This window comes from Anolis sagrei, chromosome 3, assembly GCF_037176765.1.
Source record: "Anolis sagrei isolate rAnoSag1 chromosome 3, rAnoSag1.mat, whole genome shotgun sequence".
Lineage (NCBI taxonomy): Eukaryota > Metazoa > Chordata > Lepidosauria > Squamata > Dactyloidae > Anolis > Anolis sagrei.
Genome location: NC_090023.1, coordinates 163,107,536 through 163,179,624, shown reverse-complemented (window position 1 = coordinate 163,179,624; position 72,089 = coordinate 163,107,536).

Here is a 72,089-nt window from a genome sequence, read left to right as displayed (position 1 = left end):
ATAAATAAATATACATATTTTGTATTTAGAACAGAAAGAGAGAGGAGGAGGAGTTGAGATAAGGAAAAGGAGAGGGTTTTGCTTGTAATCACTACTATTAAATCAAAAGAAAATATTTTTTTTAAAAAGAAATTAATGTGCTGACACACATATCTCCCTCTTTTTGGTGGTTGCTGTGCTGGAAAATTTCCTGCTGGATGGGACTCAAAAATCCCATTTTGTCTCTTGTTTAAAAAGGCTTGCTTTCAGCTTTCCTTCAAAGAGTGAGAAAGGAGGCCAGGTCATATTCATTTGAGTGTATTATTATAACAGATTGTCTTCCCAGCGGGAGGTATCCTCTTGTTTTTAAAATAAATTCCTCACAGTTTCATTTCTGGCCTCCCACAGACCAGATTTCACAAAGCAAAATCAACAAGCCTTGTTTCAAAGAAAAGCATGGAGGGAGAAAGGGAGGAAGAACAGTAATAAGATCTGATATATGGGAAGGGATAACCAAGAGTTTAGCCAGCTGTAGGACAGAGAGATTGAAAAGCCCTATCTAGCATTTTCTTGAGGGAAAGAGTTACCCTAAGAAATCTCTTTGTTTGGGGACAAATGAATGGACCTTATGCATATCAAGACAGTGTACCTGTGATAAACTAATGCTGAGTATTTCTGTCAAATTTTGGCCCATGTATGGTCATACCAACAGTCATCAACGACTGAGTGAAGTCCAACATATGACCATCATGTTATTTATGTATTCTCTCATTCTCTGTCTCTCTGTTCACACACACACATACGGATATCCCTACATAGTCCAGCACTTACGTCAGAAAACCTCAATTCCCCAGTGGATCAATACCAAATTCAAATGCTGTTGGCTTGCAATGATCAAAATGAAAGTTGTTTGTTTACGCTCACTTGTTATTAGCTTTCTTCCTCTAATATCTAGTACCTTTCTCAGTTTTCCTCTCAAATATTTTAGGGTTATAGTAAAACCACTGCATCAGTATGGAATATGTTCCCAGATGGACTTTCATACCTGGAACCACAGATACAACAGAACACAGGGATATCCATGCCAGGCTTATCTTACCTCTGATATACAAGCACCCAGGCCATTCAGGACAATTTTATACCTCCCTGCTACTTGCAGATACTAATTCATCTACAACCTACAATGTTGCAAAGTTCTGTGCAGCAGCATACAAAATCTGTCAGGGAATGACTAGTCCCAAAAATTAACTTGTGTGTCCAGTAATCTTCTTCCCTGAATCTACAATTTGGTGATGGATCTGTGCATTGTATGTTTTTACCCTGTTTCCACTTCCGCTTTCTCACCCATATTGTGCTTCAGTAGCTATATTTATATTTTTAATGTACCAAACATACCAAGTTTGTATGAAAATGTGACTTCTATTTCCTGTGCTGGTCAATGACCGAAATAAACGATTTGATTTGATTTGAACAGAACACCATTAAGTTATCTGTCTTCTAGGGGATACAGAAAGAACCTCCTTGAAGACTGAGTAAATACAGCCAGGCATCTCCTGGGCAACATTTCTTGTAAACAGTTAATATTTCCAATCCAAAAGCATTGCTTTTGTTTTGGAAATGTTTTCTTTCTATGCAATGCTTTTGACATGAATTTATTTTTTAAAAAACTGTCTTCTGCTCCCAGAATTATTCATTTATTTATTTACAGCATTTATATACCGCTTTTCTCACTCCTAGAGGGAGAATACATAGAGTTGCAATGGAGGATCAAGAAATTCCTAGATAGATTGTTGTAAGTCCTCCAAGATAATTCTATGGTAACCTCAAAGGAAAGGAAAGCATAGAATCACCTGGAAGAATTTCCAAATTTCTAGGGAGACCATTTCCTCTCTGGTGCATGTAGGTGGAATTGAGATGGGTTGTGTGGTTGCTTGGGGCGAGGAGGGTGTTCTTACTATACCCCTCCAAGTTTAAAGAGTTCATGCATAGCTTTTTAAAGAATGTTAGAAATCAATAATATATTAAAACAGCCTATAATAGTAGCACATTTATTGGCAGTTTTTCTGATACTAATGTTACCGCTGCTTCCTTTCTCAGAAGAGATGTCACTCTTGATACACATTCAAGTGGGCTTGCTGTAAAAAAATTATGATCCAATTATGATAGGAAAACACATAAGAAACAGCTGGGAGGTGAAATAAAACACAAATAGTTTTTCTGGTCCATTCAGAGAAAACGATTCTAATGGGGGTAATGAAACAACATTAGGATGACCTCCTCACAAAGTATTGTTTAGGCACGATGTGGCCTTTTTGTCACAAATTTTGTCTTAATTAGAAACAAGTGGCAAGAAAAAAAGGAACACCACATTAGAGGTCGAGAACCTGTGGCTCTCCAGATATTGGACTGCAACTCCCATAATCCCTCCCCATGTTATCAGCTGATGCAGTATGATAGAAGTTATGGTCCATCAACATCTGGAAACTCTTACAGTTCTCATTCTTGCTCTATAGAAATGTAACATTAATGCATTTGGTGTTAGAAATCACATTAGCATGCACCATTAACCATATCACCTTTATCTGCAGCTTACCTTCAGGTCTTGAATATCAGGGTGTGTGTGAATAAGGAAAGTTATGTATAAGATATATTAGCAGTGGAAAAACAAGACACTATGTCCTTCACAACAGGGACTGATCAACACACTTGGTTCTTGTTTGAGATTGATGTGCATCGAGATGAGGGTGAGAGAGACAAATATGAAGTAGCATATTTTTTTATTGAAATCTATGCTCAATGTGTTGTTGAACACAGCACTCCACATTCTGAAAGATTTATAGTTGATCAAGGACAAGTCCACCAGGGACTGGCTACGTGCTAGCAGACTGAAGGTGAATCCGGTGAAGACTGAGATCCTGTGACATGGCTGCCCGATAGGTCCGACCCATCCGTTACCTACCTTTGATGGCGCTGCTCTATCTCCATCACCTACTCCGAACTTAAGAACGGAAAACGGAACGTTGGTGGACAGGAAAAGAGATTTAAAGATGGGCTCAAAGCCAACCTTAAAAACTCTGGCATAGACACTGAGAACTGGGAAGCCCTGGCCCTTGAGCGCTCCAGCTGGAGGACAGCTGTGACCAGCAGTGCTGCAGAATTCGAGGAGGCACGAGTGGAGGGTGAAAGAGAGAAACGTGCCAGGAGGAAGGCGCGTCAAGCCAACCCCAACCGGGACCGCCTTCCACCTGGAAACCAATGCCCTCACTGCGGAAGAAGATGCAGAGCAAGAATAGGGCTCCACAGCCACATACGGACCCACAAGGAAATCCATAATGGAAGACCATCTTACTCGTCCAACGAGGGATCGCCTAAGTAAGTAAGAGCCTAGGTGTCGTTTTGGATTCGCAGCTGACGATGGAGGCTCAGGTCGCTGCTGCCAGCAACAAGGCTTTTTTCCATCTACGACAAGCGAGGCAACTGGCACCTTACCTGTCGGATGAGGCTCTGGCAACAGTCATCCATGCCACAGTCACATCTAGGCTGGACTATTGTAATGCCTTGTATGTTGGCCTTCCTATTTCTACGACCCGAAAGCTCCGTATTGTCCAGAATGCTGCAGCCAGGTTACTCACAAAAACGCCCATGAAATGCCATATAACACCAGTGCTGCGGCATCTACACTGGCTCCCAATTGAGTATTGTAGTTTGTATAAGATGCTGGTCCTGAACTTTAAAACTTTATATGGCCAGGGTCCATTGTATCTTAGAGACCGTCTCTCCTTCTACCATCATCGGAGGTCGCCACGACCATCCCAACGCGATTTGCTCTGTATACCGGGTCCTAGGGAAGTGCACTTGGAAAGCACCAGATGCAGGGCCCTCTCTATTTCTGCCCCTGCCTTATGGAATTCCTTGCCTCCCTATTTGAGAGCCATGCGTGACTTAGGGCATTTTTTCCTAGCACTTAAGTCCTGGCTTTTTACTAGAGCATTTGACCCATGTTAATTTTAATATTTGTATGTATGTGTTTTATCCTGTATAATTTCTGCAATGTAAATCGCCTGGAGCATCTCGGATGGAGGGCGATTAATAAGTAATTAAAGATGATGATGATGATGATGATGATGATGATGATGATGATGAAAATGTTACCACAAGGGTTTTTTACTGTATAAAAATGGTTACATGTTCCAATATGGTTATGCTTGTACATTTTGGCATCTTTTGCTATAATTTGCATCTTTTCTGCAAATTGAAAATAAAGTCTCTGTTCTTGTCTTCAGTGCCAGTGAGTCTTACTTCATCCAGAAACATTGGCAGTTAGCTGCGCTCATCAGGCATGGACTCTGGGTATCTGCAGTTCTTAGATCTCTAAGTTTCAACTTCAAATATTCATCAATTTTGTATATATTATTTTTTCTTCCATTTCATATATTTAACACGTCACAGAACTTCTTACCCTCTTCTTACTCCTTGGAAATTGTCCTCTAAAGAACATTAAATTCTGTCAAGGTAATGATTGTGTGCCTTTGGGTCTTAATGGTTTTCTTTAAAAGAATACTATCGATGTATTTGATTCCATATCTAAAGATGAATTTGGATAACAGGTTCTCTCCCTTTGTCAATTGATCATTGGAATTTGCTAAGGGGAAAATGCAATTTGTCCCCTATGCACAGAAAATCTCTCATGAGGCAACCAAGATGCTTGAAATAGGATTCTTAATGTATTGAAGTAAACACTTCAACTCATGAAACATTCAGGGGAGAATCTCGATTGTCATCACATTCATTTTACCCCAGAGACTTAAAAAAAAAGAAGTCCAATCACCTAGGAGTACCTTAATACCATATCGGATGCAGGATGGCCTTTACTAAAGCTCTGGTGTATATGATGCCTTTAGCTATTTTTGAAGAAAGATGCCAGAATAGGCGTTTTTTTGGGAACACCTGTCACTGTGGTTTAAAATGGGTTGAAGATCTCACACAGATTATAATATACATATAGTTTCTTGCATAATGTGCAGAAGGAACAATATTTAGGTCAGATGGAGAAAAGAGATAGGTATGAGAAAGTCCATCCAAGGAACTATGTGGAAATACATAGCTTTGACTAAAAGACAGTGTGTTTTCGATCTGCAGTAATTGAAGTGAATATTGAATGAGTTTGCTATATCTTCCTGGGAGATTTCGGGATTTTTAAATTTCATCTCTGCTTTTAATGCATTTTGTTTGGGTTTGTGACCATTTTGTCTATGTTATACTGTATTACTTTTAAACAACAGACAGTGTAGTGCACTGGTTTGAGTATTGGACTGTGACTCTGTAGACCAGGGCTTGATTCTCCTCTTGGCTTTGGAAACCCATTGGACGGCATTGGGTGTATTCCACATTATCAGCCCCCAAAAACCTTGTGATCAGTTTTTCATAGGGTTACTGTAAGTTTTCTGTTTGTAAATTTTGTGCTTTATAATGATTTCCACATGATGATATTTAGACACAAATCAACAAAGGTAGCATTTAAGGTTCAATTTCCCTGTTTTCAGGGTATGTCTTAGTACTCAAGACTGGAATTCTCATTGTGTGCCCCACATTACTTGCAACGGAAGGCAGACAACAATCTGCTGGCTCTTAGAAACCTTTCTCCGATGTCTTACTTTATGGTCTCTACCCATGACCTTTTTTCTCTATGACAGCCACAGATACTAATCTAGCTACACCAACATAGAGCATTCAGCTGAATCCTGACTGCATTTTCCAGGTTGTTGAAGGTCTCAAGACACTAGTTAGATAGGCATTTTGAGAACTCCTCCCTATTTATTTATTTACTATATTTGTATACCACTCTTCTCAGTCCTCGGGCAACTCAGAGCAATAGCAAAATTCAATGCTCAAAAACATCATAAAATAGTTAAAAACAAAAACAACATGGGATAGTAAGACAGGAGCTGTTGCCACTTATAGAGGCAATTCTCTTCTTTTGTTTCCCACACAGATACATCCCCCCCCCAAAAAAACCCCCAACCAATTGTGTTACCTCAATTGCTAATGGTAATCTCATATTCTTCATTGATTCCTTTCTCAGAGTACAGAAAAGACAGATAATTCAGTATATAGAATGTTACTTCTTGAACGAATTCATTCTTCTTACTTTTAGAATATTTAGAGAATAATAGTTATTATTTACAAGTTTTTTTAAGCAATTCCATTGCTCGTTCTTTTTTGTTTTTTGTTTTTTTTTTACTTTAAAACAAACTTCCTTGGATATCAAAAAGTATTTGAAGTGTAGCTGGGATCAGGACCTCACCAACATACATTGATTCCCAATGCTAACTGAACTAGAATACCATTCCTGATTAACAGTCCCTGTTAGAATTTTTAGCATGGAAATAATTGTTTTCTCCTCATATTCCATCCCCTTCTACACTGCCCTATATCCTAGGCTCCTTCTACACTGCCATATAATCCATATTATCAAATCCGATAGTCCACATTATCTATTTTGAACTGGATTATATGAGTCTATAGTGCCTAATCCAGTTCAAATCAGATGATCTGGATTTATATGGCAGATATTCCAGATTATCTGGTAGTGGAGACTCATAATCCAGTTCAAACAGATAATCAAGGATCAAATTCTGGGACATAAGGCAGCGTTGATCCAGCCTTAATCTGATTGTATCTATTGCTCAAAGATTTAGGCAAGGCATGCTGGAAACACAAGTGACTCAAAAGGGTGATTTTTGTGATATATCTGTCTTTCCTTAAATTCCTTCAGAAGATTATAATTTGTAGCAGACTAGAACAGAGTTTGGTAAAATGTCTTTAGCTGATTGTTATTCCCAGAACCCCTAGATGACACGGTTCTGTTCCAAAAAAGGGACCCTTTTCAAGATGACCAGGAACAAAGAGACAGAATCTTCTTATCTGTGATCTCAGGGATGAGCCTGGTTTCCAAGGTTGGTTTGAATATGTAATATATGACAACTTCAATTGCAAAAATCCTTCCTATGTGGAAATGACTCATGTTCATGTCTTTATAAAAATGTCATAAACACTTTCACATGTGAGATCCAACATTGTATCAGCCACCCCTCCTGCTCATTCATGTCTCCTCTCTATAAAGCCTTTGGGGACATGCTTGATGTCTCCCTCCACCCTTGCTTGATTTCCTTTCATGATGAAAAACTTAATAGTTACTGAATTGAAAAAAATGATGAGTGGTTATGGCTTTGTGCATATACACAGAATGTTTGATTTTAATAATTGCAAAAGGATACGTAGTGGAAATGGCAGAGAGAGCTGCAGAAATATGTGGAGTCCAACACATTTCTTCACTTCTCTGTGTGTGTGGCTATGCAGCAAATGGCTTACTTTTTCATAACTTCTCTTTATTGCAGTTTATGGGTTTACCATTGGGTGTCAGTCTTTCTCCTTGCAGAAGATTATAATTCGTGAGCAAAAACATCATTGCAATCTGCCAGGGAATCACCTCATTGGACTCAATGTCCTAAGAAATGGATTTCAAGTGTTCCTTAAACACTGACCCTTATCGACAAGATTATGGGGAATTTTTGAGCAAATAGTAGGAAGAGGATCTCTAACGTAGCATATATCCATGCTGTTTACTATAGGACATCATGTAAGGTTACTCAACCTTCCAGAAACTTGTTTTCCAAACATTTCCCAAATATATTTGAATATTCTCTCTCCCCCGCCCCATAACTTCTGTGTAAGGAATGTGGAGCGCAGGGGGAAAACACGCCATTTTGTCATTTATCTGAAGCTTTTCTTCAGGCTCTGGGAAAATGCAAAGCATTGCATTCCCTCATAACAAAACCCAAGTTTTTTCAGGCCTTTTCTAGGCAAGTCTATGGAATCTGAATTATGGTATTTTTGCAGTTTAGTACTACTTTCTTGAGTCTAGATTCAAATGTCTGTGGATTGGGGGAGGGGTGAGGAGAAAAAGGAAACAAAACACTCTCCAAAATGTTCTTGTATTTCTGGAGTTTGAAAGGAGTGTGCCCATTTGTCAAGGTCCCATCTCTCTCCCCCCCCCCCCTTCACCCCATGGAACTTTTATACTACTCTGGACTTCCTTGGCTGGATTTGCTCAAATGATCAAGGATCTGGAGAACAAGCCCTATGAGGAGCGGCTTAAGGAGCTGGGCATGTTTAGCTTGAAGAAGAGAAGGCTGAGAGGAGATATGATAGCCATGTATAAATATGTGAGAGGAAGCCACAGGGAGGAGGGCACAAGCTTGTTTTCTGCTTCCTTGCAGACTAGGACATGGAACAATGGCTTCAAACTACAAGAGAGGAGATTCCATCTGAACATGAGGAAGAACTTCCTGACTGTGAGAGCCGTTCAGCAGTGGAACTCTCTGCGCCGGAGTGTGGTGGAGGCTCCTTCTTTGGAAGCTTTGAAACAGAGGCTGGATGGCCAGCTGTCAGGGGTGATTTGAATGCAATATTCCTGCTTCTTGGCAGGGGGTTGGACTGGATGGCACATGAGGTCTCTTCCAACTCTTTGATTATATGATTCTATGATTCTATGGGATGCAGTTAGCACACAGGCTGAGTATATGATTCTTGTCAGTGTCAGCTCCTTTCTCTTCATACACATCATGGTTTGCAATAGCACAGAGAATCTTCCATATGAGTCTTCAGTCATTCAGCCATTGAACAGTTTCAGAGTTAGATTAGATGGCATATTGGCTGCTGTTATGTAGTTGGCAGAGAGAGATATCCTCCACCCCAATTTTTCATCCTAAGCATCCTGCAGCTTTTTGCCAGATACTCAGTGACGAGAAGAAGATGCCAGCACACAACCTCACACATTCATGTGGTCTGGAGAACAGAATCACACCCAGGATATATCTACACTGTGAAATCAATGCGGTTTTCAATGGCTCAATGCGATGGACTTCTGAGATTTTTTTGGGTCGTGCCAGGAGTGACCTGAGAAACTGCAAGTCACTCCTGTTGTGAGAGAATTGGCCATCTGCAAGGACGTTGCCCAAGGGATGCCAGGATGATTTGATGTTTTATCATCCTTGTGGGAGGCTTCTCTCATGTCCCCGCATGAGGAGCTGGAGCTGGTAGAGGGAGCTCATCCGCCTCTCCCCGGATTCAAACTGGCAACCTGTCGGTCTTCAGTCCTGCCTGCACAGGGCTTTAACCCACTGTGCCACCGGGGGCTCCTAACACTTCTGAGATTAAGGAATCAGCATTCTTTGGAAGAGAGGGCTAAATACCATGTGTAACCACACCACCCATGATTCCATAGCATTGAGGCATGGCAGTTAAAATGGTATCAAAGTGCATTAATTCTACAGTGTAGCTGCACTCCTAAATGATGGCTGCTCTTATGGGGAGGTACAGGAAGCCTCGTTGTGTAACATTATTGAAATGATGAAACAGGGTTGTGCCAATTTATGTCACCAATATGGATCCTGGCCGTGATATTTCCATTTCCTTTTTTTGTGTTTTGTAATTTTAGAATGTTTTATAAACACATGTTTAAGCGATTTGGTTAGGCCACACCTGGAATATTGTGTCCAATTCTGGGCACCACAATTCAAGAGAGATATTGACAAGCTGGAAAGTGTGCAGAGGAGGGCGATTAAAATGATCAAGGGCCTGGAGAACAAGCCCTATGAGGAGCGGCTCAAGGAGCTGGGCATGTTTAGCCTGAAGAAGAGAAGGCTGAGAGGAGATATGATAGCCATGTATAAATATGTGAGAAGAAGCCACAGGGAGGAGGGAGCAAGCTTGTTTTCTGCTTCCTTGGAGACTAGGACGCGGAACAATGGCTTCAAACTACAAGAGAGGAGATTCCATCTGAACATGAGGAGGAACTTCCTGACTGTGAGAGCCGTTCAGCAGTGGAACTCTCTGCCCCGGAGTGTGGTGGAGGCTCCTTCTTTGGAAGCTTTTAAACAGAGGCTGGGTGGCCATCTGTCAGGGGTGATTTGAATGCAATATTCCTGCTTCTTGGCAGAGGGTTGGACTGGATGGCCCATGAGGTCTCTTCCAACTCTTTGATTCTATGATTCTAGGATTTTAAAAAGTGGGACAGGCAGGATGTATAGTGTAATAGCAACTGAATTGTATGCTCTTTAGAAATGCTGAGAATTAAACTGAGAGCTCAAACTTAGATTTGAAGATATTGAACTGCTTTATGCTGAACCACAGTGTTATTCCATCACCCAGTTTTGTCTTTTGACTAGCTGTTTCCTCCACTTTTGGCACATGGATCTTTCCAATTCTGTGCTGACAAGCTGTGAATAAAAAAGTCACCTGATGGAAGCTATTGCATGTAAAATGGGTGTGAAGTGTGGACATACAATGGAATATTACTAGAAGGGACCTTTTCAACAACTCAACACAATGTCAAACTTCATGCTGCTATGTTTTTATTCGTGTTTGATGTTGTGGGAAATGCCACCTTGTTTTGCATCTTGTAAATAGTGACATCTTGACCATGCTGATGTATTACTCAATCAGTTTATGTAGCTGGTTTTGCTCTATTGCAGTCTCAGTATAGGTGTTCATTTGGTTGTCTCTTCATGAAATTTACTTAGCCATTTAGCTGAACGTTTGAGGCAAACATGACATAGAATAGACTTCACATTTGGATTTTGTAAAATTAGCTAATCCTGCAATCTGGTGACCTTCCAAATGTTTTTGGGCTACAAATCCATTGAACATCCTTGTATGGCCAATCCTGTATCTGAGAAAGTTGATTTAAGTTTACTAATGCTTATGCTACCAACTCCTTTCTCTGATTGATTCTCAAAGGTGCAACATAATCCCTTTGCTATATGAACAAGGGCTATGAATACCACCAAGTTAAGAAAAGCTAACCTACAACGCAATGCAAAGAAGTAATAAATGGAAGAGAGACATTTATATGTGTAATGATTGACACATTATACTCTATGTTTTCCCTAACATGGGACATAAGGTGGCTTACAACAAGGTTAAACCTATACAGTTATCATATTAACAAAATCACAGTATGGGAAACAATCTTACAAAAAGACAAAAAATTGATCAGAATCCCATACCAACAACTCTTAACTTGGTCCACCAAAGAAGAACAAATTAAAGATTGTCAAGTACAATGGGCAAAAGACGTAGGGCATAATATTCTCACAAACCAATGGGAGGAAGTTTGGAACAAAAAATTAAAATATACAACAGCTAGTGACTTAAGAGAGAGCTGGTATAAAATGTTTTATCGATGGTATTATACCCCCAAAAAACTAGCTAAATTTAACAAAGGGATATCAAATAACTGTTGGAAATGCATATAACCCAGTTTCTGAATCCAGATTATCTGCCTTTAACTGGATTAGATAGCAGTGTAGATTCATATAATACAGTTCAAATCAGATAATCTGGATTCAGAAACTGGATTTTTAAAATTATTATTGTTGTATTTATTTATACCCAAACTTTATCTCCCCCAAAGGGGACTCAAAGCAGTTTAACATAAAAGAATCAGCATAACAATTTAAAATATGAGGAACGGCTTAAGGAGCTGGGCATGTTTAGCCTGAAGAAGAGAAGGCTGAGAGGAGATATGATAACCATGTATAAGTATGTGAGAAGAAGCCACAGGGAGGAGGGAGCAAGCTTGTTTTCTGCTTCCCTGGAGACTAGGACGCGGAACAATGGCTTCAAACTACAAGAGAGGAGATTCCATCTGAACATGAGGAAGAACTTCCTGACTGTGAGAGCCGTTCAGCAGTGGAACTCTCTGCGTGTGGTAGAGGCTCCTTCTTTGGAAGCTTTTAAACAGAGACTGGATGGCTATCTATCAGGGGTGATTTGAATGCAATATTCCTGCTTCTTGACAGGGGGTTGGATTGGATGGCCCATGAGGTCTCTTCCAACTCTTTGATTCTATGATTCTATAATATGCAAACATTAAAACAGGATTAAATATAAAAACTATTAAAAATTCCCAGTTTAATTTTTTAAAAAGAAATTCAAAGTTAAATTATAAACATTTACATGGTTTCAAGTAATATCCCAATCTGAGGTTATTTGCTTTCTCAGTCTTGTTGCCACTGCGAGGAATTTTGCTACTATGAGAGACACCCTGTGGCACTTGTCCTCTAAAAGATGTCTAACAATCCTCTGCGGGGGATGGCTGGTCATGCAGGACAGGATTGAATATAAAAGTTGGCTACGTTGCAGTTACATTATATGGCAGTGTAGATTCAAGCCAGAGATCTGCCACAGTGTTAAAAAAAATTGCCCAGCCAGCAGGGTATTGAAGGAACTTGCTGACATATTCACAGAATCATCTTTTAAAATAATTTCTGAGAAATCCCGGAGAAAGGTTGCAGTGCCAGAGAACTGGAGATGAGCAAATGTCCTTCTCTTCAAAGAAGTAAAGAAGAAGATCAAGGAATCCACAGGCTCGTCAGCTTGACTTCAATTCCAGGAAAAATAATAGAATATATTATACAGAAATCTGTCTGTAAGTAGCGGATGACGATGAACTGATCAGTAGGAGCCAGCATGGGTTTATCAAGAACAAATTATGCCAAGCTACTCTTCTCTCTTTTTTGACCGGACCACAAGTATGATGGGAATGCTGTTGATTTCATGTGTTTAAAATTCAGCAAAGCATTTGATAAGGTCCCTCATAATATTTAGATTTGCAAACTGATTCCGGTTTGAGTCAGAAGTCCACTGAGTGACCTCAGGCAGCTTGGGAGTGATCCTGGACTCATCGTTGAGCCTGGAACCCCAGGTCTCAGCGGTGTCCGGGAGAGCTTTTGCACAATTAAAACTTGTGCACCAGCTGCGCCCGTACCTTGGGAAGTCAGATCTGGCCACGGTGGTCCACGCTCTTGTCACATCCCGGTTGGATTACTGCAACGCACTCTATGTGGGGTTGCCTTTGAAGACTGCTTGGAAACTTCAACTAGTCCAGCGAGAAGCAGCCAGATTGCTCACCGGAGCGGCGTACAGGGAGCATACCACCCCCCTGTTGCATCAGCTCCACTGGCTGCCGATCCAATTCCGAGCACAATTCAAAGTGCTGGTTTTGACCTACAAAACCCTATACGGTTCCGGCCCAGTGTATTTGTCCGAACGGATCTCCCTCTACATCCCATCTCGTAGTTTAAGATCCTCTGGGGAGGCCCTGCTTTCGACCCCACCACTGTCACAAGTGAGGCTGGTGGGGATGAGGAGCAGGGCCTTCTCAGTGGTGGCCCCCCACCTGTGGAACTCACTCCCCGGGGAGATTAGATCGGCAACTTCCCTTCTGGCGTTTAGGAAAAAACTGAAGACCTGGGTGTGGGACCAAGCCTTTGGTCATTCTGATAACTAAACTAAGGATCTGACGATAGACAAGGACAAATGGAATGGAATGAAATATGGACTCTGAACCCTGAGCATGAGATTGTTTTAGCGTGAGATTGTTTATTATCTTATTATGTATTGATGTTTTAATTAATTGTTGAATTGTTTTGTATTTTGTATTACTTGTCAATTGATTTGGGCATCTAATTGTGCCCCCACTGTAAGCCGCCCTGAGTCCCCCCCGGGGTGAGAAGGGCGGGGTATAAGTAAGTGAAATAAATAATAAAATAAATAAGTCACACTCTGTCAGCCAAAGAGGATGGCAAACTCCCCTCTGGATAAATATTATCAAGAAAAGCTTGTGATAGGATCACTATACTTTGGGAAGGATCTTAAGGCACATAATTACAACTGTTAAGAAAATATCAGTCACCAGGAAGATTTCAACCTAAATGAGCAAATCAAATTTATCCTTGACATTCTTGGGACCTACCAGTAAAGAAGCAAACAAAAGGACAAATAAAATGGTTCTATAGGAAAGAACCATTGCTCCATGTGAGAATATATGGAAGGTTCAAGGATGAATCTTGAGCATCTCCAGGTAGAAAGAGTCCAATGGTCTTTATCTGGTAGCTAAGAAAGTTCAGGTCCTTCCACACAGGCCCAAATCCCATGACACGTCACAGTGTCATGGGAAACTGGATTTCCCAGTTTACTCTGGATTAATTTAACACCAGGAAAGATGTGAATATAACTGAAGGATCTGGGGCTTTCCAGGTGTGGGCCTATGGGGATTGACCCCTGGGACTGTGTTTTGTTATCCTGGGGGTCAATCCACATTACCAGCCTGGTTCTTTGGGTTTTAAGAGCCCAAAGGAGTGGAATGGCACCTCCACCCTCTCCTCCCAGCCCCTAGTTTCCCTCAAAATTTACCTGAGGGACCTGGCTACATGCTTAGGCCCCTCAGCAAAAGTTCCTAACACATCAAAATGATAGGCCTGGGTAACAACGGAAAAAATTGTTTCTAAAATCAATTTGTTTTTTTGGGGGGGTTGCGTTTTGTTATTTAAAATAATTACAAAATTTTCCTTAAAAAAAGTTCGATATTTACGAAATTTCGTAAATGGTAAAAAAATTACAAAACAATAACGAAACAATAACGAATCGTTTCGTTAATGGCGGCCGCGATCGCGCAATACGCTAAAAAAACTTCTGAAGCTTCCCTCTCCCCCTGTTGTTGACTGTTGGTGTGATATTATAAAAAAATTTTCACTAATTAAACAAAAAACAACTATAAAACTTGCCCCAGACATGCGGAAATAATAACGAAACGACCTCAAACCAATAACGAAACGAATACATAACGAAATACGAAGCATTTACAAAACGTATTTAAAAATTCGTTTCATTTTTAAGTTGCTCCAGAATGGTTCGTTATCGCTTCGTTATTAAAAAATTAACGAATTTTTAACGAATTACGAATTAACGAAACGAAACCGCCCAGCCCTACAAAATGACATGTCGGGAGGTTTGAGAATGTCATTTTGACACATCAGGAGTTTTTGCTGAGTGGCCTGAGCATGTAGCCAGGTCCTTCCAATGAGTTTTGGGAGAAAAACAGGATGCTCAGTGTTGGCTGGATGCACATAGCCACCAGCCCAGCAAAAGTACAGAATTTGAGGCTGGTTTGGAGTCCGAATCTCAGGGGGAATTGGAATTAAATATCCCAGTTCCTCCTAGGATTTAGCACTGTCTGGAAGGACCCTTCAACCTGGGAAACATGGAATGCCACAAAGCTGAGATAAATCTCACTTGCAACTTGCCATTTGTTGGACCCCAAGATTGCAAGAAAGATCCTCTTCAACTGTTTTAAGCTAATTAAGGGCAAGGAAGCAAACAAAAGTCACTTCAGTAACTATCTACTCAGTATAGAAGCTTAAGTTTCACCATCATTTGAAATTAGCTTTGTGATGATAGATTGTTTTCTTGCCCTATTTTTGGTTAAGGTGATGTTAAGAATTTCATTCTTATGTCAGTGTGGTTTGACCTGAGAGGAAATGGGTGCAACCTAGTGCAAAGAAACATCTGCTGTTTATGAAGGATTGTATACTTTATTTCTTAACATCTGCCTAAGTAGGCTATGCTATGAAAAATGGAACCAGCTTTGTTTACATTTTGAATGCAAACTAGTTACTTCCACAGCATTCCCTGCCATTTGAAAATGTCTAATTTGCTCATCAGCATATGTTATATATGGTTGTGTAAATGGGGGGTTAAATTAGCATACATGGTATGTGTACAGTAAACATAGTTATCAAAATGTGTAAATTAAGAAGCCTATATGCCATATTTAATGAGAACACTGCCGATCACTCAGCATGATAGTCAAAAAAAATTGCAGCTGTCAACAACAGGGCTGGTTGAGTCTTCCTGCTCTTCACAAGTCTTGAGCAGGAGGAAATATAATGACAAGAACAGGTTTCCTGGAATCAACTGGTCTCCATCATGGATCACCTTCGATGCCAGCTTGTCCAGGATGGGTAGGCACTGCTTGTGTTAATGGATCTCACAGCAGCATTTGACACAGTTGACCACAATCTTTTGACCCACTGCCTTGCTGCTGTTGGAGTCAGGGGGACAGCTTTAAATTGGCTGTCCTCCTTTCTTCACAACCATGGACAGCGATGGAGAGGGGAGGCCTGGTCTCTGAGAGGTCCTCTCTATCTTGTGGGGTTCCTCAGGGGGCCATTCTCTCCCCTCTGTTGTTTAACATCTATATGCGACCACTTGTTCAGCTGGTTCGAGGTTTAGTGCTGGAGTGTTACCAGTACGCTGATGACACTCAGCTGGTGCTGAGGATGGAGGGCAGACCCAATTATTTTCATCAGTGCCTTGAGGCCATTACTGGATGGCTGCGTGCCAGCAGGTTGAGGATGAATCCAGCAAAGACGGAGATCCTATGGCTGGGTCAAGCAGGCAGTGGGGATATCCAGCTGCCTACCCTGGATGGCGAGGCACTACGCCCAATTACAAAAACTGTAGATTGCAAATCACAATTTCTATATTCTAAGAATTTCTACATTGAATGTAACATGAGAACATTCACACAATTAATTAAAGACTGTTTATAATTGGAAGATAATTTTTCAATACTTTGTTAACACAGTAAAACTAGAGCTTCCCAAATCACAATTAAATAGTGTCACTGTCACTGATGTTGTTTATGGAAGAAGATCTTTCGATAACATAGAAAGTGTTATTTTGTGCCACTGTGCCGGATATTGTTTAACTGTTATTTTGGAAGCTCTAAGTTCATTGTGTTGACGAAATATTGATAAACCATGTGTCACTGTTTCTGATGTTGTTTACGGAAGAAGAACTTTCGATAATATAGGAAGTGTTATTTTGTGCCACTGTGCCTGACATTATTTAATTGTGATTTGGGAAGCTCTAGTTTTACTGTGTTAACAAAGTATTGAAAAAATATCTTCCAATTATAAACAGTCTTTAATTAATCGTGTGAATGTTCTCATGTTACATTCAATGTAGAAATTCTTAGAATATAGAAATTGTGATTTGCAATCTACAGTTTTTGTAATTGTTGTTATAGATATCTGTGCATGTTACAACAAAAAAGGCACTACGCCCGTCATCATTGGTAAAGAGTCTGGGAGTCCTTTTGGACCCTCTGCTGACGATGGAGGCCCAGGTCTCCACCGTTAGCAGAACCGCCTTTTTTCATCTGCGGCAGGCTAGACGGCTGGCTCCCTACTTGCCCAGGGATGATCTAGCTACGGTGATCCAGGCCACGGTCATCTCAAGACTGGACTACTGTAACGCCCTCTACATTGGCCTTCCTCTGTCAGTGATCCGGAAGCTCAAGTTGGTTACATTCAATGTAGAAATTCTTAGAAATTCTGTAAAAAATGCAGCTGCTCGGCTTCTTGCGGGAATTCCGATGAGATGCCACATAACACCAATCTTACTACAGCTGCATTGGTTATCAATTGAGCACTGAATCACTTTCAAAGTGATGGTACTTACCTTTAAGGCCTTGCATGGTCTGGGGCCGATGTACCTGAGGGACTGCCTCACCCTCTACCAACCCCAGAGATCCCTCCATTCTGAGGACCAAGATCTATTGGAAATTCCCAGTGTCAAGACCTTGCGTCTAACAGCAACCAGACACAGAGCCTTTACAGCAGTGGCACCATCACTCTGGAATACTCTGCCACCTGAAGTCCGTGCCTTGCAGGACCTATCAGCTTTCCACAGGGCATGTAAGACATATCTATTTCGACAGGCCTTTGATCTCTGATATTGTTGTTTTTAAATTGTTTTAAATTGTGTTAGATTTTAGCCTGTTCTTGTAAGCCGCTCCGAGCCCCAGGGGAGTGGCAGCATATGTTTGAATTATAAATAAATAAATAAATTCCTTAGTGACTAGACCAGAGTTGTGATCCAGAGAGGTTAGCAATCCACCAATAACATCAGAGGTGTATGCTCAATTGTATACCAAAGAGCTCTTGACATTGCTGCACAAAATGATCTAACGAACATAGCGCAGGCTAGAGCCACTCCATACCTGGCCAAATTTAAATGTAATGTGGGCATGGAACCTTACACCTCTTTTATACTTCCACTCTATATTAGAAAATTTTTTACCCTGGCTAGATTTGAGCAGCTCGACATTAAGTCCAAGTTGGGACGACATCAGAATATCCCCTACATGAGGAGAACCTGTGAGTGCCGAGAGGTAGATGCAGAAGTGGAGGACTCAGAACATTTTTTCTTAAAATGTCCCTACTACAACAGGTCTTACTACCTAGAGCCTCTGCTGGAGAGCCATATTCATTTAGAGAATAAGGAGAAATTGCACATCCTCCTTCAGGGTTCAGATAAAATCTCTATCTTAAAATTGACCCTTTTTACCCAAAAAGCGCTGGCCATCCGTGAGAAGATGGAAGCAGAGAGAGGCGACCTTGCTGCCATCAACAAAACTCAAACTTAAAAACGTAATATGGACACGCCACTAGTTTTACCTACCCATGCCCCCCACCCTAACCCTATTTTAAGGAATTAATCAATTTTTAATCTTTTAACCTCTTTATCTTGTAGTTGCTCAATTATTTAGGAGTGGGTCGACAGGCCAGTAGGCCATGATGCTTTGTATTCATATATGGTTTTACTGTATGTGTATGATTTGTATGTTTTGCATGTTTTGATATGGTCAAAATTGACTAATTAATAAAGAATTGTTGTTGATTCAATTAACTGGGGAATTGTGAAATGGTTTTCCAGGCTATACCCATATTAAATAAAGAGCCAACCCATGTTGAGTTTAGAACAATGGCTTAGAAACAAAACCTAGAGTGGCCATCTTCACATTGCCAAAAAGAGAAACACAGCACCAGCAAATAACAAGATACTGCTATGCATAAAATATAAACATGCTAATCTATACCACAGCCCCCTCAGACGGGGGTAGAATTGACAGTATGCTCCACTTCATTTTCTCTTTAAGCACAGAGCCTGCCGGCTCCCATTATATGAAACACAGATGCTTCTGGTGGGGAAGATAAAGCAAAGTGGAGCATGTTGCTGCAGAGAAAACATGGGAAGCTTCACATGCACTTTGGAATGAAAGGACAGGTGGGAGTGTTAGCTGTTGTCCCACCACAAGTCAATAATTGGCTGTGTTTGGCAGCTGCCAAAAGAAACTAAAGAATGGCTCCAGTTTTGGTATGACTTCAAAAATGGTGAGATTTTTTTTTTTTTTTAAAAAATACAGTTTCTACAATTCCTAGTATTCAGGGTATCCTAATGAGTGGCAGATTCTGGAGTTGTAGTCCCCAGCTGTCACTTTTCTGAGTAGGTCATGTTAAAGAACAGACTCAAAGTGTATCTGTTTGGCTAAGTTGGAATGGCCCACTTTTCTTTCCCGGAATAGTTAATAATATCTGACAACTTTGCTAGTGCCTGTACTGAATGGTGCAATTTAGAAAGATGTAATGCTTAGGATGGTGAGATGTCATATTACAATTAAGAAAATGTGCTGCTATGACAATTAAATTTCATTCTGGGAAATATGCAATTTATTTTAAAATATTACCACAGCCCTTTGGCAAAAGCTTGTCACCAGATCCGATAAGGAGAAGCCTGCTTGGCTAGCATTTTCAGCATCGTAGTATTATTCATTTCGTTTTAATGCAAAACAAGTACACATATTTTCCACTTGGTATGTAACACACATTAGCTTCATACTTTGCCTACATTTTTGAGATATGCAAGTTCTTCGGGATGAATTTCAATACTTCATAGATTTATTTGAACACAACTGCTTGACTGTTTTCATCTTATGTTTTTACTCTTTTCTTATACTGCAGAAATAGTGTTAACCCACATGTGCTAAATAATTGGTTTATGCCCCTGCATTGGTTGAAGTCTCTCTTTTTTTTTGAGACTAGCTTTAACTGCAAAAGTATTGCCTTTAAAAACAACCAGCAGGGAATTTGGAGTTTGAAAATGAAGGCCTTAGATAAGACCTTTCTCCAGCTCCTTATTCCAACAAGAAAGCAAGAAAAACAGTGGGAAAGCAAACAGTGAAAACACTAGAAAGAGCATATATAAAGCTCCATTTTCCCATGGCAAGTATTTACACTTATCATTGGGCAAGTATTTAAAGCTGGAGTGCTAGAGTATGGAAGTAATTGCTAGAAACAATGAATTAATTATAATTATTATTTTTTAAAATAACTAAGGCATAAACAAATTACATTTCACTAGTAAACAAACAAATTACATTTCTAGGTTCTTGTAGGTTTTTTTGGGCTATAGGGCCATGTTCCAGAGGCATTTCTCCTGACGTTTCGCCTGCATCTATGGCAAGCATCCTCAGAGGTAGTGAGTAGGCCTGGGTAACAATGGAAAAATTTGTTTCTAAAATCGATTCGTTTTTTGGGGGTTTTTGCATTTTGATATTTAAAATAATTACAAAATTTTCCTTTTAAAAAGTTCGATATTTACGAAATTTCGTAAATGGTAAAAAAATAACGAATCGATTTCCGAAACAATAACGAATCGATTCGTTAATGGCGGACGCGACCGCGAAATACGCTAAAAAACCTCCAAAAACTTCTGAAGCTTCCCTCTCCCTCTGTTGTTGACTGTTGGTGTGATATTATAATTTTTTTCACTAATTAAACCATAAAACTGGCCCAGACATGCGGAAATAATAACGAAACGACCTCAGAACAATAACGAAACAAATACAATAACGAAATACGAAGCATTTACAAAACATCTTTAAAAATTCGTTTTTTAAAAAAATTGCTCCAGAATGGTTTGTTATCGCTTCGTAATCAACAAAATTAACGAATTATTAACGAATTACGAATTAACGAAACGAAACCGCCCAGCCCTAGTAGTGAGGTCTGTTGGAAATAGGAAAATGGGTTTATATATTTGTGGAATGACTGGGGTGGGGCAAAGAGCTCTCTGCTGAAGCTAGGTGTGAATGTTTCAGCTGATCACCTTCATTAGCATTTGAAGGCTTGGCTGAGCCTGGGAAAATGTTCTGTTGAGAGGTGTTAAGATGTGCCTGGTTGTTTCCTCTCTGCTGTTTTGCTGTAGTGATTTTAGAGTTTTTTTAATACTGGTAGCCAGATTCTGGCTACCAGTATTAAAAAACTCTAAAATTACAGATTCTGGCTACCAGTATTAAAAAACTCTAAAATTACTACAGCAAAACACAGCTGTTTTGCTGTAGTGATTTTAGAGTTTTTTTAATACTGGTAGCCAGATTCTGGCTACCAGTATTAAAAAACTCTAAAATTACAGATTCTGGCTACCAGTATTAAAAAACTCTAAAATTACTACAGCAAAACAGCAGAGAGGAAACAACCAGGCACATCTTAACACCTCTCAACAGAACATTTTCCCAGGCTCAGCCAAGCCTTCAAATGCTAATGAAGGTGATCAGCTGAAACATTCACACCTAGCTTCAGTAGAGAGCTCTTTGCCCCACCCCAGTCATTCCACAGATATATAAACCCATTGTCCTAATGCCAACAGACCTCACTACCTCTGAGGATGCTTGCCATAGATGCAGGCGAAACGTCAGGAGAAATGCCTCTGGAACATGGCCCTATAGCCCGAAAGAACCTACAAGAACCTAGTGATTCCAGCCATGAAAGCCTTAGAAAATTACATTTCACTTGTGCCCTTCCACAAACACCAGTATCACCTTTCGTTCATGTCCCAGCATTATTTCCAATTTTAACTCTACATTTGGCCTTCCCACTGTTTTTAATTATGTGTTGTTTTATTGATAATGTTGTCTATTTTATTGTCTATGTTTTTTAATTGCTTGTATTGTTGTTATTATTGCTTGTATTGTTGTGTTTGGGCTCGGCATCATGTAAGCCGCACTGAGTCCTTGGGGAGATGGTGGCAGGGTACAAATAAAGTATTATTATTATTATTATTATTATTATTATTATTATTATTATTATCTCTAGGAGATATAATTTCACTCTTTGATTGCAAATCTCCCCCTTCCCCACAAAGTGAAATCCAAATTAGTCCATTGTAACAAAACCAACACTGAGTTCTGTCCCTTTCAAAACATGCACATTTTAACATTTGTCTTCAGTTTTTGTGGATTGCAGCCCACTTCTTCAGATGCATGGGCTGTAGCCTCCGTAGATAAACATTTATAACACGTGCGGCATTTGTGTGAAATGTAAGAGAAATGCTAATGGTACCTGCATCTGAGTCTATGACAGAGTTTAGTTCTTGTGAGGCTTGTGTTGTAGTACAGCGTGATAGTAACGTTACTACTACTGGTAGAAGGGAGAAGAGGGCTGCGCAGGTGTGGGAGAAGGAGCAGCAGTGAAAGTGGATTAGAGACATAGTCATGGCTCCAACTGACTGAATCCTTCGAGGGTTTCTCTGACTGTGAAATGGGGGAAGGGGAGTTAAGCGGGCTACTCGTGAACAAGAATCTGATGAAGAGCTTCAAAGGAAGCTTATCCGTGATATACTTAGCGCTCCAACAGAAGATGAAGATTTTATGGGTGATGGGACTGGGAGTGACATTGAGGAAGAGGGTGATTTGGACTGGACCCGTGTTCAGGAAATAAGGGATATCTGTACTCAGCATCCCTCTAGTGATGATTGTGAAGGGTTTGCAGGAGAGTGGCAATCGGGGAACACTTGGGAGGACCTAAGTCTTGACAGACGTTGGCAAAGGTGGAGAGATGGGAGGCAGGACTCAGCTGCAGGGAATGGGGCAGCTGAAAGTGATGATGGAAGGGTGGGGAGCAGTTCATCCTCTGATGAGGAGCTTTAGGATATAAGTTGTTTGATTTCAATGCGTCTTTGCAGAAGGCAAAGTGTCTTTTTGGGTGTGTATCTTTGTTCCTGCCATTACTCTCAAGCTTGGGTCCTTGGACTACAGATCTTCGTGTTTCCATGACTTCTGGCTGATACTTCGTAAGTGCTGACTACAACTCTCCCTGTTTGACTACGGACCGTGTTTTGACTACGACTACGCTTTTTGGACTGCTTCTTCATACTTTGGACGTGCCTGGACTACGGATTGCCTTTGGACTCTGATTTTGCTTGCTGTGTAGGTGATAAGGTTGAAATGACAGGAATAAGTTTGAGGCCAGGAAGGTAGGTACATTAAAGCTTGGAAGGTGGCTTCAAATGGGTTCCAGAAGCCAGTTTTTTTTTCATTTTCTGGGTGAGATATACATAGACACTCAGGAGAGGTATAAGAGGCAGAAAGAAAGAAAGAAAGAAAGAAAGAAAGAAAGAAAGAGGAAAGTGACCATTAGTAGTGCTGGTAATCAATTATCTGTCTCAGGGAGTCAGCCCCCTGCTGCCCAGCTATGACTTTGGGATTTTTTTAGTAGCTCCTCACACTCTGGTTCTGAATTTTGGGTTTGCAATATTTACTTTCCCAGTTCATTCCAACCTCCTTTACCCTTAAGAAAACAATATACAAATGTGTATCTCTCTGTGGATTCTTGTATAAGTTGGGTTTAAACTGTCCATGATGCAGCAACACAATGGTATTTGGAAAGTGGACCTATTGCATGGATCAGGCATGTAGCCGGGGGGGGGGGGGGGCTTGGGGGGCTTCAGCCCCCCCCCCCCCCAAATTCTCATGGTGGTCCACAAGAAGGCCTTACTGGTACATTATTTTAACTGTTATGTTTATTCATATCATGATCTGATCACCATGCTCAATATATCTCTTATGCATGGGGGTATTGGGGTAATGCTACAAAAGGTTTTCTAGGGTAGACCCTCTTTCACTCAGACACAGCCCCCCCCCCCCGAACCAAACTCAGCCCTCCCCCACCCCCCGAAACAAAATCCTGGCTACGGGCCTGGCATGGATTGATTGGGGCGAAATTGATGGTCATAAGGAAATAATTAAAGTCTGGGTAGAACTCCATTAGGACTTTTGTGCAATGAATCCAGATTATAAAAACATTAGTAATGAATCCCAGTCTGGGAATGGTCTTTTGAAGATTAGATTTGAGAAAACATTATTCCAAATTAGTCATGAAAATGCTGGCATATATAAGAACAATGCAGGCATCCTTGATTGTGTCAGTTGTCTGGACATAACGTATTTTCACTACAGTTGAACTTTGAACAAACATGTAGAAAATTACACAGTCTGGTGATTAGGACTTATGTACCTTCATCTTGGATGATACTCCTAACATCTTGTAGCCCATCTCTGTGAATGATAATATTATGAAATAACACATGGTAGTTCAAAAACCATAGTCTTGCAGGAACCCAATGGACTGCTGTTTGCTCATGACATTTGGCTAGTGACATGTAATCTGGAAACAAAGACAATATGGTCACTACCACTATTTTTTTTTTTTGAAGAATTGTAGTCCATCAGCAGGCTGTGCTCTGTGCACCTGAGGATGTAGGCTGCACTCTAAGCTTAAAAGGCTTGTTCATTTTTAAGATGCAAGATGTCTTGTGTGTTGTTTTGGTGAACATTTTATTTACTTTTAATAAGATGTCGGCTTTGTCGTAGTGGTAATAAAAGTTGGATGGATTGCAGCCATAAAGTAATTAGTTTATTTACATTCTATATACAAAGACCAACACAGCACAAAGCAAGCATGTCTGATCTCCGGCAAAGATATCTCTGAAAAATGGCAATTGTAGTTTCTCTCTTATCAGTAAAGGCATGAGGTTCTTGTGGGTTTTTTTGGGCTATAGGGCCATGTTCTAGAGGCATGTCTCCTGACGTTTTGCCTGTATCTATGGCAAGCATCCTCAGAGGTAGTGAGGTCTGTTGGGATTAGGACAGGGTTAGGGTTAGGGTTAGGGTTAGGCTTGCCATAGATGCAGGCGAAACGTCAGGAGAAATGCCTCTAGAACATGGCCCTATAGCCCGAAAAAAAACCACAAGAACCTAGTGATTCCAGCCATGAAAGCCTTCGACAATACAGTAAAGGCATGCCTCTCACATAGTATTCTTATGACTAAAGTCCAGTCTCATCAGAGGAAGCAGGAAAGCACTGTCCTTCTAGGATAACTTCAACAGTGGTCTGTTAACATGCTAGGCAGCTTTACAAACACATGATCACAGCTTTCAAAACATACACTTCCCCCCAATAAATCAAACATGGCTCAACTGGCTTCACTACTTTCCCCTTTTTTTTGTATAAGGAGCATAAAGCATTCAGATTTTTTTTAAAAGATTAACATGAATTCTGAGCTACTTTGAAAGATGAAAAAGCAAAACTTTGCTTGAAACAATGACTATTTATTAATGAAAATGAAAATATTTATATATTGCCCTACACTATGATATTTCAGGGTGGTATACAAGTGGACTATGACCCAACTTTTGAAATTATTCATTCTTGCATGTGAGAAGATGAAGATATACAACCCTATGGACAGTATTTTTGAAATGCACCACACTCTGAAATGTTCTATTTCAGGACCCACTTGTCCGATAAGATCATCTGTGCACATAAACAAGCAGTGATTTTTTTTTAAAAAAAAACAGTTTTAAGATTGCTTCTCTGGCTTCATTTTTTTCTCACATTAGTAAGATGGTATTGAAATGCATCCAAATTAAGTCATTATACATTTCCACTAAGGTGGCTATGGGCCTTATCAAAAGACCTGGTGAAGTGTCTGGCTTTGGGGAGAAAAGAAAGGGGCAGCAGGGTGAATTTGTCACCCTACACTCAGCTTCTTCTCAGTGACACTTTCCCAATTACACAGGGGAAGCATTACTTTACAGAAGGCAACTGTGCTACCCCGCTGGAGCCAGCACAACACAGGAAGTCTCCCATGTTGTGGGGGAATCCTCCAGTGGTATTTTTACTTCATTCCCTCCACCGGAAGTCACACAGCATCATATAATGGCTGGCATGGGGCTCATTCTAGGAGATAGGGTGAAAGTTTCCCAGGGCACTATTTAAGGTGAGAGTGATGAGGTCAAATATCATGGGGTTTTCTAGGGCTGTGAATTGTGTGACTCATCCAGGTTCACTCAGTGGATTTTTATGGCTAAGGGAGAATTGAACTCTGATCTTATTTATTTATTTATTTACTTTATTTCTATACCGCTTTTCTCAGCCCTCAGGCGACTCAAAGCGATGAACAACATCAGTACAAAATATCACAAAACAAGTATAGGGCAATTAAAAACAATTATCACATCAATCATTAACATCAGTATAACAATCATTAGCGCCTCAACAGTAAAATCATAATCCAGTCTCGTCATCCATTATTCCATATTCCTATGTTCAATTACACTGTTTAATCAAATGCTTGTTCGAACAGCCAGGTCTTCACTTTCCTCTGAAATGCCAGCAGGGAGGGGACCAATCTGATATCTGCAGGCAGGGTGTTCCACAGCCGAGGGGCCACCACTGAGAAGGCCCTGTCTCTCCTCCCCGCCAAGCGCGCCTATGATGCAGGCGGGACCGAGAGCAGGGCCTCCCCAGATGATAGAATCATAGAATCATAGAATCATAGAGTTGGAAGAGACCTCATGGGCCATCCAGTCCAACCCCCTGCCAAGAAGCAGGAATATTGCATTCAAATCACCCCTGACAAATGGCCATCCAGCCTCTGCTTAAAAGCTTCCAAAGAAGGAGCCTCCACCACACTCCGGGGCAGAGAGTTCCACTGCTGAACGGCTCTCACAGTCAGGAAGTTCTTCCTAATGTTCAGATGGAATCTCCTCTCTTGTAGTTTGAAGCCATTGTTCCGCGTCCTAGTCTCCAAGGAAGCAGAAAACAAGCTTGCTCCCTCCTCCCTGTGGCTTCCTCTCACATATTTATACATGGCTATTATATCTCCTCTCAGCCTTCTCTTCTTCAGGCTAAACATGCCCAGTTCCCTAAGCCGCTCCTCATAGGGCTTGTTCTCCAGACCCTTGATCATTTTAGTCGCCCTCCTCTGGACACTTTCCAGCTTGTCAACATCTCTCTTGAATTGTGGTGCCCAGAATTGGACACAATATTCCAGATGTGGTCTAACCAAAGCAGAATAGAGGGGTAGCATTACTTCCTTAGATCTAGACACTATGCTTCTATTGATGCAGGCCAAAATCCCATTGGCTTTTTTTGCCGCCACATCACATTGTTGGCTCATGTTTAACTTGTTGTCCACGAGGACTCCAAGATCTTTTTCACACGTACTGCTCTCGAGCCAGGCGTCCCCCATTCTGTATCTTTGCATTTCATTTTTTCTGCCAAAGTGGAGTATCTTGCATTTGTCACTGTTGAACTTCATTTTGTTAGTTTTGGCCCATCTCTCTAATCTGTCAAGATCGTTTTGAATTCTGCTCCTGTCCTCTGGACTATTGGCTATCCCTCCCAATTTGGTGTCATCTGCAAACTTGATGATCATGCCTTCTAGCCCTTCATCTAAGTCATTAATAAAGATGTTGAACAGGACCGGGCCCAGGACGGAGCCCTGCGGCACTCCGCTCGTCACTTCTTTCCAAGATGAAGAGGAAGCATTAGTGAGCACTCTCTGTGTTCGTCCACTTAACCAATTACAGATCCACCTCACCGTAGTTTTGCCTAGCCCACATTGGACTAGTTTCCTTGCCAGAAGGTCATGGGGGACCTTGTCGAAGGCCTTACTGAAATCCAGGTACGCTACATCCACGGCATTCCCCGCATCTAGCCAGCTTGTAGCTCTGATCTTAGTGTCCTAGTCGGTTCATAGGAGGAGATGCGTTCAGAGACGTAAGTAGGGTCAGAACCGTTTAGGGCTTTATAGGCTAAAGCCAGCACTTTGAATTGTGCCCGGTAGCAAACTGGTAGCCAGTGGAGCTGGCGCAACAGAGGAGTAGTATGCTCCCTGAGTGCCGCTCCTGTTAGCAACCTGGCTGCCGAGCGCTGGACCATTTGAAGCTTCCGAGCAGTCTTCAAAGGCAACCCCATGTAGAGAGCGTTGCAGTAGTCTATGCGGGATGTAACCAGAGCATGGACTATCGTGGCCAAGTCAGATTTCCCAAGGTACGGGCGCAGCTCTTCAGAGTCATTGTCTAATGCTCAAACCATCACATCATGCTGGCTCTGCAACGTAATTTAATTTGTGTTAAATTTCATTGACTTCAATGGGTCTCTCCTCAAAATGATTAGATGTGGAAGCAACCTGTTGAGGGTAGCAGATCTGTTGTGGTCTGGAGATGATGCAGGAACTGTTACTGCTAAATTGGATATAGCCATTGAGACACGTCTTCTTGCCTTCTTATACCCATATTAGCTGTTTCTGTTCGATTGTTCCCGTTTATTCTCATTCTCTCTCTCTTTCTCCCCTCCTTTTTTTGCTTGCTCAGCTGCTACTGCCTAAGGCAGCAATAACAACAGCAGGTGTTCTTGGATTGCTCACATCTGAGTCCTTCAGTTTGCCAAGTCTTGATATTAGGACATATTCCATCGTGCTCCTAGTGGTGTCCAAAAGAAATGCTTCATCTTATCTTATAATTCTTTACATAAACTTCCATTCATAATACAATTATGCAAGTATACCCAGACACAGGAGGAAAAATAATATAGGTCAGTGAAACAGTTTCTTTGAATCTGAAATATGGTTTATCATTCTTTCAGAATCATAGTGTTTTGCTTCCAATTTAGGAGCAGTCCAGATGAAGCAAGCATTTGTAAATTGAAAAGAGTGCTCAAGACATCAATATAGAGGCAAAATGTTGGGAAGCTTTGTCAGATTCTGCACTAGTTATAAGAATCATAGAATCATAGGATCAAAGAGTTGGAAGAGACCTCATGGGCCATCCAGTCCAACCCCCTGCCAAGAAGCAGGAATATTGCATTCAAATCACCCCTGACAAATGGCCATCCAGCCTCTGTTTAAAAGCTTCCAAAGAAGGAGCCTCCACCACACTCCGGGGCAGAGAGTTCCACTGCTGACCGGCTCTCACAATCAGGAAGTTCTTCCTAATGTTCAGATGGAATCTCCTCTCTTGTAGTTTGAAGCCATTGTTCCGCGTCCTAGTCTCCAAGGAAGCAGAAAACAAGCTTGCTCCCTCCTCCCTGTGGCTTCCTCTCACATATTTGTACATGGCTATCATATCTCCTCTCAGCCTTCTCTTCTTCAGGCTAAACATGCCCAGTTCCCTAAGCCGCTCCTCATAGGGCTTGTTCTCCAGACCCTTGATCATTTTAGTCGCCCTCCTCTGGACACATTCCAGCTTGTCAATATCTCTCTTGAATTGTGGTGCCCAGAATTGGACACAATATTCCAGATGTGGTCTAACCAAAGCAGAATAGAGGGGTAGCATTACTTCCTTAGATCTAGACATTATGCTCCTATTGATGCAGACCAAAATCCCATTGGGTTTTTTTTGCCGCCACATCACATTCTTGGCTCATGTTTAACTTGTTGTCCACGAGGACTCCAAGATCTTTTTCACACATACTGCTCTCGAGCCAGGCGTCACCCATTCTGTATCTTTGCATTTCATTTTTTCTGCCAAAGTGGAGTATCTTACATTTGTCCCTGTTGAACTTCATTTTGTTAGTTTTGGCCCGTCTCTCTAATCTGTCAAGATCGTTTTGAATCCTGCTCCTGTCCTCTGGACTATTGGCTATCCCTCCCAATTTGGTGTCGTCTGCAAACTTGATGATCATGCCTTCTAGCCCTTCATCTAAGTTAGAGAGAGAGAGATTTTATTAGGTTGTTATTTAGTAGGCTTGGTTGATCAGGTTCGTAAGCTTCTAAAATCGGAATGAATTCGTATTTAAATGACTTTTAAAACAATTTTGAGCCATGCTGGAATAGTGTGAGGAGTAATAATGAATTGAAACAATTTACCCATTTTTTGGACTTATTTTCGTATGTCTGGTTGAGGTTTACAATCTCGCAGTTTCCCTGGCCCCCCTGGTGACAAGCCACGATGTGGAAGGGAGAGGTGTGTGTGGCTACGCCCAGCTCTTCCTGAAGGCCACGCCCCCAGTGGCCATCAAGAAGAGCTGGGTGTAACCACATCCACCTCATTCCCCTGCCTGCTACCCATCGCCATTCGCAGTCACCCACCCAGGGAAGGGAAACTGCGAGATTTTAAAACTAATCTCGCAGTTTCCCTTCCCTGGGTGGGTGACTGAGAATGGCAATGGGTAGCAGGCAGGGGAATGAGGTGGGCATGGCTACGCCAGCTCTTCCTGAAGGCCACACCCCCAGTGGCCGTCTAGAAGAGCTGGGCGTAGCCATGCCCACCTCATTCCCCTGCGTACCACCCATCGCCGTTCGCAGTCACCCACCCAGGGAAGGGAAACTGCGAGATTTTAACGATTTAACTTCCATTAACGAAGTAAATGAAGCTATTCAGATTTTTACTATTTCCGATCTTTTTTTCAAGAAAATTTGAGAAATAATTTTAAAATCGAAACGCCAGCACCCCCTATATACGAAATGAGTTTAGAACCATTTTTTTTCTTCATCAACCAAGCCTATTATTTAGGCATCATTAAAACAAAAATGGGAGATACCAACATGCACATACTAATTGACAGATATAGATACCAATTTAGAAACAATGAATATAATTTCAAGAGAAAAAATATGACAAATATTATCACAAAGTCGAGCTGCTAAATGTTGGTGGGCCTTGGGTTTTGTTTCTTATGATTCTTGATGTTAAAAAAAAAGATCCAGACTTGAAAGTCATTAATGGAAACTACTCCCGTTACAAAGAAATGTCCAACCTCTGATATACCACAAACTTTCATGATTAAGAGCCCCCAGAACTGATCTGAGTTCCTATATGGACACCCATATAGAAATATGTTATGGCTACTCTGTTATATGTCCCAGGACTCACTGTGTTGCTATGATAGCATTTTCCTCATGGTCATTACATAACTCTGCAATCAGAGAAGCATCTGGCTATGCTCCAGATGACATATCATCACAATCACTTATTTCTATAGCATCATCAATGTGCATGACACTTTACAAGTAAAACAAACAAAAACAGTGGGCACTGCTAATCATGCATACCACACACACACACAAACACACACACACAAACATGCCTTTACAGAGTAGATACACATACACACACAGAGGGAAGGAATGAAAGATAAAACATCAAATTACATAGTTGCAAAGCAAATTATTCAGATAAACTACAAAAATTCATGCTGTCTAATAGGCTTGGGTAACCACAGAAAAATTTGGTTCTAAACTCGTTTCATTTTTAGGGGGGCCCTTGCGTTTCGTTTTTTTAAAGAATTCTGAAATTTTCCTTTTAAAAAGTTCAAAATATACGAAATTTCGTAAAATTACAAATCGATTTGTTAATGGCAGACGCGATTGCGCAATATGCTAAAAAACCCTCCAAATGGGACAGGGGGAACTTCTGAAGCTTCCTTCTCCCTCGGTTGTTGACTGTTGGTGTGATAATTTATTTTTATCACTGATAAAACAAACAACAACAATAAAACTTGCACCAGACATACGGAAATAATTACGAAACAATTACGAAACAATTTTGAACCAATTACGAAACAATTACGAAACAATTACGAAATAAATTGGAAAAATTGTTTCGATTTTTAATTACTCCTCACAGTAGTCCTGCATGGCTCAATATTGGATCGTAAGCTAATTTAAATACGAATTAATAACAAATTACGAAATTAACGAACGAAACCGCCCAAGCCTACTGTCTAATATAAAACCAACTGACCAATACATGCACTCTAAACATACAAACATGCAATATTAAATATTCCAAACACTGTGGAAATGTTAAATTAAGATTTATAAATAACGACAATATAAGAAATCCACAAATGTTCATGAAGGCAGTTTTCCAAGAAAAAAAATTGAGTCAGGAAGGAGAAAAGCCCTGGTTGGATGAGAAACATAGAATCAAATGTGGAGTAACATGATCAAAATCGCAGGCCAAAAAGATAATCAAAACAGCAGAACGTTGAAAGGAAATGAAAGAGTTAAGGTGAGAAAATGGAAGACTACTGAAAAAAAAGACTGCAATAATCAAGGCAGGAAACGGCCAAGGCATTAACTAAAGCCTTAACAAATAAAGTAGAAATGAAAGATATGATTTTGGCAATCTTATAAAGAAAAAAAATGATATGACTTTGTTACAACCACAATGTGAGGAACAAAACACAGTAAAAAATAAAGCCAGGACTATGTGCTTTCTTTAGAGGATAAATCGGAACACAATTAACAGTGATAGAGAACGTATATCATAAAGAAGGTTTTGGAAGGAAAATTAGCAATTCTCTCTTTGCCATGTGAAGTTTTTGGCAACACTGAAGCATCCCTGCTGAAATATCTCAAAGATGTGCTGTAATAATATGTGGTTCAATGCCCGAAGCATTCTGGAGTAGAGAAATATAGCTGAATATCATGAGTGCAAAGATGATGCTGAAAACCATACAAATGGATAACTTTGCCTAAAGATAAAGCAAAAAAAGAAAACAACAATGTGCCCACTTTGAAGCCCTAACCAAAATTGGAAAAGAAGAGGATGAGCTTTAGAAATGAAATGTGAACTAGCCGAGGACTGAATCAGTAAACACTAGATCACGAAGTAAATCCAACAAAAAGAGCATGATCATCTATGTCAAAGACTGCAGAGAGATCAAGGAGAATAATGACTGAAGGAGATCATCTCTGAGTTTTGAAAAAGCTGTCGTTGTAGTGGGCAAAGGACAAAATCCAGATTGATATCAGTTATATAAATACGAGAAAGTCAAAGTAATCTGCATGAATAGCAAGTTTTAAAACTTTCAAGAGGAAAGGAAACAGTGAAACAAGATAACTAAAAACAAAGAGAAAATAGCTCAAGTGAAAGAATTGAAGAAACAGTAGCAGGTTTAATTTTAGAAATGAATTAGTAGAAAGGGACAGATTAATAATATGGAAAAGAGAAGGAGAATGGCAAGGGCAACAGCAATTAAGTGAGAAGGAACCCAATTAAGACAGCAAGTAAAAGGATTCAAAGAAAGCAACATTTTTGGATAGAACATTTAATAAGATGGGGGAGGGAGAAGTAGAAAAACTTAGAAAAAAACAGACATTTCATATGTGGGTAATGAGGAAAGTTCAGGAGCAAAATGAACAGAACAGATAGTTTCAATTTTAGCATTAAAATTGAAAAAAATGATCAGTAGAGAATGTAAAATAATCACAGGCTGTCTTAACCCTACACCTGTTGATAGACTCTATAAGCTAGCTGGCATTGACCCCCCTCGCCCCGGATGTGCGATGGGAAGTTGTTGCCAATTGTGAGAGAAATAAGGTTGAACACAGTGAAAGCCACCCACCGTATGGCTACCAGATTCCTCCCAGTAAACTTAAATCAGGGAAAAGTTTCATGAGATTTTAGATTGTGTTGGATTTTGAACCTTGTTCCTTCTATGTTGTACACCGCTGTGAGTCGCCCTCGGGCTGAGAACAGCGGTATATAAGCAAAGTAAATAAATAAATAAATAAATAAACCACCACTCCTCTATTATTATTATTATTATTATTATTATTATTAAACTTTATTTGTACCCTGCTAGCATCTCCCAAAGGACTCGATGCAGCTTACAAAGGCCAAGACCTCAACAATACAATAGCATAACAATATAATTCAAAGCAATTTAAAAACAGTAAAGCAATAACAGTAAAAACAACAAAACAATACAGCATAACACAAAAAAACAGGGCCGGGTCAAGTAATGGGTACAGATTAAAAAGTGCTGGATGTGACAGGTGATCTATCGGATTTCAAGGAAGTTCAGTGTGCAGAGAATCTTAAAGTTCTGATAAAGTGCTTCTGGGACTCTAATAAAGTGCTTACTGGAGTTTTCCTATTCTGGAAAGGCACATCGGAACAGCCAGGTCTTCACATTCTTCCTAAAGACTGCCAGTGTGGGGGCCTGTCTAATGTCTTTGGGGAGGGTGTTCCAAAGTCGGGGGGGCCACCACAGAGAAGGCCCTGTCCCTCGTCCTCACCAAACGCGCCTGCGATGCAGGTGAGATCGCGACCAGGGCCTCTCCGGATGAACGAAGAGAGCGCGTGGGTTCATAAATGGAGATAAGGTCATGCAGGTAGGCAGGTCCCAAACCATTTAGGGCTTTGTAGATAAGCATCTGCACCTTGAATTGGGCTCTAAATGTTCCTCCGGCAACAGCAAGAATATCCCTGTGGGCAGAAAAAACAGGCAATTCCAACTGGATCCACAAGGGTCTTCCTCCAGGGCAAACTAACAATGGGCAACTTGGTAGTCTCTGAACATACTCAGAAGTGGAGTTGGCAGATCAAAAGACAACCTGGCAAAATGGCATTACCTAGAAAAATCCTCCATCTTGTGCAACGGTGGAGCAGAACAAATAATGTAACTTCTGTTTGCTTGTCCCCAACATCCTGCCTCATGCACAGAGGAAGAACTGTTTAAAGCTACAGACAAGGCAGTCGCTGTTGCCTGTTTTGGTCCAAAATTAGCTGCTTGAGATTCCCTTATTTAATCAGTTTTAAACTTATTTAGTTATACAATGCTTTTGACACTAGATAAATAAAATAAATAGAGAATGATAGGAAAATTATTATTATTATTATTATTATTATTATTATTATTATCTTTATTTGTACCCCACTAGCATCTCCCGAAGGACTCGATGCGGCTTACAAAGGCCAAGGCCTCAAAACATAACATAACAATACACAACTTAAAGCAAATCAAAACAATTAAAGCAATATTAAAAACAACAAAGCAATAAACAGTACACCAAGACACAATAAAACTGGGCCGGGCCAGAGTAATGGGTACAGATTAAAAGTGCTGATGTGACAGGTGGCATATGGGATTTTGGGGTAGGTGCAGTGTGCCAGCAATCTTAATTTCTAATAAAGTGCTTCTGGGACTTGTTATTAGAGTTTCCTATTCTGGAAAGGCACATCGGAACAGTCAGGTCTTCAAGTTCTTCCTAAAGACTGCCAACGTAGGGGCCTGTTTAATATCTTTGGGGAGGGTGTTCCAGAGTTCGGGGGCGACCACAGAAAAGGCCCTGTCTCGGAATAGCGAGCAGGGCCTCTCCAGATGAACAAAGAGATGGAGGATAGATCGATTGGAGTCCTCAGTGGATTATGTCAAGGGAAACATAACCAATATTTCTTCAATTTTCTCCACATTCTCCCAGCAGTGGAATCTCCATTGGGGATGGCTATTTCAGTAACACAATGAGTCCTGATGTCTGTTTGATCATTGTGGGGGAAAGGAATACCAACATCCACAACAGCCAACTATTAGGCTGAATTAGGTTGAAAACATATACAGTATGATTCAAATTGAACCATACAGATTTTTAATTTTTTGGGATCTAAAAACTACACAATTAATTGTAGTTTGAATTCTTGGGTTCTAACTCTCTTTCAATCATGCAAAAATGAAAAGTCCCCCTTTGACAATTGTTCTTAACGAAAGCAAATTCCTGTCATGAAATTTAACTTGCAGGGTTTAGTAAGCACCAATCAGTAATCTTGGATTTACACCAACGACTTATATCTAGACATAGTTTTCTAAGATCTACAGAGACACTCGCTGGAACACCTCAGCAAGAGAGAGTCCAAAAGTGGCAGGCTCAAACCCAGCACCTCAACCAATGGCTGATACCAAATGAGAGACTCCCTCCTGGGCACACAGAAGACTGGGCAACCTGGAAGGCACTGAACAGACTGCGCTCTGGCACCACGAGATGCAGAGCCAACCTTCAGAAATGGGGCTACAAAGTGGAATCCTCGACATGCGAGTGTGGAGAAGAGCAAACCACTGACCACCTGCTGCAATGCAACCTGAGCCCTGCCACATGCACAAGGGAGGACCTTCTTGCAGCAACACCGGAAGCACTCCAAGTGGCCAGATACTGGTCAAAAGACATTTAACCAGCTACCAAACTCACAAGTTGTGTATTTTTCTGTTTGTTTGCTTTGTTCTGTTAGAAATGTAATATAATGGACTGGTTGCTCTGACAGGACAAATAAATAGTAATCTTGGAAAAGGGCTCCTAAATTATTTTCTTTTTGAAGAAAGCAATTGGTAATTTTAATAATTTTAATAGTTATAGCAATTTTCTTCCTAATGTGAGAAGGTTTCCTAAAATCACATCATTTTTGAAGATACATTCAACACAAAACTTGCATAAAGTAATTTCTGTGTAGAAAATCATATTTCTACACAGGAAACTGCATTTCCTGTACAGTGCAAAAAATAATATGTGCTGATATGTTTCCTATACAAGAATACTGTTTCCTGTGCAAAACAAGATGTAAAAATGAGCCAGTTATGAAAGTTTTCCTTCGTTTTCTTATCAGAGTTTAATTTTCTTTTAAAAAATCCAAAGGTTTTCAAATTTTATATTCATCTTTGTTTATTAGTTATGTTTGTACAATTTTCCAGAGCATTTAAATTGGTTGGCATTTTTATAATCATAGAATCAAAGAGTTGGAAGAGACCTCATGGGCCATCCAGTCCAACCCCTTGCCAAGAAGCAGGAATATTGCATTCAAATCACCCCTGACACATGGCCATCCAGCCTCTGTTTAAAAGCTTCCAAAGAAGGAGCCTCCACCACACTCCGGGGCAGAGAGTTCCACTGCTGAACGGCTCTCACAGTCAGGAAGTTCTTCCTCATGTTCAGATGGAGTCTCCTTTCTTGTAGTTTGAAGCCATTGTTCCGCATCCTAGTCTCCAAGGAAACAGAAAACAAGCTTGCTCCCTCCTCCCTGTGGCTTCCTCTCACATATTTATACATGGCTATCATATCTCCTCTCAGCCTTCTCTTCTTCAGGCTAAACATGCCGAGCTCCTTAAGCCGTTCCTCATAGGGCTTGTTCTCCAGACCCTTGATCATTTTAGTTGCCCTCCTCTGGACACATTCCAGCTTGTCAATAATAATGGCTTAAAGTTTCTTTTGTAAAATTCACTCAATATGAAGTAGGAAAAAGAAAGAGGCATAGAGGAAAACATCCAGGCACCCATAATTTTATCTTTTTATTGTAAGAAGGTGACCTAATGGCTACGTGGAACATTTTCCTAGTGGAATGTTCACCTTCATCATTGCTTCTCAACTTTTGGCAACTTCAGAGCCAGTTGATTTCAACTCCCAGAAGCGACAGGCAGCATTGCTAATGGTCAGGGATTTGGGGAGTGGAGTGGAGAGAAGGACTGAAAGGTTGACAACTGTTCACTTAAGTGACTGATCTGAGGATGAAAGAGTTATGTGGCTGTTGAGTCCAGCTTGAGGCAATGGAAGGAGCCTGCTGTGTCATTTCTCCTTACAGGAAGGTGGATAATCTGCCAATGGTGAGGTTGGAGAGAATCCAAAGTACTGCTTGTTTTAGCCAAGTTGAATGAGGAGTCCTCACTGTGCTGTTTTCACCTCTGTTGCAGCAAGATGGAATTTAGATACCTTGCTATATTTTAGCTCAGAAAAGATGCAAAATTGTATCAAGGTTGTATACTTTGGAAAACTTTTTATTTTGGGTCACAGGAAGTAATTGGGGGCTCATGGGGAGGAGTAGAATCCCACAGGTTGTCCGGATTTCATTAATCAGTTCACTCTAATTGACAGGCAGTGGCATAATGGTTAATAAATGTTCTAGTAGAGGAGAGAAAAAATAATGATTGAGCCACGTGGAATAAATTAGCTGTCACTGGCACTGCTCTTCTATCAGCAGGTTTCGGTAACATTATCACATCCTTATTATCTAGGTTATGCTTCTCACAGCTGCAAACACTACAGGAAAGAATGATAAAGACCCTCCAATTATGTACTTGGCTTACAATGCAATAATTCAGTTCTGAACTGGCTTCTCTCTCCCTCTCCATCTCTTTTTGTTCTTGTGTTTATTGGGCAAAAAACATTACAGGACAATGGTTCTAATTTTGCAAATGCCAGGGAAGTTATCAAAGAGAAATGGCACTGAGTCAGGAGCAGCATCTGGGATGAAAAATGCATCCTAACGAAGTTCGTGCTTTAAAGATATTCCTTGCTGTTTTCTCTGCTCCTGTTTGACTAACCTTCCAGCAGAGGAGCTGAGCTGAGGTTTTTCTCTCTCCCTAGAGTTAAAATTCTACTTATAAAAGGGCTTAACAGCATAACTCTGAGCATGTTTACCAGGAAGAGCATCCTACTGTGTCCAATCTGTGCTCCTTCCCAAAGGAGAAAGAAGAATTTTGTAGATCTGTGTAGGGAAAAAAAAACATTTTGCACATTCAGAGACTAGCCACAGAATTGAATGCATCTTGGTTCAGAGAAATGCAAGACATTTTGGAGAAAATTGATCTCAAACTACTATGGCTATTTTAACAAACACACAACTGTTACTCTGCTGCTGAGTACGCATGCCCAGTGTGGAACAATTTGCCTGCATGGAAGGACCAGCCTGGCTAATCATTTTCAACATCTCAAGCTAGGAGTAGATGAGCGAAGAACTTTTCCCATTTGCATGATTCAAAAGGCTACCAAAATTGTGGCATGGATATGTAATGCATACCTGAGTTGGCGGAAACAGAAGAATGGCCTGCCTCAGGGGAGCGTGCTTGCCCCATCCATGTTCAACATCTACACAAATGACCAGCCACTGCCAGAAGGGACAGAGAGTTTCATCTATGCTGATGATCGTGCAATTACCGCTCAAGCAGGGAGCTTTGAGATGGCTGAACAGAAGCTCTCTGAAGCTCTAGGTGCTCTAACTGCCTATTACAGGGAAAACCAACTGATCCCTAATCCATCTAAAACACAGACATGCGTCTTTCACCTTAAGAACAGACAAGCATCCCGAACTCTGAGGATTACCTGGGAAGGAATCCCACTGGGGCATTGCAGCGCACCCAAATACCTGGGAGTCACTCTGGACCGTGCTCTTACCTACAAGAAGCACTGCCTGAACATCAAGCAAAAAGTGGGTTCTAGAAACAATATCATACGAAAGCTGACTGGCACAACCTGGGGATCACAACCAGACACAGTGAAGACATCTGCCCTTGCGCTATGCTACTCTGCTGCTGAGTACACATGCCCAGTGTGGAACACATCTCACCACGCTAAAACAGTGGATGTGGCTCTTAATGAGATATGCCGCATTATCACAGGGTGTCTGCACCCTACACCACTGGAGAAATTACACTGCTTAGCCGGTATTGCACCACCTGACATCCGCCGGGAAGTTGCAGCCAATAGTGAAAGGACCAAGGCAGAGACATCTCCAGCTCATCCCTTGTTTGGGTATCAGCCAGCACGTCAATGACTCAAATCAAGAAATAGTTTTCTTAGATCTACAGAGACACTAGCTGGAACACCTCAGCAAGCGAGAGTTCAAAAGTGGCAGGCTCAAACCCAGCACCTCAATCCGTGGGTGATACCAGATGAGAGACTCCCCCCTGGGCACACAGAAGACCGGGCGACTTGGAAGGCGCTGAACAGACTGCGCTCTGGCACCACGAGATGCAGAGCCAATCTTAAGAAATGGGGCTACAAAGTTGAACCCACGACATGCGAGTGCGGAGAAGAGCAAACCACTGACCACCTGCTGCAATGCAACCTGAACCCTGCCACATGCACGATGGAGGACCTTCTTGCGGCAACACCAGAGGCACTCCAAGTGGCTAGATACTGGTCAAAGGACATTTTATCAGCTACCAAATTTGCAAAATTTGTGGGTTTTTTTAATCTGTTTGTTTGTTTTGTTCTGTTAGAAATGTAACACAATGTTCTGGTTGTGGATGACACAATAAATAAATAAACTAAAAATGTGTCAGTTTGCCCAATCTGTGCAAATCTGCTTCAGTCTGTACAAAAGCTGCACACCACAGTTTAGTTTAGGGGAATACACAGTTCTGTCTTTCATCACCATTCAGCATTTGATTTATGCAGAATGGCAGAGATGACTGTGTAAGTTCTCTGACAGCCCCATAGTAATAATAATAATAATAATAATAATAATAATAATAATAATAATAACAACAACAACAACACTTTATTTGTACCCCGCTACCATCTCCCCAAGGGACTCAGTGCGGCTTACATGAGGCCGAGCCCAAACACACAATACAAGCAATAATCACAACAATACAAACAATTAAAATAAAGCATAAACATATAACATTATCAATAAGACAACATACAATTAAAACTATGGGAAGGCCAAATGTAAAATTAAAATTGGAAATAGTGCTGAATATGGACGAACAGGTGATAGTGGCATTTGTGGAGAGACATATGGGCAAACCTAAAAAATGTAAAGTGCTTTAGAGGGACAAAGTGCGATGGGATCATTAATCGGGGAAGGCACACTGGAACAACCACTTCTTCAAGCTCCTCCTGAAAACTGCCAGAGTTGGGGCCTGTCTGATGTCCTTAGGGAGAGAGTTCCAGAATCGAGGGGCCACCACCGAAAAGGCCCTCTCTCTCGTCCCCACCAATCGCTCCTGCAATGCTGGTGGGATTGAGAGCAGGGCCTCTCCAGATGAATGAAGAGATCGTGTGGGTTCATATACAGAGATGTGGTCATGCAGGTAGGCAGGTCCCAAACCATTCAGGGCTTTGTAGGTAAGAACCTGCACCTTGAATTGGGTCCGGTAAATGAATGGAAGCCAGTGGAGCTCCTTGAACAGGAGGGATGACCGCTCTCTGTAAGGAGCCCCAGTTAACAATTTGGCTGCTGCCTGTTGGATCTTCTGAAATTTCCGGACCGTTTTCAAGGGTAGCCCCACGTAGAGTGCATTGCAGTAATCCAGTCTAGAGGTGACTAAGGCGTGGACCACCTTGGCCAGATAGTAGTACTGGGAACTTTCAGGGGATGTCAAAACTCTGGAATTTGCTGAAAAAGCTGTATTTTTGGCTGAAAGAATACAGTTTATTTTTCAGCTCTATGAAGAAAAGTTATTACTTTGACTTTTAAAAAAGTAATGCTAAGATGCCAGCTGCTTGCCTTTGCTTTTCTAGCAGACACAGCAAGCATTCTGCCTCTTGTATGCTGTGGATTGATTTGCTGCCCAATAAAAAGACTGGCTACCTGTTTTAGCCTATACAAAGGAAAGAAGAAGAGCACCTCACAAAATGATCAAACAAGATTAAAATAGGACATGAATCTACACATCCCTAGTTTGCTCATGGTGCTCTCTCCATGGTTTCTTGTGCAACGTTGCCTTTTCTTCTTCATTGTCTCCCATTGATCCTCTCTTGTGGCACAGCCTTAAAGGATTACCCACTTGACAACGGTGGAATTTCTCAAAGCTATTCTTCTGCCATTCTTTTGTGCACGGTGAAGCTTGTAAATTGCAACAATTTAGATATCCCATCCAAAATGACCTAGTGGCTTCTGTGACGTTCTGCAAGGCAGTGTGCGCCAATCCCTCTACAAAGGTCTACAATTTACATGCTATGCCAGGATAGTGTTCTATTCGTGCTTTGCAGAGCAGACAGATTTGTGAAGATAAGAGCTGTTTATCTACAACAGAGAAATTAAATGTGTTCCACAGCATGGTATTTCTTTCTCAGCACCTTCTTGCTTAGCTGCTGTAGCAACCCTAATAATTCCTTACCTATTCAGTGAAGAACTAGAATTCAGAGTTATCAAGACAAAATGCTTCTCTCCATCCAATGCATGGAATTTCTCAACTTCACAATATGCACTCATGATGGAAAAAGTCGTACCTTTTCATTGATGCTGCTGTTGCTTTCCTCTTGATTTTTTCCAGGGCTATTGTTTCTGATGTTAAGGAAGTCTGAATGCAGGAAACTTGATTTCTGAAGATGTCAGATGTCAGTCCCAGATATTTATTTGTTGTGTCAGGGCAACCAGTCAATTGTATTACATTTCTAACAGAACAAAACAAACAAACAGACAAAATACAAAATGTGCGAGTTTGGTAGTTGATTAAATGTCCTTTGACTAGTAGCTGGTGTGATGATGTGTAAGTTTTATTTCTTTGGTTATGTGTAGTTTGGACAGTGGTTTAGGGATGGTAAGTATAGGAGATTATGTTTTGTGGGAGAGGGTGGCTTGGCGTTAGCTGAGTTGCCATAGCAACAGGGGCAGAGCCAACTGCCTCTTGAGGAGGCAGCTGTTTTAAAAAGTCAGTAGCCAGAGAGCTACTGAGAGGACTGAGTCTCTGGGTGGAGATTCAGGAAATGTGTCTGTAGCCGATGTGCTATAGGAAAGACTTAATCTCAGGGTGGGGATTCAGGGAATCAATTGGTGACCAAAGTGGTTGCAGAGAAGGACCTGGTAGTGAGAGAGCTACAGGGGGTTGTTGATTCTGAATTAAGAATCAAGGTTTGGCTAGGTTTAAGCCTGCTGTGCCTGCTGTGAAACGTTTTGAATTCTGTGCCTGAGATTACTCATGAAACCTTTCCAATGTAACCATCAAGATTTGTGCCTCTTGAGAAGAAACAGTTAAACATGTTATACTCCTGTTAAAATAAACTTGTTACTGTTTTCCTCAAGCCTTACCTGATACAGTTTCTTCTAAGTTGAACAGCCTACAATAGTGAAGTCAGCCAGAGACAGTAAACGCTACGCTATCCACTGAATAAAACCTCCTGTAATTAACAGTCCCTTTATAAAATAGTTTCTACGCTGATATTGACCGTTGCCCGGCTTCCCTCATAGATTAGGTGGCAGTGGGTGTTTTACCACTCACACCTTCACATTTGGTGGCATTCGGTGGCATTAAAACGGTCTTCTTTACAGCTGGTCACTTGGAATGCTTCTGGTGTTGCTGCAAGAAGGCCCTCAATTGTGCATGTGGCAGGGCTCAGGGTGCATTGCAGCAGGTGGTCAGTGGTTTGCTCTTCTCCACACTCACATGCTGTGGATTCTATTTGTGGCCCCATTTCTTGAGGTTGGCTCTGCATCTCGTGGTGCCAGAGTGCAGTCTGTTCAGCGCCTTCCAGGTTGCCCCAGTCTTCTGTGTGCCCAGGGGGGAGTCTCTCATTTGGTATCAGCCATTGGTTGAGGTTCTGGGTTTGAGCCTGCCACTTTTGGACTCTCGCTTGCTGAGGTGTTCCAGCGAGTGTCTCTGTACATCTTAGAAAACTATTTTTAGATTTAAGTCATTGACGTGCTGGCTGATACCCAAACAAGGGATGAACTGGAGAGGTCTCTGCCTTGGTCCTTTCACTATTGGCTGCTACTTCCCGGCGGATGTCAGTTGGTGCAATACTGGCTAAGCAGTGTAATTTCTCCAGTGGTGTAGGGCGCAGACATCCCGTGATAATGCGGCATGTCTCATTAAGAGCCACATCCACTGTTTTAGTAGTACTATAAGAACCATATATTCTGTCCTGAGCTTGGAAATGACTACTTGAAACAGCTAGTTGCTTGTAATTAGTGCCCACCCCTCCCCCCCATAACCAGGGCAAAAATACCACGCTCTTTCATATTTTATGATAAAATCTGCAAAAGGAACATTTTGCCATTAAGGTAAAGGGTAAAGGTTTTCCCCTGACACTTAAATCCAGTCATGTCCGACTCTAGGGGTTGGAGCTCATCTCCATTTCTAAGCCGACGAGCTGGCATTGTCTGTAGACACCTCCAAGATCATGTGGCCAGCATGACTGCATGGAGCACCATTACTTTCTGTCAATGGACTTTCCACACAGCAAAGCAAGAAAACACATCTATCACAGTTTCATTTAGACTATCAGCTAATTTATTATACAACTATTTACACAAGAAGCTAAGCAGATCGTAAAACTAGCTTCCTCCTCCATCTGCAGCTACATTGCAAAGAAGAACACATTATCAGCATTAGTCCACACCTCCTGCATTCCAGAGTGACGTATGACGTACGATGCACTACGCTGCATCCATTGCTCTCTGTACTAAGATTTATGTCATCTCTAGGAATGCCGATTCTCTTCATGGTACAATTAACCCTTTCCACACAGGAATTCTCTTGGCACATAGCATTACATTTTAAACATACAAACACGCTTTGAAATCTACATTACACATTTTCAAAACACATCAACACTTTCCCACCAGAGAAGACCTATTGATCTACTCATGCTTGCATGTTTTCAAACTGCTAGGTTGGCAAAAGCTGGGGTTAACAACAGGAGCTCACCCTGCTCCCTGGATTCAAGCTTGCAACCTTTTCGTCAGCAAGTTCAACAGTTTAGCTCTTTAACCCACTGCACCACTGGGGGATCCATATTTTGCCATTTGTATTGAAATTGAATGCAGACAAGACAGAGGTACTCCTGGTCAGTCGTAAAGCCAAAGAGGGCATAGGGTTACATCCTGTGTTGGACGGGGTTACACTCCCCCTGAAGACGCAAGTTCGCAGCTTGGGTGTTATCTTGGACTTGTTGCTGAGCCTGGAACCCCAGGTTTCAGCGGTGACCAGGGGAGCATTCGCACAGTTAAAACTTGTGCGCCAGCTGCACCCGTACCTTGGGAAGTCTGACTTGGCCACGGAAGTCCACGCTCTGGTTACATCCCGTATAGACTACTGAAACACTCTCTGTGTGGGGTTGCCTTTGAAGACTGCTCGGAAGCTTCAAATGGTCCAGCGTTCGGCAGCCAGGTTGCTAACAGGAGCGGCACTCAGGGAGCATACTACTCCTGTGTTGCGTCAGCTCCATTGGCTGCCAGTTTGCTACCAGGCACAATTCAAAGTGCTGGCATTGGCCTATAAAGCCCTAAACGGTTCTGGCCCGACTTACCTGTCCGAACACATCTCCTCCTATGAACCAACTAGGACATTAAGATCATCTGGGGAGGCCCTGCTCTCTGTCCTGCCTGCATCACAGGCTCGCCTGATGGGAACGAGAGACAGGGCCTTCTCAGTGGTGGCCCCTCGGCTGTGGAACACCCTTCCTATAGATATCAGATCGGCCCCGTCCCTGTTGGCGTTTTGGAGGAAAGTGAAGACCTGGCTGTTCGAACAAGCATTTGATTAAACAGTGTAATTGAACATAGGAATATGGAATTACTTACTTACTTAGGCGATCCCTCGTTGGACGAGTAAGATGGTCTTCCATCATGGGTTTCCTTGTGGGTCCGCATGTGGCTGTGGAGCCCTATTCTTGCTCTGCATCTTCTTCCGCAGTGAGGGCATTGGTTTCCAGGTGGAAGGCGGTCCCGGTCGGGGTTGGCTTGACGTGCCTTCCTCCTGGCACGTTTCTCTCTTTCACCCTCCACTCGTGCCTCCTCGAATTCTGCAGCACTGCTGGTCACAGCTGACCTCCAGCTGGAGCGCTCAAGGGCCAGGGCCTCCCAGTTCTCCGTGTCTATGCCAGAGTTTTTAAGGTTGGCTTTGAGCCCATCTTTAAATCTCTTTTCCTGTCCACCAACATTCCGTTTTCCGTTCTTGAGTTCGGAGTAGAGCAACTGCTTAGGGAGACGGTGGTCAGGCATCCGGACAACGTGGCCTGTCCAGCGGAGTTGATGTTGGAGGACCATTGCTTCAATGCTGGTGGTCTTTGCTTCCTCCAGCACGCTGGCGTTTGTCCGCTTGTCTTCCCAGGAGATTTGCAGGATTTTCCGGAGGCAGCGCTGATGGAATCGTTCCAGGAGCTGCATGTGACGTCTGTAGACAGTCCACGTCTCACAGGCATATAGCAGGGTTGGGAGGACAATAGCTTTATAGACAAGCACCTTAGTATCCCTACGGATGTCCCGGTCCTCAAACACTCTCTGCTTCATTCGGGAAAATGCTGCACTTGCAGAGCTCAGGCGGTGTTGTATTTCGGCGTCGATGTTGACTTTGGTGGAGAGGTGGCTGCCAAGGTAGCGGAAATGGTCGACATTTTCTAATGTTACACCATTAAGCTGTATCTCTGGCATTGGAGAGGGGACGGCTGGTGACTGCTGGAACAGCACTTTGGTTTTCTCGATGTTCAGTGACAGGCCAAGCTTTGTGTATGCTTCTGCAAAGGTGTTGAGAGTGGCTTGTAGATCTTCTTCTGTATGCGCACAGACGACATTGTCATCAGCATACTGGAGTTCTATAACAGATGTTGTTGTGACCTTGGTTTTGGCTTTCAGTCTGCTGAGGTTAAATAGCTTGCCGTCTGTCCGATAGATGATTTCCACTCCGGTGGGAAGCTTCCCATCAACAAGGTGTAGTATCATGGCGATGAAGATGGAGAATAAAGTTGGGGCAATAACACATCCCTGTTTGACACCCGATTCCACCTTAAATGGGTCACTTTGGGAGCCATTGCTGTCCAAGACTGTTGCCATCATGTCATCGTGGAGGAGCCGCAGGATGTTCACAAATTTGCTTGGGCACCCGATTTTTTGGAGGATGGTCCAGAGAGCGCTGCGATTCACTGTGTCGAATGCCTTTGCAAGGTCGATGAATGTCATGTACAGAGGTTGGTTTTGTTCCCTGCATTTTTCTTGGAGCTGTCGTGCAGTGAAGATCATGTCCACAGTTCCTCTGGAGGGGCGGAAGCCGTTCTGGGATTCTGGGAGGGTGTCTTCTGAGAGGGGCAGAAGGCGGTTTGCAAGGATTCTTGCGAGGATTTTTCCAGCAGAGGTTAGAAGGGAGATACCTCGATAGTTCCCGCAGTCTGTTCTTTCCCCTTTTTTGAAGAGGGTGATGATGGTGGCATCCTTGAAGTCTGCTGGGATTTTCTCGGTCACCCACACTTTTTCTATGAGCTGGTGGAGTTGGTGTGTCAGCGCAGGTCCTCCCTCTTTAAAGATTTCAGCAGGGATCCCATCCGGTCCGCTCGCTTTGTTGTTCTTTTGTTGGCTGATGGCATTGCTGACTTCTTCCAAACTAGGCAGTGCTGCAAGCTCATCCCTGGTTTGTTGTTGTGGGATTTGTGAGAGGACCTCTTCGGCCACATTGGAGCTGCGGTTTAGGAGGCTTTGGTAGTGTTCTTTCCAACGTAGTGCAATTGACTTTTGGTCCTTCAGGAGTTTGGTTCCGTCTGATGAGCGTAGAGGCTGTATGCCATGGTTTCTTGGCCCATAGATGACCTTTGTGGCTTTGAAAAATCCTTGAGCATTATGGGTATCTGCCAGGTGTTGGATTTCTTCAGCCTTCTTTGTCCACCAGATGTTCTTGAGTTCTCTTGTCCTTCTTTGGACCTCAGCTTTTGCACTGGCGTAGATCTTTTTCTTAGCAGCACAGTTGATGTCTCTCTGCCATGTTTGGAAGGCTTTCCTTTTCTTGTCAATTAGCTGTTGGATCTCGATGTCATTTTCATCAAACCAGTCTTGATGTTTCTTGGCTTGGTATCCAATAGTTTCTTCGCAGGCTTGGATGATGGAGGTCTTCAGTTTGTTCCAATGTTCCTCAACATTTTCGGGGTGTACTGTGGGTAGATGGTCCTTGAGTGCTGTTTGGAGATGGGCTCGTCTGGAGGGCTCCTGAAGGGCTTGGGTGTTCATTTTGCGCCTTGTCTTCCTTCCTTGGAGTCTGCGCTTGGGGGCTATCTTGATAGCCATCGTGGATCGGATTAGCCTGTGGTCGGTCCAGCAGTCGTCAGCACCTGTCATGGCTCTTGTGAGGAGTACGTCACGGCGGTCTCTGGCACGTGTGATTACATAGTCTAAGAGGTGCCAATGCTTTGACCGGGGGTGCTTCCATGATGTCTTGAACTTGTTTTTCTGGCGGAAGAGCGTGTTGGTGATGACAAGGTTGTGCTCCGCACATTTGGTGAGAAGCAGGATGCCATTCGAGTTGCTGTTTCCAACCCCGTCTTTTCCTATGGTGCCTGGCCACAGGTCGAAGTCTCGCCCGACTCTTGCATTGAAGTCCCCCAGGAGAATGATTTTGTCCTCCTTAGGTATCCCCGATAGGACAGTGTCCAGCTGATAGTAGAATTTCTCCTTGATGTCTTCATCAGCGTCTAGTGTTGGTGCATAGGCACTTATGATGGTTGCCCGTTGGTTTTTGGCAAGATCGATTCGGAGGGTTGAGAGTCGTTCGTTAATGCCAGTGGGTGCTTCGGACAGATGTTTCATCAGATCATTTCTGATGGCGAAGCCAACTCCGTGCATTCTTTGGTCTTTTTCGGGCAGTCCCTTCCAGAAGAAGGTGTAGCCTCCTTTTTCTTCCTTCAGCTGTCCCTCTCCTGCTCTCCGGGTCTCCTGAAGGGCTGCTATGTCGATGTTGAAGCGTCCCAGCTCCCTTGCGATGATGGCAGTTCTGCGTTCGGGGCGTTCACTGTCACTGTTGTCCATCAGAGTCCGTACGTTCCACGTACCGAAGTTCATTTTTCTTTTTTGGCCGCAGGATGGTGACCCCACTGGACGCGGCAGTCCAGTCAGGGATAAGTGAGGCAGACTATGTTTAGGGCACCTTTTCTAGCCCCCTCCCCATGTGGGGTGAGCAGAGTGGGTCCTAAAAAGGGCTGCTCAGTCGCGGATACAGCTGCCGAACTACTCAACTGCCTCGGACCTTGAGGTAGAACGACTGAGTCCGTACCCACCGCCCATGTGTCAGTCTGTGACTAGGGGCTTCCAGATTTCACAGTCCTGCCCCCGTCGCCACTCGCTGATCGCCATGGGGCTTTGGTTGGTTGTTTTTATTTTCTTTGGAAGACGCCTGTGCGTGGGTTTTTTTAATGTGTGGAGGTCAGTGCACAACTGAACAACACACAGTCTTCACAGAGTGAGGTTCCACTGGTGATGTAGTTTAACACAATGACCATGGCTTCTCAGTCTGTTGCAGCCTTCTTCCGCCTTCGCAGCCGTTGTAGCATGTGCCATGTTATCCTCCGCCTGCTCCGCCGTTGAGGTCTTTGGGTCTTCGGACTGTGCTTGGTCTGGGACCTCCCCCGCGGCCACTCCTGGGAGTGCACGACTCCAGTTGTTGTGCCCACAGGTTCATCGGAACACGCAAGCCCCCTCACCACGACAAGGTGACAGTCCATCGAGGGGGAATATGGAATAATGGATGATGAGACCGGATTCTGATTTTACTGTTGAGGCGCTAATGATTGTTATATGGATGTTTAATGATTTATGCTACAATTGTTTTTAACTGCCCTATACTTATCTCGTGATGTTTTGTTTTGATGTTGTTTACCGCTTTGAGTCGCCTGAGGGCTGAGAAAAGCGGTATATAAATAAAGTAAATAAATAAATAATAATAAAATTACTAAAATTTGGTAATGTTTTGTTAATTCTTACATTGGCTCCTTTTTCTTTTTTAAACTAACAAATGTGCAAATAAAGTATTTTACCCCCTCCCAGTACCAAGAAAGTAAATAAATAAACGTTTTTATTTGGGGGAAAAAATAACAAGATTACCAATAATGACCAAATAGAAGCTATTTGGTCATTATTTGCAAAGAAGCCAGCTATTTGCAAAGAATGGATGTCCAAAGAACTTCTAACTGTGCTGAGACACAAAAGAGACATGCACAAGAACTGGAAAAAGGGAGAAATCACCAAAGAAGAATTCAAACAAATAGTCAACACCTGTAGGGAAAAGGTCCGCAAGGCTAAAGCACAAAACGAGCTCAGGCTTGCCAGGGACATTAAAAACAAAAAAAAAAAGATTCTTTTCTTATGTCAGTAGAAAAAGGAAAAACAAGGAGGTGATAGGGCCTCTTGGAGGAGAAGATGGGGCAATGCTGACAGGGGATAGGGAAAAGGCAGAACTACTTAATACCTTCTCCTCGGTCTTCTCACAAAAAGAAAGTCATCTTCAACCTTAGCAAGATGGAGTGGATGAGGGATTTGAGGACATCCAACTCCAAATTGGGAAACAAGTCATACAGGAATACCTGGTTGGTTAGATGGACAAACCCAGAGGGTGCTCACCAATGCTTCCTCTTCATCCTGGAAAGAAGTGACGAGAGGAGTGCCGCAGAGTTCCGTCCTGGGTCTGGTCCTGTTCAACATCTTTATTAATGACTTAGATGAAGGGCTAGAAGGCAGGATCATCAAGTTTGCAGACGACACCAAATTGGGAGGGATAGCCAATACTCCAGAGGACAGGAGCAGGATTCAAAACGATCTTGACACATTAGAGAGATGGGCCAAAACTAACAAAATGAAGTTCAACAGTGACAAATGCAAGATACTCCACTTTGGCAGGAAAAACGAAATGCAAAGATACAGAACGGGGGATGCCTGGCTCGAGAGCAGTACGTTTGAAAAAGATCTTGGAGTCCTCATGGACAACAAGTTAAACATGAGCCAACAATGTGATGTGACGGCAAAAAAAGCCAATGGGATTTTGGCCTGCATCAATAGGAGCATAGTGTCTAGATCTAGGGAAGTAATGCTACTCCTCTATTCTGTTTTGGTTAGACCACATCTGCAATGTTGTGTCCAATTCTGGGCACCACAATTCAAGAGAGATATTGACAAGCTGGAATGTGTCCAGAGGAGAGCGACTAAAATGATAAAAGGTCTGGAGAACAAGCCCTATGAGGAGTGGCTTAAGGAGCTGGGCATGTTTAGCCTGAAGAAGAGAAGGCTGAGAGGGGATATGATAGCCATATATAAATATGTGAGAGGAAGCCACAGGGAGGAGGGAGCAAGCTTGTTTTCTGCTTCCCTGGAGACTAGGATGCGGAACAATGCCTTCAAACTACAAGAGAGGAGACTCCATCTGAACATGAGGAAGAACTTCCTGACTGTGAGAGCTGTTCAGCAGTGGAACTCTTTGCCCCGGAGTGTGGTGGAGGCTCCTTCTTTGGAAGCTTTTAAACAGAGGCTGGATGGCCATCTGTCAGGGGTGATTTGAATGCAATATTCCTGCTTCTTGGCAGGGGGTTGGACTGGTTGGCCCATGAGGTCTCTTCCAACTCTTTGATTCTATGATTCTGTGATTCTATTATACTTGCTTTTGAGAATCAGGAAAGTAAAATTTTCAAAAACTGTAACTATATTTATTTATTTACAATATTTATATTCCGCCCTTCTCGCCCTGCAGGGGACTTAGGGCGGATTACAATGTGCATATACAGGCAAATATTCAATGCCTTAGACACACAACACATATATCAATAACCAGCTTATGAATACTATAGCTGATGACTTCCAGACATAAATTTCCGAGGTTTGTTTCTGCTTCTAATTGTCTTGTAACTCAAGCTTGGCAATATTCCAGCTTTATACCTATTGATCAAAACTTAAGCAATGGTTGATACTGCTCATTTCAATAATTAGGAGCTAACTGTTTAGATGTAAATAGGCATTTGTGGGAAGCCTATATTTATGTGTCCCATTTAGCTTTCTCCAGTATATGATTATCTGCACTTTATATCTCCTAGCCTGAATATAACGAAGTCTAACTTAGCCTCATTGCAGCTGTTATGCCTTAGGGGGCATACAAGAAGGTTTCTAGAGCTTGAATTTCTATTACCTTCCATTAGTTCATATCAAGTAGGAGCCCCAGTTCAGCTCCGTATATTTAGGTAATAATATTTCCAATAAAGAGGACTTTCACCTGTCAATCAACAGGGCTACCAAATTACCTTTCCTCCCACATGATATTTTGTTGTTGTTTAAACCACTTCGTTTGACGATTTTCCAATTACTGAAGAGCAGTATGTTTGCCAACATTTCATTATCCAATCAATATGGATACAGCCGCCAATTTTCACCTCCAAATTCTCTTTTCAAAATGCTGAACACTCCTCAATGAAAATATGATGGGATATATTATAAATTTGTCTCATCTTCCCTAACATTTTTTTTAAAAAACTGATCTTTGAAAAATAAATTGATGTCAATAGCACTATGCAAATATTGTATCTAGCAAGTCTTTGCATGTCCTGTTTTTGAACTGAATCATTTCAGGGGTTATTCTAAGTAGCAATGGGCAAGTTCCCACATGCTCATATCAGAAATAAGATGTCGACCTTCCCTTTTCCAGCAAATTGAAATATATCTTGACTTATTTTTTAAGCCAATCTGAATTTGGCTTACTCCATCTTAAGCCTTGAGATTTTCTAAACTATCATGTCAGACACCAGACAGAGAGGATGTAGATTTAATTACAGTCAAATTTAATTTATAGCCTACCCTTCCTCATATGATTACAGGGCAGCTAATAGTCTACATACAAACACACAACTAAACCCACAGATTACAAATGTCTAGGATAATAAATAAGACAGTCTGATAAAATACAGTAAAAGCAAGGCAAATAAAAGGCAGCAGAAGATAAAGGGAAATGTATTGTCGAAGGTTTTCATGGCCGGAATTACTGGGTTGTTATAGGTTTTTTCAGGCTATATGGCCATGTTCTAGAGGCATTTTCTCCTGATGTTTCACCTGCATCTATGGCAAGCATCCTCAGAGGTAGTGAGGTCTATTGGAACTAAGAAAGTGGGTTTATATATCTGTGGAATGACCAGGATAGGGCAAAGAACTCTTGTCTGTTGGAGCTAGGTGTGAATGTTTCAACTGACCACCTTGATTAGCATTTGATGGCCTGGCAGTGCCTGGGACAATCTTTTGTTGAGAGGTGATTAGATGTACATTTAAGGTATGCATAACAACAAAGGACAAATAATCAGGCATAGGTTACTTACAAGTTCTCAGAAGCCGTGCTCTGTTGTTATGCATACCTTAAATGTGAGTAATACATACAAATGTTTATCCCCTTTTGAGACATACTCTAGCCACCTTTGTATTTTCCCTATAGATCCACTGTCCCATTGTATAAAACACCTGAGGAGGGATTACTATTGTGAAGAACTTGATGTCTCATATATCCACCTGAGGAAGACTAGTCGAAACCAGTTGTGGATGTGGATATCTGTATATAAAGAATCGTAAATTTTCTAAAGCAAGGCATCCTATGCCCTGGAGAGAAGTTGGTTTTACACCAAGAAAGACTCTTTACATTACGCTTACTCTAAAGCAAGGGATCTTGTGCCCTGAAGACAAGTTGTCTTCACACCAAAAGACTCTTTATGTTATGCATGTGTAATCTTTGTAAACAACTGGTTGTTGTTCATTATACATTGTGTTATGCCTATACCATATAAATTTGTTGTTTGTTGAATATTGTAATATACAAACTGTTAGGCAATATTGACCTTTGTCATTTATGTACCACAACTTCCTACAGTCACATGGAGGGATCTAGAGATTTCTAGACTGGACACTTTTCTAGAAATCTCTAGGTCCTCTATTGTGATTCCGTGTTTAGTTTCCATGCTAGAATACATAGAATTCATGAAAGAATTTTCTGAAAGAAATTATTGGGTACAAAAGTGCAATTTCTATATTTGAGATTTTTCACTTTGCCATCAGCCGTGCCATCCTGACCCGAGTGAATGTTGGGGGCTGGTTGTGGTTGTTGTTCAACAATTTTTTGAGGCTCAAATATTTCAACTCCCTGTCTTACAATGACCATAGTAGAATGAAAGTACCACCAGCAGCTACAGAAGATTTGAACAATGAATATTCCAACTCTCTTCTTTTTCATCTTGGGTAATACTGGATCAGGATATATAGGAAGCATGGGAGATTTAACTATTTCTTGGAAGAACCATAGCTCCCATAATTCACCATGCCCTGTCACATTTCAGACTTTGTCTCTTAGGCTGAAGACGTTTTTATGAGCTCCCAAAATTCATTTCTATGGTACAATCTGATAAACATCTTTAATATCTTCTGTCAATATGCGACAGTGTAACCATAAGACAGTACAATAAATATCTGCTGGGAATTTCAAGATATCAATACTGCTATAAAAGTCATACAATTCCAGCTGAAATAGACATTCATGGTTACCTTATTGACCAGAACACAAAATTGCTGGAAACTTACAAAGATAAAATGAAGCAATGGAAAATTACTATTAATGCTTTTAAATGGGATTCAATGGCTCATATTTCTGTAGATTGTCCAAAAAGAGATATAATCAAAAACTTAGTAAGTCTGGTGCAATGAACATCTGGATGTAAATGTTTAATGAAGGCTATCAAAGAACTGAATGAAAAAGATTTATAATGATACTGTTACTGGCTGATCATGGAGTTTATAACTTGAATCATGGTTTCCCTCCTCTTAAAGCAGCCTTGAGAGGAAGAGCCAAAGGCCTATCACTGTGCTACAAAAGGATCAATCATATTTTTGGGGATCCTGAGGATTCCTTTATATTCTGTTTATTTTATTTTTCTTATTTGTTTGATATTTTTATCTTATTTATTTTATTTGCAGCATGACACTATCCATGAAAAATACATTCTCAAACTTTATGCAAAACTGTGATTAATAGTAGACTACAAAAATGAAGGATTTCTGGCTCAAGAATAGCACAGAATTATGTTGGAGGATATTTCCAGTTAATGACAAGAGAAGAAATATTTTGTTAGATATGGATAAATGAAACTGCTGATACCACCCCTGCAAATACGAGGGTCAAATATTTCTCAGTAGACTACAAAAATGAAGGATTTCTGGCTCAAGAAGAGCACAGAGTTATGTTGGAGGATGTTTCTCGTTAATGACAAGAGAAGAAATATTTTGTTAGATATGGATAAATGAAACTGCTGATATCAGCCCTGCAAATACGAGGGTCAAATATTTCTCACTTTTCTCGTAACATGGGACTAAAAGTGTTTCACAAATCTGAATCAAAGCAAAATACAGTTAAAACTATGGATAGTAAAAACAACAACAATAAAAAAACCAAAAACACCAAACCATCACATCCAATACATGAATTGAACACATTTCTTTAAAAACAGTTGAAATATAATAATGATGCAAATGTTGACAGAAATACAACATATTCAATAAAAAGACCTTCTTCCACAAATAATTAAAATTTCTCATAAGTCTAGGAAAACAAAGTTGTTCACCTGATGCTGAAAAGAGAACAGAGAGGGGATTTTACCACTAACCTTCAATGAACCCCCCTCCCCCCAAATTATCTCCTTAAGAGGGTGAAAGAAACACACAAACACAGATTCCCAGTGAGGACCACAGAAGCTCGGGAGACACAAACTGAGATCCTGAGATATTGTAGTCCTATGAAGAGGTAGCTTAATAATCATCACAATAATAACCACAATCATAATCTTCTAGGCATACTATCCTTAGCTGAAGCTGTTTTTGAAGGCATGAAGGAATATACTGGGGTATCATCAGCCTACTGACAGCACCACACCCCATGCCCATAAATCAGTAATTCTCAACCTGCAACTCCCCAGGTGTTTTGGTCTAAAAATTCCCAGAAATCCCAGCCAGTTTGTCAGTTGTTATGATTTCTGGGAGCTGAAGGCCAAAACATCTTGGGACCCACAGGTTGAGAACCACTGTTACAGATGATCTCTCCCAGTAGTTTCATATAAATAGTAAATATATATATATATATATATATATATATATATATATATATATATTTGGGATAGAAAGCCCCCTTGTGGGTGTCATATAACAGTTCCTTTTCTGAGGAGTAGGTATCCTCAAGCACCACCATCTGTTTGAGCGGTACAACTGGAACCATTGCGATATAATTCCTCTGATTCCCAGCCCCTCTAGGTGATGCTTTTGAGCTGTGGTGTTGGAGGAAAGTTCTGAGAGTGCCTTGGACTGTGAGAAGATCCAACCAGTCCATCCTCCAGGAAATAAAGCCCGACTGCTCACTGGAGGGAAGGATACTAGAGACAAAGTTGAAGTATTTTGGCCACATCATGAGGAGACAGCAAAGCCTAGAGAAGACAATTATGCTGGGGAAAGTGGAAGGCAAAAGGAAGAGGGGCCAACCAAGGGCAAGATGGATGGATGGCATCCTTGAAGTGACTGGACTGACCTTGAAGGAGCTGGGGGTGGTGATGGCCGACAGGGAGCTCTGGCGTGGGCTGGTCCATGAGGTCACGAAGAGTCGGAGACGACTGAACGAATGAACAACAACAACAGTACTGAAAGAGATCTAGAAATTCCAAGAGGGACACACTCCCTCTCTCAGTATTGAGACAGAGATCATCCACTAAGGGGACCACAGCAGTCTACGCTCCATTTCAAACTAGCTTCAGAGAGGGGCAGGGATCAAGCAAACTGGTTGTCCTCCTAACTAGCTCCAGCAGCTTTTCCACATCTGCAGTTCTCAGCAATTGAAATTGATCCAGTGTAATCCCACACACAGAGTTGCTGGACACCTCATTGTTGGTCTGTGGTCCAGTGACTGTATATAATTTGGCTCTTATGCAAGAGATTTTAGTTGTTAAAGGCATCACAGTGAGCTATAGCTGGAGCTCCACATTTGCAGTTTGACCTTTGCAAATTATTGGATTTGATTTTAAAATTCCCTTTTAAAATCTATCCTTGATGGGCAGAATCTCAATCATTAAAATCAATGCTCTTCTGAAAATGTTACATGTATTTCAAAACATGGCAATAGTCAGAAACATGCAGATATTCAAAGAGTCAAATGAGGACTTGACAAAAATTTATTTGTCAAGGAAAAAACCAAGCATCAATTACACCAACCTGGCAAAAAAAAGAGAGAGAAGAGAATTTGGATTACTTGACCTAAAGATTTATTTTGAAGCAAGTGGATTAGCCTGGATTAAAAAAATGGATTAAAAAAGTAAAAATCTTAACTGTAGGACACAATTTAAGAGCAGACGGGCATTCATACCTTTAGTATGACAAAAAAGTGCAAAAATGTTTTGGTAATCATTTCATAAGATCAGCTTTTATAAAAATTTGGAAGAAATACAAATACAGGCTGTAATCAAAAACCCCATTATGGATTTCACCACTAGAAGCTTGGCAACCAAGATTACTGGGCTGGATGAAATGGCCCGTATGCCAAGATATACTTAAGGAAGAAAACGGCATGTATAAAATGAAGACTCAAAAAGAAATAAATCAACAATATAAGAATATATCTTGGTTTCAATACCAGCAACTGAGAGAGTATTATAACAATGATAAAATAGTAGGCTTTATAGATAAAGAATCTGTAGGGGACAGATTATTATCAACTGAAAAGAAGATAATTAACAAAATATATAAGAAACTTCTGGAATGGAATACAGAGACTGAACAAGTCAAAGAATGTATGATAAAATGGGCAAAAAATATTGACAGAGCAATAATGATGAGGAATGGGAGAAGATCTGAAACCAGACATTAAAATACACATACTCATATGACATGAAGGAAAATTGGTATAAAATGATGTGCCAGTGGTTCATAATACTTCAAAAATTAGTCGAATACTACAAACATATGAATAATATATGCTGGAAATGTGAAAAACAAGAGGGAACATTTTACCACATGTGGTGGTCTTGCAAAAGGGCAAAGGTATACTGGAATAATTAGGAATAATTAATATAGACTGGGATATAAAGAAAGATAAACTATTTAATTATATGACAATGGCAGCTAGGATAGTTTATGCTAGAACCTTGGAGAACAAAGAAATACCCTCAACAGATCAATGGTTATTAAAAGTTATGGAAATTATGAATATGGACAAATTGACCTATTTAGTAACAAAGACTCAAGGCAAACAAATGGAAATAACAGACTGGACTTTGTTCAATGAATACATATCCAAAAAAAAAAAAAATGGGAAAGATGATAATGTAGTATAAATCACCCAGAGAAAAATTGTACCACATCGGGGACCTAGGAGGAGCATGTTCAAAGAAACAAACTGAGAGGACAATCAATAAAACACGATGAAGATGATTGGAAGTACATATTCCCTTCCCTATTGTATACCCCTCCCCTCGTACCTTAGTCAGTTAACTCCTTTTCCCACCCTCTTCTTCACCTACTATGTGGTTTCCCCCGGTTTTTTATCTTTATTGTTATTTCTTTCTTTTTTTGGAAAAAAATACCTTAATAAAATTATTTATGAAAATTCCTTTTTAGAAATCTTTTGCAGAATCATGCTGGAGGGCCTAGAGCAGTGTTTATCAACCTGGGGGTCAGGACCCCTGGGGGGGGGGGGGTCGCGAGGGGGTGTCAGAGGGGTCCCCGAAGACCATCAGAATATACAATATTTTCTGTTGATCATGGGGGTTCTGTGTGGGAAGTTTGGCCTAATTCTATCATTGGTGGGGTTCAGAATGCTCTTTGATTGTAGGTGAACTATAAATCCCAGCAACTACAACTCCCAAATGTCAAGGTCTATTTTCCCCAAACTCCACCAGAGTCCACATTTGGACATATTGAGTGTTTGTGCCAAGTTTGGCCCAGATTGAACATTGTTTGAGTCCACAGTGCTCTCTGGATTTAGGTGAACTACAACTCCCAAACTCAAGGACAATGCCCACCAAGCCGTTCTAGCATTTTCTGTTGGTCATGGGATTTCTGTATGGCCAGGTCTGATTCAATTCCATCATTGGTGGAGTTCAGAAAGCTCTCTGATTGTAGGTGAACTACAACTACAACTCCCAAATGACAACATCAATCTCCTCCAACCTCACCAGTGTTCAGGAGCCCCCGGTGGTGCAGTGGGTTAAAGCCCTGTGCCGGCAGGACTGAAGACCGACAGGTTGCAGGTTCGAATCCAGGGAGAGGTAGATGAGCTCCCTCTATCAGCTCCAGCTCCTCATGCGGGGACATGAGAGAAGCCTCCCACAAAGATGATAAAACATCAAATCATCCGGGCGTCCCCTGGGCAACGTCCTTGCAGACGGCCAATTCTCTCACAACTGGAGCGACTTGCAGTTTCTCAGGTCACTCTTGACACGACCAAAAAAAACCAAACAAAAACAAACCAGTGTTCAAATTTGGGTGTATTGGGTATTTGGGCCAAATTTGGTCCAGTGAATGAAAATCCATCCTGCATATCAGATATTTACATTACGATTCAGAACCATATCAAAATTACAGTTAAGAAGAAGCAACAAAAATAATGTTATGGTTGGGGGTCACCACAACATAAGGAACTGCATTAAGGGGTCGCGGCATTAGGTAGGTTGAGAACTACTGACCTAGAGATTCCTGGAGAGGTTACATACACACAATATGGTTTTACACTTTTGCAGAGGTTCTGTGCCCCTAATCCAAATGTGTGGAAGGCAGACTGTACTGTATCATTTTGGTGCAGGTTTCACTTGTATGCTCTGTTTTGTTAAAGATCTTACATTACGGTTGCATATCGCTGTCCCTATAATTTTGAAACAAGGGTGGATTTTTCATATCTGCCTTCCTCGATGCAATTTCTAAAGCTAGAAACAGAAATAAACATTACAGCAGAAGCATGAAGTTATCATCTGTGATGTCTGCTACATCCTGAGGCCAAGCCTGAAAGATCCACCTATGATTCATGCATTCATTTTCCAGATGTTCCAGCTTGAAAAGCTGATTGGGACATTGCCTTAAGTTATTTGATGGACTGTTTGGTGAATCAAAACTTAATTTCTTGCCAGAAGCTCCTTTTACTATCCTTTGGGATATTTGCGCAGCGTTCTTCTCTAGCGGGGAGGGAGAAGTAAATAACCCCACCTTCTTCATTTCAATCTGATTTTCTTTGCTTAAATATATGTGCTTTCGATTGCACTCTTAAGCACAGTTTAAAATAATGGGAAGCTAGATTTCGGATACAATATGTAATGGTTTAAGCCATGAACAAAGACTCACAGTGATGTTAATACAACTAGATTTGGGTTGTTGTAGGTTTTTCTGGGCTATATGGCCATGTTCTGGAGGCAATTTTTCTCCTGACGTTTCGCCTGCATCTATGGCAAGCATCCTCAGAGGTAGATAGATGCAGGCGAAACGTCAGGAGAAAAATTGCCTCCAGAACATGGCCATATAGCCCGGAAAAACCTACAACAACCCAGTGATTCTGGCCATGAAAGCCTTCAACAATTCATACAACTAGATTTATTATACAGTATGCAACATAATAGAACAAATAGCTTAAATAGCAACTGTTCTATAGTTGAAGAAAGCTCTCACCTCTTTTCAAGCCATGTGATGATAGTACAATTTGGTAGATAACAACAATTTGAGATTTCTGATATCTCAAGAACACATGTTCTCCGTATATCATCCCTTCCCCATCCACATGTGGTTCATTCATTGTGATTTACTCAGAGTAGTAAAATTATAACAAATCTGTGGCACTGCTTTGAGATATGATTTTCAAGATGCTAAGAGGCCATTCCTTAAACTATAAGGAATCTGTGATCTAAGCTGAAGGGAATTGCCTCTCTCCATCATTTCAAAGTGAGATGTCCATCCTCACAACATGAACTGGCCCTCCTCTAAACACACTGGAGAAATTAATTAATTAAATTAATTCCTGTGACTGAACCCACTTCCAACTTATTGTGGCGCAGCTGGCTGAGTGTCAGCTGCATTAAGATCACTCTGACCAAAACGGTCATGAGTTCGAAGCCAGCCCAGGTTGGAGTGGGTTTCCAACCAATTGTGTGTAGCCTGGTGTCAACCTTTGCAACCCAAAAGACAGTTGCATCTGTCAAGTAGGAAAATAAGGTACCACTTTAAAGTGTGGGGAGGCTAAATTAACTGATTTATGAGGCCGTAAAGAAGACTCCAGCAAAGCATTCCAGCGAGGAAGTATGTGGGGAATGCGGAAGTGCTTCATCAGCGTCGCAGATGGATGATGACGGCGACAGCTCCCCTGGTGGCCAGAAAAAGTTAAATAGTCTCTGTCTATGTCTGTATATGTTTGTATGTCAAAAATTGGGATTGATACGTATGTCTGTATATCCCATGTTCTATGTCTGTCTTCCCAGCTTCTTGTCTTTTTTCTATGTCTTATCTTTTATATGAAAAACCTAATAAAATATTATATTAAAAAAAATTGAGATTGAATGTTTGCCATATATGTGTACACTGTAATCCGCCCTGAGTCCCCTACGGGGTGAGAAGGGCGGAATATAAAAAGCTATAAATAAATAAATAAATAAATAAACTTACCCTTTCCTATTCTAGAACCCCAGTCATCCTCTACCACTTCTCCAGGATCCACATCAGATTATCTTAAGGAAAATAATGTGATTACAGGAAGGGATGAGACTAAATAAATCCCTGTTCAGAGCAGATGAATGCTATATAGCACCCAGATTTTAAGAACAAGCTGACTCATTGTTCTTTGTTTACTTTCCTATAATTGTATCTTTATTAATATTTGCCACATTCTATTTCCTACCCTTCTTCTCCTACCTGGCCAGAACTTATGCTGTTTGTTTGAAGTGCAAATGTTTTTTTTTTTGCTACCCTCTTCTCTCCAGTTCCCATACTTTATGACATTCCATGACTATGATAGTTTCAACACAGTACTGGGTAGACACCTGTTTAGTCTGGGTTGTTGTAGGTTTTTTCAGACTATATGGCCATGTTCTAGAGGCATTCTCTCCTGACTTTTCACCTGCATCTATGGCAAGCATCCTCTGAGGATGCTTGCCATAGATGCAGGCGAAACGTCAGGAGAGAATGCCTCTAGACCATGGGCATATAGCCCGAAAAACCTACAACAACCCAGTGATTCCGGCCATGAAAGCCTTCGACAATACCTGTTTAGTCTGTCACAGTCCTTAAATTGGGACCCATGGACATTACTCAGTTATAGTTCCTTACTATAGAATCCTCAGATTTGGGGTGTAAGGGAGGGGAATTTAGGATTTTTATCAAGAGCAAGACTTCCTCACCAAACCCCAGGATTCCATAAAGTGGAATGATGGCAGTAAGACTGGGTTAATAGAATTTTAATTGTTTAGCACAAATGGACCCCTTGAAGAACATGCTTAAACACTAGGCTTGGGTGGTTTCGTTCGTTAATTTCGTAATTCGTTATTAATTCGTATTTAAATTAGCTTACGATCCAATATTGAGCCATGCAGGAATAGTGTGAGGAGTAATTAAGATTCGAAACAATTTTTTCAATTTATTTCGTAATTATTTCGTAATTATTTCGTAATTATTTCGTAATTATTTTCGCATGTCTGGTGCAAGTTTTATAGTTGTTGTTTGTTTTATCACACCAACAGTCAACAACAGAGGGAGAGGGAAGCTTCAGAAGTTCCTCCTGTCCCATTTGGAGGTTTTTTTTAGCATATTGCGCAATCTCGTCTGCCATTAACAAATCGATTCGTAATTTTACGAAATTTCGTAAATTTCGATATTTTTTAAAGGTAAAATTCGGAATTATTAAAAAAAAAACGAAACGCAAGGGCCCCCTAAAAACAAAACGAGTTTAGAACCAAATTTTTCCGTGGTTACCCAAGCCTATTAAACACGTATAAACAGCTATCATTTTTAACTATGCTCATGGTATAGATGAAAAGATATAGTGTCCCAGAAAGAAATCCACAAGCCCCTCCTGATTCCCTCCACATATGTTTTGCCAGCTATTTTCCCCCAACCTATTAACACAGTTTTTTAGATCTACAAGGCAGCTTTTTGAAGTACCTTATTATGCCTGGGAGCCATTCCTTTTAAAGAGACTTGAAGATACTTTTTCTTTTCACTTCCTATAAGTTTTCAGTTTAATAACCCCCCTCCCTTTTAGTCAAAAGTCTAAATATAAGCTAAAGCACATCCTCGTTATGCCTGATTTATTTTCTCTTGAATAGTTCTCAGAATGATGCACGAACATTCTGCCACCTCAAGGTTGCTTTATCTGCAAGATCTTTTGAGTTAAGTATGCATGCTCTGGAAGATAAATAATTTGTAAGGCAAGACTAGGTCATAAGCCTGAACACTGTAATCAAGTATTATATAGAGCAATGCCCACTTTCAAACAAATATATGCAAGAAGCTCACTTCTTTTGTAAGTGTTTTGGTCTCATTAAACTCAATAAAAATAAAATTCAAGGTGAGCCCCTACATCCAGAGCCTCATTTGCCTTAGTAAATAAGCTTGCCAGCTTCAAACAATAAGAAATCACAAGCTATGTTCATCCATAACCATAGATTGCTCCAAGGCACACGATATTTCTGCTTTTATTGTGGCTTGTGTCTGTGTCTATGTTTATGTATGAGGGTAATGTAGAAACAGAGGAAAAGCAAGGAGATTGGACTCTTGAATCTACAGCAGAATCAGTCTGGGGTGCTGATCTAGATCTTCACACCACTGATCCTTTGTCATAGTTTGGATGACATTTCAGACATGGGTAAACATTAACATTCCTCCAACATCAGGGGAATAGCCATGCTTCCTTATATCACTGGCTCATCTGGTGAAGTACCCCAAAAGGCAAATGAGCAGTGAAGCAGCTGGCAACTTTCATGTTAGTGGCATTGGAAATCTGTCCTTGTTTCCTTCAAGAGTTTTAAAGGAGCTATCCAAAGTGCTGAATTTTATTATAAAATAGCTTAAGCACGTTGTATAGCACAGGTCCTTAAAGTTTTTAAACCTGTGGTTCTCAACCTGTGGGTCCCCAGATGTTTTGGCCTTCACCACCGAGAAATCCTAACAGCTGGTAAACTGGCTGGGATTTGTGGGAGTTGTAGACCAAAACACCTAGATACCCACAGGTTGAAAACAACTGTTTTAAATGGCCAGGTCACAGTCCCTCAGACAGTTGCAGGGGGACATGGGATGATAGCTTTTTTTTAAAAAAAAAATGAACCAGTCTCTATGCACACTGCACATATCTTGTTTATGATGCAAAAGCCATAAGAGACCTATACAATATTTAAAATGAAGAACAATTTTAACCGACACAAACTTACAAGTGTTTCTTTTTTATGATTTTTATTGAGGCTTTCTAGTAGCGATACATCAATAAGGTGTTGATCATTGACATATTGGTTATGCATTAAAAACAGGTAAAGGGAAGTGAGGACGAGGCAGGGGGCGGGTAAGGTACCTATCTTTTGGAGTGGGGGTGTGTGAACGGGGGTTCGGGAAGGGTAGGGTAGAACTCATCTAAGGGAAGGTGGGGGGGGCGGTTGTGCGTGGTTTGGAGAGTGGGACATGAAGTGTGTTAGTATGTTTATTTACTCATTTACTCATTGTGTCCCCCCCATAGATTTGTTAGTATTAGTGTTATCCTCCGTTGTAATTATCTTCTGTCTTCTTTTATTCTTTCTCATTCACCATTTCTGTTCTTAATTTCCTTCTAAATATTTCCTGATTGGGGACCAGTCTGTTTTACTACCTCTTGTTATCTGTTTGGTTCTTATACGTTGCGTCAAAGTGTCCATGTTCAACACTTACAAGTGTTTCAATGGGAAGTGTGGGTCTGCTTTTGGCTCATGAGATAGTCAAGTAACTGTATATATTCGAGTATAAGCCTAGTTTTTCAGTCCTTTTTTTAGCCTGAAAAAGTCTCCCCCGGCTTATACTCGAGTCAATGTTGTTTATTATCTTACTTTGTTGTTGCTGTTATTATTATTACATTTATTATTTTATTATTATTATATTTAGTATTTTACTCTTATTACTGTTATTATTACATTCCATTATTTTATTCTATTATTATTATTACTACTATTTTACTCTATTATTATTGGAGGACATATTTACACTGAAGAAGGTTAGAATAATAATCAGAGTTGGACAGTTTTATCTTGAATTACAGTTTTATGTAAATATTCAAAAACATTTAACCTACTGATGCCTAAATTAATATAATTTTATTGGTATCTATTTTTATTTTGAAATTTACCAGTAGCTGCTGCATTTCCCACCCTCGGCTTATATTGGAGTCAATCCATTTTCCCAGTTTTTTATGGTAAAATTAGGTGCCTCGGCTTATATTCGGGTCGGCTTATACTCGAGTATATACGGTAATTAGAATTGTTGTCATTTCAGATTTTGAGTGACTCTAAGTCTAAAGTTTAGGGTGGGAGGCTAAATGACCTTGGAGGAGCACATCTGGCCTGTGGGCTTTAGTTTGGAGACCCCTTTTATACAGATTCTCCACACAACTGAAATATAATCCATATGCTACTCCTTCTTACTAGGGAAGAAAAATGGATTCGCTCAGCTGGTACTTTGATATTCTATTAGAAGAGTGAACAACCTTCTTAGGTTTCCATTTTTTCCAAATTTTTAATGCAAATTTTCTGGGGCCTCTTGTTCTTTTGATGTTTATTTCCAAATTCCCTGTAAAGATTCCAAAGCTTGCCTCTCTTTTATTAACTCCATCTTCAATCTTAAACCATTTATCCCTATTTTCTTTCATATTTTCAAGTAAAGGTTTTAGCTGAAAAGCCTCGTAATATAATTCCAAATTTGGAACTCCCCACCCCAGTTCTTCCTGATGTATATAATATAGTTTATTTGGCAGTCTAGATTTCTTTCCTCCTAATATCCATTTCTTTATAGTCCTGTTCCACTTATTAAATTGTCCTTGTTTGATTTCCAATGGAAGGACTTGAAATAGGTATAATAATTTTGGTGTCAAAAACATTTTAGTTGCCTTTATTTTTCCTAAGATACCCAGATTTTTCTTATTCCAACTTTTCATACTATTAGAAATTTTCTTCCATGTCTGTTTATAATTGATCTCTGTCATCTTTTCCATATTTTTATGTATAATTACACCCAAATATTTTATTTTTGTCCTCCCCATACCTATTTCTGTTATATTGTCAATTTCTCTTTTTTCTTTTTTGTTTACTTCAAAATACATAATTTCTGATTTCTTTATATTTACCCCCAATCCAGTATTTTTTTCAAAATCTGTTAATATAATTTTTAATTCTCTTATTCCTATTAGAGGTTGGGATAAAATCATTATAATATCATCAGCAAATAAATTTAATTTAATTTCCCCTCCATCATCAAATTTATAACCTTCGATCCTTACGCTATTTCTAATTCTCTCTGCTAGAATCTCAATCCCCATTATAAATAGATGTGGTGACAGGGGGCAACCTTGCCTGACACCCCTTTGAATGGAAAATTCCTTTGATAAGGCTTCATTAACTCTTACCACAGCTTTGCTTTCTCTATATAACTCCTTTATTGCCTTTATAATTGGTTCTCCTATTCCAATTTTGTTCAATGTCTCCCACAAAAATTCGTGATTTACTGTATCGAAAGCCTTATATATATCCAATTTTAATAATGCTAATTTCTTTCCCTGCCTATGCTCCATTATATTTATTATATTTCTGATTGGGTGTCCAATTTGCCTCCCTTTCACAAATCCATACTGGTCTTCTTTTATCACTTTTGGTATTATTTTTTCCAATCTATTTGCTAAAATTTTGGCGAAAATTTTGTAATCTTGGTTTAATAAACTGATTGGCCTATACGAGCCTGTTTCTTTTGGGTCCTTCTGAGGTTTCAATAATACTCTTATTTCAGCTTTCCTCCATGTATTAGGGGCTTTTTCTCCTCTCATTATATTGTTAAATAACGTTTGTAATTCAGGGCCTAATATTTCTATAAATTCTTTATAAAATTCAGCTGGAAAACCATCCAGACCCGGCGATTTTGATTTTTTCAGTTTCTTTATCACTTCCTTTATTTCCTGTTCTGTGATCTCAGCAATTAAAGTTTGTTTGTCCTCCTCTCCTAACCTTACATCTAGACTTTCTTCCATGTGACCTTTATTATCTTCCCTGTATAATCTTTGGTAGAATGCGGCAAATTCATCTCTTATCTTAGCAGAATTATGAATTATTTTGTTCCCTTGCGTCTTTATAGCCTTAATATTCTGTTTTTCCTTTCTATTTTTCAAATATTTTGCCAGCCTTTTCATGGAATTAATATTGGGTCTCTGTATTTCATTCTTAACTAAATTTTGCCTTTTCCAAATTGTAAAGGAATCTAATTCATCTAATTGCTTTCTCAGTGTTTTAATCAGGTTCTGTGTTTGAATGCTGAATTTGTTCTGTTGTTGGGCTTGAAGGTTTTTTATCTTCTGTATCTTGTTTTGTCTATCTGCAAACCACTCCTTTTTAATTAATCTCTCTTTGAGAATGCAATGTCCTCTAATCACCGCTTTTGCTGCATCCCAAATTATACTCTCTGAGGATGAACCTCTATTTTCTTGAAAATAAAATCTTATTTGCTTGGCCATATATTCTTTATCTTCCTTTCTCCTTGCAATTATATTGTTATAATTCCATACCTTATTTCTTTGTTCCTTATTAATTTCTAATTCTATTATTATTGGGGCATGATCTGACAGCCAAATACCATGTGTATAGATATTTCTTATTTCCATTTCCATTGGTTGTTGAATCATTATGTAATCTATCCGTGTGTATTTTTTATGCCTATTAGAATAGTATGTAGGATTAGCTTTTTTATTAGCTACCTCGAATGCATCTTTTAGTTCCCAATTTCCTATTTTATATGGTTTATGCTGACTTAGATCTAAATTGAAATCCCCTGTTAAGATAGTCTCGCCTTCATAAAAGTTATGAAGTTTTTTCAGGATTTTCCTCAGGAATCGTAGTTGACCCTTGTTGGGGGAGTATATATTAGCAATAGTAAATTTTTTATTGTCCAATTTAAATTTCAGTAATACATATCTTCCGTCAGGATCTATACATTTGTCTACCAATTCATAGTTGAGGTTGTTGTTCATGAGAATTGCTGTCCCTCTGGCTCTTTTGGTACCTCTAGCCTCAATAACTGTTTGCCAGGTCTTAGAGTTCAGTAATGGGCATGAATCTCTTGGGTCTTTATGAGATTCTTGTAAACAGATTATATTAGCCTAAATTAATGCCAGGAATATCAAAATGGACCCCGCTTGAAAGCCTTTACGAGAAGGAGTATGATTCGTGCTGGTGGAGAGAAATGAGGGATAAGGGATACTATAGGATTAAAGACTTATATGATATGAATGGCCATCTTATTCCTATAAGCACAATAATAGATAAAATGGGAAACAAAAATTGGATTAAGATACTAGGATTATATAATAAATTGAAACAGGGAAAGTATGGAGATTGTATAGGTAAGGAAAGTATAATGGAAGATATAATTAAAAAATCACAGATCTCAGAGAAAGGGTTAATCGGAGAAATATACAGAAGAATGATCAGAGATGAGGAATATATTATAAGAACACTGCAAAATAAATGGGAAAAAGAGGGATTACTCACAAGACAAATAATAGAGGACTTAATAAGAGAGGCTAGGAAAATCAAGATAGAGAAATTCAAAGAAATGGAAAGGAAATTCTTATGGAAATGGTATTGTACCCCAGCACAGTTATCAATCATGATTAACAGTAAAAGCCCAACTTGCTGGCACTGTGGCCTCAGCAAAGGATGGTATGCACATATGTGGTGGGAATGCCCAAAGGCAAAAACATTCTGGAAACAAATAACAGGCAAAATGGAGAAAATATTTAAGATACCACTGCAAATAAATATGGAGTTGATGTTCATGGGGATATTAGGATGCAGGAAGATTGATCCAAAATATCAGGATCTATTCAAAGCAATGATTCTTGCAGGGAAGGCTGTAATAGCTTGGGGATGGAAAGATGCAAAAAAATGGGATATGGTTAATTGGAATAATTATTTGTTTGACCAGGTCCAATCAGAAATTATTGCAATTGCAACCGGTGAGGCTATGAAGGAAGATAAAATGAGGAAAATTAAAGAGAAATGGTTCATATATTCGGAATGGATAAAAGGAGGCGAAGCCAATGTAAATATTGTACAGAGATGGGAAAAGCTGAGCTCATGGATGGAGTTAGAGTTCTAAAGGAAATGTGGTATGGGTTTGGGGAGGGGGAGGGAGGCGGGGGAGGGAGGCGGGGGAGGGGAGAGGAAAAAAAAGTGAATGAACTCAGATATACCAGACAAGTGAGTGGACATTATTGAATGAAAGAGGTGGAGATAATGGAAGGGTGTAGAGAAATGTGATTATTGACATCTTTCATGTATTAATTGTATAAACCCACTCATAAAACAAATTATCAATAAAATTTTCAAAAAAAAAAAAAAACCTTCTTAGGTTTTGGGAGCATTTTCATCTTCTAGGACAGCAAATTCCAAACTTTTTTTTCAGTCATGGAACTCTTTAGAATACTCCTCCCCCCGCCCCATGGAACCTGTCCCTGATTTCCCCACAGAATCCTAACTCGGTCCCTAAGCAGAACCCACAAAGTTCTCAATTCCTTAATTGCCTGGGTGTTTTGTAGTAGATGTGGATCCACATTTTATTTTTAAAGGAGACATATATTGAATTTCAATATGATCTTCGTACTCTTGCACAGGCTTTTAAAAAAGGTTTTTTGAAAAGATTTTAAAGATTTTTTGCAGAACCCTACAATGTTTTGCAACACATTGTGCAACACAATTTGGGAACAGCTACTCTAGAGAACCTCCATGAACTGAACTACTGATGTGTTATATGTACTCTAGAAAAGAGCATGTGAGATGCAGCTCAAGAAGGTATGTGACTTGCTTAGTTGTCAAAAAGAATGCTCCGTGCCAGTAAATTACTATATTTCTTAGCTAACTAGGGTTTGTGCAAATTCGAGGCCCATTTACCCAGACGCAAACAAGGTCATTTTCCTAATCAACTTTTTTCTCGTCCATCTTTCAATACTGACCTGTTCTTCTTTAGCGAAAACCCTATCCCTAAGATATCACAAGGGAGTGAAATGATCTGGAGGGCCTCACTCATGCAGGTGCTATGGCTGAATGGGGTATACTGAAGGAAAGGATGCAAGTGTCAAAAAGTCAATCCTTTTGCCAATGTCAATTCTAGTTCAGAGCTACAAGCATGGTGGATACACAGATATTCAAAATCAGACTTTAAGAACTAAGCATACAAGCCATTCTGTGTCAAAATGGTAAGTATATATATATATATATATATATATATATATATATATTATCTGGAGTCTTTCTAATAAATGAGCAAGGAAGGTTCTGATTAAAACTTGTCACTCTAAATGAAAATTATCATTCATACTTACTAAATAGTGTGTTTCTATCTCCTGAAAAAAATTGTAAAGCCTTCCTATGGATGAAAATGTTTTTTCTTCATTCCATGGGCATAAATCACTAGTTCTTGGCATAAGCTTTTTGGAAATAAGAATGAGACTGTATTATTATTAACTTTATTTGTACCCCACTAACCTCTCCTGAAGGACTCGGTGCAGGTTACAAAGGCCAAGGCCCTCAATAAAACAACAGCATAATAAATACAACAATAAAACGCAAAAAGCAAACCAATAAACATTAAAGCAATAACAGTAAATATTAAACAATAACATCATGACACATTTAAAAACTAACGGCTGGGCCAAATGCAATGAATAAAATTAAAAGTGCTGGACATGACAGGTGAAATATAAGGATTTTAGGGTAGGTGCGATGTGCAGGCAATAAAGTGTGTTTGGGACATGATGCTGGGAGTTTCCTATTCTGGAAAGGCACACTGGAACAGCCAGGTCTTCAAGCTCTTCCTAAAGATTGCCAACATTGGGGCTTGTCTGATGTCCTTGGGGAGAGAGTTCTAGAGTCGGGGGGCTACCACAGAGAAGGCCCTGTCCTCATCGCCACCAAACTCGCTTGCGACGCAGGTGGAATCGTGAGCAGGGCCTCTCCAGATGAACGGAGGGATCGTGTGGGTTTATATACGGAGAAGCGGTCACGCAGGTAGGCAGGTCCCAAACCATTTAGGTCTTTGTAGGTGAGCACCTGCACCTTGAATTGGGACCGGAAAATGAATGGCAGCCAATGGAGCTCCTTGAACAGGAGGGTTGACCTCTCTCTGTAAGGAGCACCAGTTAACAACCTGGCTGCCCCCCCCCCCCCCCCGTTGGACCAGTTGGAATTTCTGAGCCGTTTTCAAGGGCAGCTCCACGTAGAGCACATTACAGTAGTCTAATCTAGAGGTGACCAAGGCATGGACCACCCCGGCCAGATCAGCCTTTACGAGGTACGGTCGCAGTTGGTGCACAAGTCTCAATTGTGCAAAAGCCCTCCCGGCCACCACTGACGCCTGAGCCTCAAGATTAAGTGATGAATCCAAGAGGACACCCATACTGCGGACCTGTGACTTCAGGGGGAGTGTAACCCCGTCCAACACAGGTTGCCACCCTATACCTTGGTCCGGTTTACAATCGACCAGGAGGACCTCTGGATTGATCTTGTAGATACAGAAAGAGAATTTGGACATTGCTCAATATCTCTATGTACCCTTTTAACACAATATAAGAATTTTTCATTACTGAGTTTTAACTCCAAGAAATATATGGATTTTTTTTTATCCAAGAAAATAGCACTTCTTGGCCATCAAATGAAACATGTCTGGTCCCTTTTTATCTGTTAAGAATGGTCTGTATATGTTTCATCCCAAACTGAAATAAGTTTCTTTGTTTTGATTTCCTTTCCAATGAAGGCGAATCACTAATACTCCATAGCTGTATATGCTGTCCTTTCAGAATGTAAATGCTAATGGTGCTATCTGGCAACATTTGCTCTGTTAGACTATACAAGATAACTGCAAATTGGAAATCATTTGAACTTTCAAATTTGCTTTAGGCCATTACACTTCTTATTCCTGGAATTATATACAGTACCTCTCTGAGTGATTCCTTTGTATTTTCTCTTTAGCAGGTTTACTAAACACAATGTAGAAACCATTTTAAAGCTTGTGGCCAGTACAAACTACAAAATGAGAACTAGGTATTTTGCTGCCTAGGGCAAAAGCGTATTTTTTTCACTGTTATTCCAAACATCGTTTTGCAAAAAAGAAAATAACTGTAATAAAATGAGAAACAATTGATATAATTTAAGTATTTATGACCATTTTATTTGTGGTGCCATATAATGTGCAATTTGAACTGAATATAATAAATATAATAAGTAGAAATGAGAAATTTTTGAATAATCACAGGTTATTCCCATATAAAAAGTAAGATAAATGTACATATATACCATGAATTAAAATGATAAACTATATAAATATTTGAATAATGTAAAATATTAGGAAGCAAAAGCCACACAATTATTAAGAAACTAGCTGTCCCCTGCCAGGCGTTGCTGTGGCCCAGTCTGGTGATCTGGAAAATAAAGTAATGAGAAAGTGTTGGTTTCTAATATATGTAATTCCTTTATGCTTGTGAGTAAACAGTATTTCTTGTTGTTTCTTTGTCAGTGTTGATGTGGAGAGTGTTTGGTTTGCCTACTCTGGAATATGCCACATATCATAGCCCTTCTTTAAGGGTCCCTTTCAAATCTATGATACTATATCTGTGTTTGTGTGTGAATCATATCTATCTATATTTATGACTAGATGGCTCTTTGTCAGGAGGGCTCTGAAGACATTTTCTTGCCCTGGTGAAGAGAGTTGGACTGGATGGCCTTAAGTAATTTCTGTTGGTCATGGGGGTTCTGTGTGGGAAGTTTGCCCCATTTCTGTCATTTGTGGGTTTCAGAATGCTCTTTAATTGTAGTGAAAT